We start from the raw sequence: 62,706 nt of genomic DNA, 5'->3' as shown, positions 1-62,706 counted from the left end.
GCGGTGTTTTTGGTCCTCTAATATCAGCTATCTCTGTGGAACCTAGTGAGTTAAATACTTTTCCAGAGATCTTGTTCTAATCAACTTTTCTCTCTACTGTCTGACATGAGTAACTTATGCCATAAATATTCTGTTCATCATCAAATGTGAGACAGAAGATAGTGGAACATGAACTACTAAAATTAGTGATTTATATTGAAAAATAGGGTAAATCTAATTTGGTTTTTGGATGCTTTCTTTGTTGTTTGAGTTGTTTGTTTGTGTCAACGAAATAATTTTTCAAAATTGGTTTTCCAGTTCCTGTTAACTTGATAGTTATGTGTTTTTCATCTTTCTCCAATATGCTAAGGGTGGAATATTGCTTCTTCATGCAGACTTTGTACCTCCTTCACAAGGTGGAAAGAAGAAACCAGCAGGCATCATAGCTGGAAGTATAGTTTTGGCAGTGGCCTTTGTCTTCATAGTTCTGGGTACCATTTGGTGGAGAGGCTGTCTAAGACACAAAAGCACAATGGACCAAGGTGGGAGAAACCATCTACAAATCCTATCAAAAACAATGAAATTAATCATTTCATGTAGGGGAAGAGGGATAAAATTAGAAAAAGAAGAGAGACTTCTCAGTTGCTTAATGTCATGAACAACTACTACTAATTGGTTTACAAAGTAACGGACTTTAAAGTAGAATAGTCACCTGGTGAAATTATAACATGTGCTACCAACATTTAAATTTTAATAAAAAATTAAATAAGTAGAAAAATTTTTATATGTTCATCATTTGTGGTCCATATACTGCTTATTATTAGTGTCCTCACCGACATGACTTCGTTTCTTGAGTGTGGACCCCTAGTGAAAACTCAAGTATGGAACACAAATTTGTTATAGAAAATTCCACATGAAAATCCCGAGTTCCCTGAATTGTAATGGATTATTTCTACCAGTTACAGCAATCAGAGCAGTGCAGTTTCTAATTCATGTTACATGTGACTTTGATATGGATGCGTTTATTGGGAAGAAATATCGCTGCCGGCAGCAGTAGTGATTTGGTGCTCTCATCGGATTCTAGCTAATAACAGTCCATCTTATCTTATCTGTTTTCAGTCCATCTTATCTGATCTGTTTTCAGTAAGGATTAGTAGGAAGTCTGATCTATCTTAGGGAGTCTTATCTATCTTAAGTAGAGAGTCTTATTTATCTTATCTGTAAGTGGTATAGATTAGCAGGGAGTCTTCTTACAAGGAGGACTCTTATCTCTTGTAATCTCCTATTTAAGGAGCTGAGAATATTGAATAAGACCATTGAAAATTTCAGTCAAGAAAGAGAGCAAAGGAGAGTTGATGATCTCTTGAACAAATCACCTTTAGGGTGGCAAGATAGGTTTTTCAAGAAAAGGGAGGAACAAGGGAAAACAGGAGGTTTTCCCCGGGGACCGACCCATGACGAGATCCTATTCGCGGGGCCCTTAACAATTTGGTATCAAAGCCAAACGTCATGGGCGATCTGGAGCAGTTAACGTCTAGGGTCCACGAACTGGAGCACAAGCACAGGCTCGTGGAGAACAGCACGGAGGTACACGAAATCAAGGACAATGTCCGAGAGTTATGGAACTTGATGGAGTTGTATTTCTCTAACAAGGAAAGGAATCCAGAAGGGGCTGCAACCACAAATAGCCACCAACCAGACTTGACGGAGTCGTCCGGCGAACAGCAGGTCATCACCCCAGCAGCCGCGGACGTTCCCAAGTACAGCAGACTGGAGTTCCCTTCTTACAACGGCACCGGAGACCCTTTGGGGTGGCTATACCGATGTGAGCAGTTCTTTCGCAACCAGCGGACGGAGGACAGAGACAAGGTAAGCCTAGCTGCATTCCACTTGATGGAAGAGGCGCAACTCTGGTTCTATCGATTGGAACAGGAGGAACCCGAGCTCAGTTGGACCCAATTCAGATCCTACTGCCCCCTCAGGTTTGGGCCCCCATTGACGAGCAACCCGTTAGGTGAACTGATCAACCTCAAACAGACGGGAACGGTGGCTGAATACCAACGCCAATTCTAGACTCTCCTTGCCAGAGCAGTTTCGGTGCGACCGGACCAGCAGGTAGACATGTTCACCGCAGGGTTAGCAGAACCCTCGAGGGTGGATGTGGAGATGCAACACCCCCCCAACCTAGTTACAACCATGAATCTAGCTCGCGCCTTCGAATGCAAGCTGCAGCTCAGCCGCGGAACCTTCAGTATGGGGCGGCTGTCGACATCATGGGCACCCCCAAAAACACCCAGAATGGCCCCTTCTTCTGCAACTAGCTGAGAACAGAAGCCTCATATGAGCAACGTCCCCAAGTCGGCATCCAGTATGGGAAGCAGCATGGTGGCACCCCCCATTAAACGCTTGTCCAGAGCTGAGATGGCAGATCGCCGGGCAAGGGGGCAGTGTTTCAACTACGACGATCTTTATTCGGCGGGACACAGGTGCAAGAGATTTTTCTACCTCCTAGTGGACGAACAAGAGGAAGACGAAGATAAACCCGCAACGTTCGAACCCGAGATCACCCTCCACGCAATCACCAGAATAAAGACCTCTCAGACTATGCAGTTACGGGCAAACTAGTATGGATTCTCGTTGATTCAGGAAGAACACACAATTTTGTAAGTGAGCAAGCTGCCCTTTAGTTGAAATTACCTATGGAAATCAGACCAAGACTGCAGGTAGCCGTAGCAAACGGTGAAAGGGTTCACTGTCCCAGAATCTGTAAAGACACCCAAATACAGGTCGAATTTGAATCCTTCTCTGCTGATTTATTTGTGTTATCCTTGGATGAATTTGATATAGTTCTTAGAGTAAAATGGTTGATCACCCTAGGCCCAATCCTATGGGATTTCAGCGCCCTAACAATGACATTCCGCTTGAATGGGAAACAAGTTACTTGGCAGGGAACCAGGGTCGAAGCAAAAAAACCACAGGTTCATACGCTTCGGGGGGAAACGACGCATACAATGAATATGGAATGGCTCCTCACCGATTTTTCAGATGTGTTCCAAGAACCCAAGGGACTTCCTCCTTCCCGAGCGTGCGATCATCGGATCCCTCTAGTGATGGGTTCAGAACCAGTCGTCCAGCATTATCGCTAGCCACATCTGTAGAAAGACGAGATAGAGAAGCAGTGTGCTGAAATGATGAAACAGGGGATCATCCGCGTTAGCCATTCTCCCTTCTCCTCGCCGGTTCTGTTGGTAGCAAAGCGGGATGGTACTTGGAGGTTTTGTGTGGACTACAGAGAGCTCAATAACCGAACTGTCAAGGATAAATTCCCTATTCTCATTGTGGACAAGTTGTTGGATGAACTTCATGGTGCCCAGTACTTCTCAAAATTAGACCTCAAGTCGGGATACTTTCAGGTCCGAATTGCTTCCGAGGACATAGAGAAAACTGCCTTCAGAACTCATCATGGCCACTTTGAGTTTTTAGTTATGCCGTTCGGTCTCACCAACGCCCCATCCACATTCCAGTCTCTAATGAACGAGGTATTTCAGTCCCACCTTCGCAGATTTGTTTGTGTTCTTTGACGACATTTTAGTTTACAGTAAATCTTGGATAGAACATGTGCATCATCTACGGACTGTTTTTTAACTCCTGTGCCAACACAAGCTCTTCCTTAAATGGTCCAAGTGGTCCAAGTGCTCCTTCGGGGAGCGCCAGGTTCTATACTTAGGTCATGTCATCAATGCGCAAGGTGTCATGGTGGACAGTTCCAAAATCCAAACAATCAAGGAATGGCCCAAACCCCAATCCGCCAAGGTTCTCCGCGGGTTCCTAGGTCTGACAGGATACTACTGCAAATTTGTACAAAATTATGGCCTATTGGCTTCCCCATTAACCAACCTACTAAAGAAGAATGCCTTTCATTGGGATGACACAGCCGATGCAGCTTTTGCAAATTTAAGGGTTGCCCTATCCTCCACCCCAGTTTTACAATTGCCAAACTTTGACCTCGAGTTTACAATCGAGTGTGATGCATCTGGAATAGGTATTGGAGCCGTATTATAGCAACAAGGGCACCCGATTGTCTTCTTTAGCCGCAAACTTGTTGGCCGACATTTAAAATTACCCGCCTATGAACGCGAACTGATTGGGTTAGCTAGAGCAGTCCAACACTGGAGACCATACTTGTGGGGAAGGTTATTTGTCGTCAAAACTGATCACTATAGCCTCAAGTAATTGTTGGAGCAGCGACTCACCACTTCTCCTCAACAACATTGGGTTAGCAAGCTGCTTGGTTTTGATTTTCGGGTAGACTACAAGGCGGGATCCTTAAATCACACCGCGGATGCTTTGTCTAGGTGTGACGAAGACACTATGCTCCTTTGTGAGATTTCCCATCCCCGAATCACCTTGTTAGACGACATCAAGAAGGTGCTGCCACAATCACCGGAGTGGACGGCCCTTGTTCAGAAAATTCAGTTCGGAGCCGCTGACTCCACTTGGTCCCTTCATGACGGGTTGGTGCTATACAAAGGTCGGGTACATCTTCCAGCAGATTTCTCTTTAATTCCTTCCATCATCCCCAGTATTCATAACTCCACCCATGAAGGCATTCAGAAGGCACTGCATCGCGTCCAAGCTAATTTCCGTTGGCAAGGTATGAAAACTTCTATTCGGGACTTTATCTAGAATTGCTCCACGTGTCAACAACACAAATGGGAGAATCTACACCCGGCTGGCCTTCTTCAGCCCCTCTCGATTCCAGCACAAATTTGGGTTGATATCTCCATGGATTTCATTGAGGGCCTACCCAAGGTTGGCAGAAAATCAGTTCTTTATGTGGTTGTGGATCGCTTCTCTAAGTACACCCATTTCATCCCTTTGTCACATCCGTACAGTGCTACATCAGTCGCCCACGTTTTCTTTACGCATGTTTTCTGTTTACATGGGTTGCTGGAATCTATTGTCAACGACAGGGACCCAGTTTTTACTAGTGCCTTCTGGAAGGAATTGTCCCGGTTACATGGTACCGAATTAGCTTTTTCCTCTGCGTATCATCCTTAGACAGACGACTAAATGGAGGTGGTGAACTGTACGATCGAAATGTATCTACATTGTTTTATTGGAGATCAACCGTGACGGTGGGTTGATTGGCTTCCTTGGGCCGAGTATTGTTATAACACTGCCTATCATTCTTCCCTCGGAATGACACCTTTCCGGGTTGTCTATGGCCGTGACCCTCCTCGTTTGTTATCCTATGAGCCCGGTTCTACTCGTTTGGAGGAGATTGATCGTTCCCTACAAGAGCATGATGCCCTTATAGCTGAAGTTTCTCTTTGCTTGCAACAGGCACAACTACGCATGAAGCATGCCTATGACCAGCATCATCGGGAATTGTCATTTGACCCAGGACAGTTTGTGTGGTTGAAGCTTCAGCCCTATCGGCAACGCTCCTTGCGACGCAGAGCTGCTCCTAAACTAGCTCCTAAATTTTATGGACCCTTCAAGGTTTTGCGCCGGATCGGTACGGTTGCATACCAGCTGGAACTGCCAGAGCACAGCAGAATCCATGATGTTTTCCACATTTCCTTGCTCAAGCTGTTTACGGGTATTCCTCTTGATCGAGTTCCCCCCTTACCACCCTTGAAAGATGGCAAACTCATCCCCCAACCTCAGGCCCTTGTTCGCTCCAGAATCAATCGGGGTGTTCTCGAAGTCCTAGTGGAATCGGACGGCTTGCCATCAGCCGAGGCCACCTGGCTCCCTTTGACTGAGTTCCAAGACACGTATCCAAGTTTCGAGCTTGAGGACAATTTCTTAGTCCAGAGGGGGAGTAATGATATGGACACGTTTATTGGGAAGAAATATCGCCGCCGGCAGCAGCAATGATTTGGTGCTCTCATCGGATTCTAGCTAGTTACAGTCTATCTTATCTTATCTGTTTTCAGTCCATCTTATCTGATCTGTTTTCAGAAAGGATTAGTAGGAAGTCTGATCTATCTTAGGGAGTTTTATCTATCTTAAGTAGGGAGTCTTATCTAGGGAGTCTTATCTATCTTATCTGTAAGTGGTATAGATTAGCAGGGAGTCTTTCTACAAGGAGGACTCTTATCTCTTGTAATCTCCTATTTAAGGAGCTGAGAATATTGAATAAGATCATCGAAAATTTGAGTGAAGAAAGAGAGCAAATGAGAGTTGGTGACCTCTTGAACAAATCACCTTTAGGGTGGCAAAATAGGTTCTTCAAGAAAAGGGAGGAACAAGGGAAAACAGGAGGTTTTCCCCGGGGACCGACCCGTGACGAGATCCTATTCACGGGCCCTTAACAGACCTTCTTCCTAGGAAAAAAATTTGGAGGTGGCAACAATATGTGTCTAATTACCTGGATGCCCAACATACCCAGCACTGATTGGTGTGTTCTGGGTCCAAAAGTTTTAGTACTGAGTGCTATTATGTTAGATTATAGGGTTTAAAGAAACACACTGTTATGTTCAACTTGGACCATTAGGAATTTCTGCACTAAATCAATTTGTGACAGCCCGAGAGGTGTTCCCTTTCACGTGTGCAAAAACATACATATGCGAGTAAGTACACCTGTACTCATATAGTGATTATTTGGTGCAGTTAGTACAGGAACAAAATGCAGCAGATTCCGACTCCAACTAGGATAAATAGATCTAAGACTTGTTAGGAATTGAGTCCAAATTTTGACCCTTTTAAAATACCCAATAAACATGAAAGTGTATTAAATGAATCTTGAAGTTTAAAGGAAGGAATAGAGAAAATGCACTTGTTTTACTTCTTTAATTAACTATCATTTAATAAAATTTATATTTTAGTGTGATTCAAAAGCATTTTGTCAATTTCAATTACCCCCAAGTAGTTCTTATCGTTTGGTCAGTTGTCAACCACCTATGTCATATCTGGGTCTTAACCCAACAAGACCCTGATACTGATTCTGGTAATGGGGTCTGGGTCTGGATATACATGGACCTGCTCCAAATCTGACATGTCAGCATGCTCTGTTGAGTATAATTTCATGAGAACAATTTTTGCAGTATAAGAAATATTACCCTACTTTTCATGGGTGACTCTAATCTCATGTAGGGAAAATATAATTTGATAATCCTGAATTTTCAGTGGATATATGGCACCAGAGTATGCAATGAAGGGTTATTTGACAAACAAAGCAGATGTTTATAGTTTTGGAGTTGTTACCTTGGAAATTGTCAGTGGGAAGAGAAATACTGCTTTCAAGCCACAGGAGGAATTTATTGATCTTCTTGATTGGGTAATTCTGACTTTTGATCTATCCAAAACAAATTTTTTCTATGCTTTTTTATTATTCAGGACTTCTGGATGGTTTTTGTTTCAACTTTTCTTTTACCTTTTTTTTTTCTCTTAATAATGTTTAGGCCCTTATCCTGAAAGACAAAGGAAGTTTGTTGGATCTAGTGGGATCCAAGGTTGGGATTGGAATTCAACAAAGAGGAGGCTATGAGGATGATTAATGTGGCTCTGTTATGCACTAATACATGTGCGCCCCTAAGGCCTACTATGTCTGCTGTGGTGAGCATGCTTGAAGGCCGAGCTTCTGTCATGGAGTTTGTATCCGATCCAAGTATCCCCAGTGACGAGTGGAGGTTTAAAACTATGATGAATTATTATTCACAGCTCCAGGATCATCAGAGCATCAGCGCGAGCCAGGCTCGGAGTGTGCTGGGTGGATCATGGAGTGGGTCCCCTATGCCAGCCCAAACCTACCAATCTGGATCCCACATAATGGAAGAACACAGAGCAGTGCATGATGGGGTGATTGGATGTACCTAACACATACATACATATATATATATATATATATATATATTTCATGTTATTATATATAATAAGAGACATGGGATTCCATCATGAAAGGCAACTGTATATATGTTTTGGCGACTAAAATGGAAATTTTCTTAACTGAGTCCATTTTAGTAATAAATAAATGTATATTTGATATAAATGATAAAGTTCTTTTTGGTCTCAATATCTAGATTGCACTGAAGTTCTCAAACCAAGACAACAGAAGCATCAGAAACGATTGGAGGAAATACTAGTATTTTGGGTAATAAGGGGAAATAATAGTTAGAAATATTCTTATAGCTTTCTTTGTGTACAATATAATCAGCTTTAACATTCATTCGATTGTAATTAGCCTGGACAGAACAGAAGCATACAAATAATCAGATATCTATCGGACAAAGAAAATCGGCTTGATCATGGGATTCATGACTTCATGTTGTTTTAGAACATATTGATTATAGAAGACCCGCAAAGGCAAAACCTTGGCATCTTGACTAGGCTATTTGATTGGACGTTATAGGTTATAATGGCAGCAAAATCCTTAACCATTAAATCAAACAAGACTTGGTGATTGCAAATAGAAGCCTTGGACATTCATAGAAAAAAAAAGTTGTATAATTATTAGAGCCTCACACGGTGCAAATCCAAAGATATTGGTGTTGACTATTCTTGCCTTGAAGTGCAAATCCAAACAATTAAGTTGCAAAATTTGAACTACAGTTTGCATACACCCATACTATTTCAATATTTGCGCTATTAGCAGTTTAAAATTTGCAACACCTTCCTCTTAAATTTCAAATGAGATTTCCTACTCACTTTTCCTACCCACCCTCTACCCGTTGTGAATTGCAGCCACACATCTCTATTATGAATTGAAAGATGTGTGGCTGCAATTCAAGGTGGATAGGAAAAGTGAGTGGGAAATTTGGGTTCCTTAGATTTGTATATCTATTACTATATATTGAAACAAGACTGGTCACATCAAATGGTCTCTCCTTGCTCCATTATCCCAATCCCGTAATTCTAGAGGGGGATTCATTATTCCCTTTCAAAGCTTCTAAAATTGCCACATCGACATGGCAATCTTCTCCTTTTTGCCAAAAAAATGGGTGGAGATCATAACATAATAGGAAACAAGGTCCATCATGTTTTAAAATCGTGACAAAATAGGAAACAGGGCTGGCTTCTAAAATTGCCATCTCTCTCTCTCTCCCTTCTTTTTTATTTTGAAAAAATATGTTAACTTTATTAATGAAATTGAGGGTACATAAGAAGATATACACAGAAATTACAACTCAAGAGTTAAGTAGGAAGAGAACTATCACTAAACAAGACATCCCTGTGAGCACCAGCTTTTGCTAGACCATCCGCATCATCAGTGTTTATCTCCCTAGGGATCCAACCCAGCTGTGCATTTAGGTTGAGAAGGATATCCCTTGCTTCAGTCAAAAAATGAGCTAAAGCCCATGGCCCACTACTAGATTCAGATAGCCACCTGATTGTATTTGCTGAATCTCCTTTTATGGGGATGTTTTGAAAACCCAAATCTCTCGCAATCCTGATTCCAGTTAGTGCTGCCATAATTTCAGCCATTGTTGAAGAGGCTATCCCTATCGGTCCACTAAAAGCCCAAATAACTGTGCCATCTCTTCTAAAAATTCTGCCGATTCCTGCTGCACCTGGGTTTCCAAACGCACTTCTATCAAAGTAGAAGGTTATCTCCCCTTCCACCATAGGAGAATGTGGGGTAGGGAGGATTAAGGATTGGTGTTTGGAGAATAGAAATTCTACAGCATTTCTTTGGAGGTCAGAAAATGGTACTCCTTAAAAATGCTCTGAATTGGAGGTCCAAACAAAAATTCTATGAGAAATGATAGACAAAAGCTCCTCAAAGTTTCTTTCTCCATTGTTGAAGATTCAGTAATTTTTTTCTTCCCAGATGTTCCATAAGATGGCATGTGCTACGGAAATCCATAGAGTCCTTCATCTTTTTCTTAACTTTCTTGTTGTCCATTGTCTGAGATAGTCTATCACATGTTCAAGGAATGTCCAACTAAAATTGAAATAATTGAGAAAGAAATTCCAAAATTTTTTGGTTTCCTTACAGTGGATCAGAATGTGATTGGCTGATTCCCCGACTTTTAAACACTAATAGCAAACATGAGGGGATAAATAGGACATTGGTTGTTTTTCTGGAGAAGATCCAAAGTGTCGATCTTCTTTAGACTGGCTTCCTATGCAAAAAAAAAAAAAAAAAAAAAAAACTCTTAAGGGAATCTGAGTGCACCAAACTGTCTTAAACGAGAAAAGTTCAGTTAATTGATCTTTCTTGATTAGAGCCTTGAAGTAGGACTTGGTTGAGAACTTACCTGTTGGGTGTAGGGTCCAGAGTCAAGTGTCAGGGGTGTTTTGGGAAAGGTACACTTCTTTGAGAGTGTAAAGGAATCTAGATATTTCCTCAAGTTCATTTTCTCTCAGAGATCTTCTAAAGTCTAGGTTCTAGTTGTACTGAGAGTGATGTGAGGATAGGACAAGGGAGATAGGAGCTTCTTTGTTTCGGGTAAGGCTATAAAGGCAAGGAAAGGATTCAGCCAAGGTGGAGTCACCCCACCAAACATCAGTCCAGAATTATATTTTATCCCCGTTTCCCACTTTGTACCTGATAAAGGAGATGAAATTTTGGTAGGTTGAGAGTATACCTTTCCAAGGGTTTATGTCCTTGGTCCGGTTCAAATGCAACCTGCAATCCCAACCATTTGCATGTTTCCTGTGCTTACTACTGATGATCTCAATCCAAAGGGCATTCGGTTCCTAAGGAAATCTCCACAGCCATTTACTTAGAAGAACTGTGTTTTTCTTTTCTCAAATAACATATTCCCAAACCACCTTCCTCTTTAGAATTGCACACCTGGGACCAATTCTTGAGATGGGATCCCTTATCCCCACTTCCCTCCCATAGAAAGTTTCTTTGAAGTATTTCCAGTTGATTGACAATTATGGTTGGCATTCAAAAGGACAAGAGATAGTATGTGGGAAAATTTGCCAAAGAAGCTTTGATTAGGGTAAGTCTCCCGCCTTTGGACAAGTAGTCTCTTTTCCACGTGGCCAGTTTTTTTTCACATTTCTCTATTACTGGATCCCAAAAACTTTGAGTCTTCGAGTTTCCTCCAAGGGGCATTCCAAGATAGGAGAAGGGAAGGCTTTCAACTTTGCAGCCAAGAATTTCCTTAAAATTGTTTAGGGACTAAATATTTGCTACATTCATCCTTGCAATACTGCTCTTAGAGAAGTTAACACGGAGCCCAGAAATCCATTCAAAACAGATTATGATCCTTTTCAAGTTGGCAACATTGTCTTCTTCAGCCTCTAAAAACATCATAATGTCATCTGCAAATTGAAGGTGCGTCATCTGAATTGAATCTCTTCTAACTTTGAAACCCCTTACCAACCCTAACAGATTTGCCTTCTTCGCCAATTGGCTAAAAATTTCCATTATAAGAGTGAAGAGTAAGGGGGATAGGGGACATCCTTACCTTAATCTCCTATTAGCCTTGAAGTAGCCTTTTAGGTTGCCCATTGATTAGGACTGAGAACCATGTGGATTTAACGCATCCCTCCACTCACTGAATCCATCTTCTTCCAAACCCCATTAGCCTTAGGGTTTCTAATAGACATTCCCAATCCACTTTGTCATATGCTTTTTCCAAGTCTAGCTTCACAATTATCTCCAACTTATTGCCATTCATTTTCTATTCTTCCACACATTCGTTTGCTATTAGAATGCTATCAACAATTTGCCGCCCTTTTACAAAGGCAAATTTATTAGGCAAAATGATCTCACCTAGGACTTCCTTTAGTTTCCAAGCCATCACCTTTACTAGAATTTTGTAAACACTTCCAACTAAACTGATAGGTCTGAAATCTTTCACTTCAAGAGTGCCTTTTTTTTTGGAATCAGGCATATGAAGTTGGAGTTATTCCCCTTATTTACTATGGCGAGTGGTAAAAGTCTTTAAACACATCTAGCAGATCTTGTTTAATGGTATTCCAACAAGTCTAATAGAAAAATAGAGGAAATCCATTTGGCCCTGGTGCCCTATCACCATCCATATTGAAGACTACTTCCCATCACTTCTTATTCTTGAAATTCCCTTTCTAACCAGATTTTATTTATCTCTAAAATTTTTTAGCCTTCCTAAGAATTTAGATGAGAGTTTCTACTTTCAGTCTTTGAATAGAGATCTTTGAAAAAACTTATAAAGGCTTCAGAGATTTCTTTAGGGTCCTTCGTCTCTTTTTGCTCGATTTTTATTTTTGAGATGTGATTCCTTTTCCTCCTTCCAAAAGCATATATTTGAAAGAATCTAGAATTTTTATCTCCCTCTTTCAGCCATCTAATCCTTGATCTTTGTCTCCAATACACTTCTTCATGCCTTACCACCTTTTCCCATTCTTGTCTTATAATGGTTCTCCTTCTTCTTCCACTCTCCTCTTTGGGCACTTAGAATGTGAACATAACAAGTACAACCAAACACACGAAGAGGAATCGGAAAAAGATCCCTGTCTGGATGAAGAAGACTGAAGAGGGATTTAAACCCTAAAACCCTAGACGGCATACGGTTTATAAGATAGGTAGCAGTAAGAACAGCATCACCCCAAAATCTTGTAGGAACATGTGAGGCAAACAAAAGGCTTCTTGCAACTTCAACAATATGTCTATTTCTCCTTTCAGCAACTCCATTTTGTTCAGGGGTTCTAACACAAGAGCTTTGGTGAATAACCCCCATGTCAGAGAGATACAAGGATAAGCTCTTTTCAAAGTACTCTTTTGCATTGTCAAATCTGAAAACTTTAATTATGGTATCAAATTGGGTTAAAATAAGCTCATGAAATTGCCTCACAAGTCTTGGAACTTCATCACGGGATTTCATTAGGTATATCCAAGTGAATCTAGAAAAGTCATCAATAAACAGGATGAAATATCTGTAGCCCCCCATGGAAGATAAGTGGTAAGGCCCCCACACATCAGAGTGCACAATATGAAAAGGAAAAGAACATCTTTTATTTCTCAAGGATAATTGTTTCTACAATGCTTTGATAACTGACATGACTCACACTTGAGACTGGACACATTGACTCCCTTAAACAATTCGGGAAGTAAATGACTCAAAGCAGAAAAAGGTAAATGACCAAAACGACAATGACTCAACAAAATTCGACTGACAGACTCCGAAGAAGTAGAACCAAAGGCAACGTTCTTGGGATAATCAAGACATTGGCCAGGAGTGTCGAGCAAGTATATTCCGTTCGCTTCATGGCCACTCCCAATCACCTTTCGAGATTCCAAATCCTGAAACACACAGTGAGAAGGAAAAAAGGTTACACAACAATTCAATGACTTGGTCAAGCTACTTATAGATAATAAATTTGTATTCAATTTAGGTACATGAAGAGTGGAAGATAAGAGTAAGGAGTCTGTAGGCTTGACAGTTCCCTTGCCAGAAATAGGGGCAAGAGAACCATCAGCTAAGGTGATTTTGTCACGACCAGGAAGCAAATCATATGAAACAAACAAAGTGGAAAGGTTGATCATGTGATCAGAAGCACCTGAGTCTATGATCTAAGGGGTCTTGGGATTACCTGAGGTGGATGCATGGTTAGCAGAAGCTCTTATACCTGAATGAGCAAATGCGGTGGTGGCTGAACTTCCATAAGGGTTCGATGATGAAGTTATACCTTCAAGCTGGCTGATCATCTTTCCAAACTTCTCATATTCAGCTTTCTGTACTTGTGGCTGCATGTGCACTTCCTGTCTTTCTACTATCATTCTTCTTCTGGAATCGGATAGGGACAAGACTGGGATGCAATTTCCAGCACTTGTCCTTGGTGTGTTTCGGCTTCTCACAATATTCACACACCACCTCCTTCTTTCCTGTGCCACTGGGAGCTCCTATAACCCATTTGGGTTTAATTCCCATATTTGCAAAATGATCATTGATTCTGACTCCTTGAACCTGCACTTGCCTTCTACTCTCTTCACTACTGACCAAAGCATATGGTTGAGACAATGAAACATCTTCCTTGGACCAAATGTTCTGCTTTGTGATGTCATATTCAGAATTCAGCCCTGCCAGGAACTCAAAGACCATGTACCTTTCAACTAATTTCCTGTATGTTTCAGCATCATTAGGGGTATCCCATGTCACAGCCTCTATCAAATCAATCTCTTGCCATAGAGATTTCAGGGTTGAGAAGTATGCTACAAGTGACTTCTCCCCTTGCCTTAAATTCTTCACATCACTCCTCAGTTTGTAGGCTCTGGCAACATTCAGCTTCTGGGAGTAAGTTTCTGCAACACTATCCCAGATTTCCTTAGCCGAGTTCATCCAAAGATAGTGCTGACTAATCTGTGGCTGCATTGAATTCACAAGCCACCTAATCACTGTATAGTTTTCTTGCATCCATTTCTCATAAGATGGATCATCCTCTGGAAGAGCTTTTTTGCTCCTAGAAATAAAACCCCATTTCCCTCTGCTACAAATATGGATTTTCACTGATTGCGACCATGCCAAGTAGTTGGTCCCATCAAGTTTAACTGTAGTTACAGCCAACATAGAATCGGTTGGGGTTCTCAAAGTCTGTCCATATTCAGCAGCATTCTTGCTTTCAAGGTTCGAGAAATCCATCATGCAAAGGCTCCAATTAGGATTTTAATAAGTTTTCCAAGGTACTGGGGTTCTTGATGAACTTAGTTTGAGCTGAATCGGCAACAACAACCAGCTCACAGAATCAGTTCAGTCTTGATAACTGTGATAGTCCAGCTCGGTGGCAACTCTTTCCAAAGTAAGAAATACTATTTCAGCCTTCAAGGAACAACCAGCAAACCCCCAAACACAAAGTATTCCAGGTCCCCAACAACCGTTGTCCCAAAGAAAGAGAGAAAAAGTCCACAGTCCTTAAGAGGCCTTTTGTCAAACACTCTGTGTGCAGTAGTTAACAGCCTATTGTTAACTAGTAGAAACCACTTCAATAGTGTTCCGTATAAGTCCAAGAAAAAGGCTGGGCTGAAATTGAGACTAGTACCACTTACTCCAAATCAGTTTCAGCAGCTTGGCAGTCCAATAACAGCCAAACTGCTCTCCAAAATAACCCAGAAATTTCTGAGTTGAATCAGTCCAGCAACAGTAAGGCAGAATGGAGGAGGGTTTTGAATGCTTTAACAGCCCTCCCAAGCAACGAAAATAACCCAACAAAAACTGAGAAAACTTACAGTAAGAGAATCTCTGATTTGAACTTCAAACCAGGCCGAACCAAGTGTGTAGAGACTTGGGCACCCTCCAATGACCTCCAAGAACCAAGCGAATGACTTTAAGCTTTCAGCCCTAGAACCTCCTCATGCAGTTGGCTGAACTAGAACCACATGAGGGGCACGCCAAGCTCTGGCTTGCTCTGATACCAAGTTGAAAACAGCCCTCTTGTAGTCTAGAACAGCTTGAGATTAGATACAAAACCAGAAAAAGAACAAGAGAAGCTTAAGAAGTTGAGAGAGGAAGAGAGCTGGCGGCAATGAGAGAGTTAGAGAAGAGAGGTTCAAACTTAACCTCCCTCTAACACTCTAAATCATTTTATTAACTTAATCTTTGAAATATTACAGAGGGGCCCTTGGATGGGCAAGAAATTACAAAACAGAGTATATAAGAGTATGGGCCCAGAATAAGGCCCATTATAGAGAAAAAACATAAACATAACATAGAATGACAGCCTATGGGCCATTCGGCCCATCTTCTCTACAAATATGTCTGTGTTTTTCTCTCAGCAACCCCGTTTTGCTGAGATGTGTGAGGATAGGTGCTCTGATGAATGATCCCATGATCAAGGAGATAGGATGCCAAGAGTTTTGCAAAGTATTCTTTGGCATTAGCAGATCTAAGAATCTTGATCTTTGTTTCAAATTGAGTTAGGATCATCTGATGGAAAGCTTGGATCAAAAAGGGGACCTCATCTCGAGAGTGCATAAGATAGACTCATGAAAAATGGGTATAGTCATCAACAAATAATAAAAAATATTTGTACCCCCCCATGGTAGGAGTATGGTAGGGCCCCCAAACATCGATATGCACAATCTCAAAAGGAAGATTGCTTCTTTTATTACTTAAAGGATAAGATGATCTACTATGTTTTGCAAGTCCACAACTTTCACATTTTAACCCAGACACTTCTATTGACTCAAACAAGTTTGGAAAAAGACTCTTTAAAGACCCAAAAGATAAATGACCTAAGCGGTTGTGCCAAAGCGTAATCTTACTACAAGACAGAGAAACAAACAATTTCCCTGCTTCACTCTACTCCCCCTGTGAATGTTCCAGCAGGTAGACTCCATTCATCTCACGACTAATCCCAATCACCTTCTTCATTTCCAGATCCTGAAAAATACATTGATTAGGGAAAAAAGTTACCGAACAGTTTTGATTTTTAGTTATACTACTAATTGAAAGTAAATTAGCACTAAGCTTGGGAACATGCAAAGCTGAGGATAGGGTGATGGTATCTGATAATCTGATGTCTCCCTTGCCAGAAATTGGTACAAGAGATCCATCAGCAATAGAAACTTTGTCTCTCCCAGAGGATAAACAATTGGTGCTAAGTAGAGTAGATATGCTGGTCATATGATCTAAAGCACCTGAATTTATTACCCAGGAAGGTCTAGTATTACCTCGGACAGAAGCATGACAAGTAGTAGCTCTTGTACCTGTATGAGCAAGGGCTGAAGTAGGTTGTTGAGCTGATGTAGGCTGAGCTGAATTACTAAATTCATTTTCTAGTTGAGTTAGAGCATCTCGAACTGCAGCTAGGGTATCTAGAGTGTTGAGTGGCCCGGTTTTATTTTAGTTTGTCTTTATTTAGTTAGGAAGTTGTTGGGCCTAGGCCCATTAGTTTATATTTTTTAAAGTTGTGACTGTTCAGTTTTAGAAGCCGCCCTACTAAGGGCATCCTTGTAATATCTCATCTTTAAGTTAATTATAAATATAATGAGAGGTAGGCGGCTAGGGTTAACTTTCTCACAATCCTAGTTGACCTCCTACTCTTTTCTTCTTCTTCTTCCTTCTCTACTACTGAAATCTTGACCTTCCCCCTCTTTCTCTCACAAGAAGCTTGACTGAATCAGCAAATAGTGATTTCTACTTGGTATCAGAGCAGGCCAAAGGTTCTTGAAGTTGTTCTCTCATGCAGCCCTAGATCGGCCGACTGCATGATGATTTAAGAGGCTGATCGAAGCTCTCAGGTAAGCCCAGTTTTTGGATTTTCTTGATGGATCTATGTGCCCTATAACTGGTCTAGGGTTTCTCATCAGAATTAGGAAAAACTGGAGAAAGGGGAAGAGTCTTGTTTTTGTTGGACTCTTCATTTTTGACCTAGGAAGTGGCGCCCTAATTTTTTAGGGTTCCTTGGAGTTTTTTGTAAGGGGCGGTTCAAGTCCTGCCTGGTTTGGAGGCTTCTAGAGAGGGCGGCTGCCTCTTCTCTCTCTTCTTCCATCCTACAAAAAAGGAATCTTTTGTGGGAAGAAAGTCCAGGACACCAAGAAAGTGTTGTTGGTTCCAGAAGGTGCTTTGTTTGATCTTGCTGCAAGTTTTAGTTATTTTCTTTACCTTTTTCGAGAAGTATGGAGGGCCACATAGTTGAAAATAAGCCCAGGAGTGAAATGGGACCAGTGGGAGGAGGTGCTGGAGACCCCTTCAGGGCTAGGACCATTACTACAGTTAGGTTGGATGGTGCAAATTACTTGGAATGGTCACAATCTACAAAGATGGCCATTGGTGCTCGTGGGAAATTAGGGTACATCACTGGTGAAGAGGTGAAACCCGAAACTAGCAACTCCCGGTGGGTGCAGGAGAGTTATATGGTAATGACTTGGTTGTGTAATTCCCTGTTGCCACATATAAGTAAAAATTTTTTATGGGCAAATACGGCTAAGGAGATATGGGATGGGGTTGCAGAAACCTATTCACAATGGGAGAATGTTGCTAGGGCTTATCAACTGAGAAATCAGATTATTGCTACAAGGCAAGGAGATAGATTTGTTGCAGCCTATTTTTCGGTCCTTAAAACCCTGTGGCAGGAGATTGACCATTTAGAGACATTTGCTTGGGAAACCACTAAGGATGCAACTACCTATCAGAAACATCTAGAGAAGTATAGGGTGTTTGAATTCCTTGCTGGCCTTAATCCTGAGTATGATATTGCATGACAGCATCTTCTTTCCAGGGACAGTGTCACTCTCTCCCAAGCATATGCCTTTGTGTCAGGGGAGGAGTGCAGGAGGGATGTGATGATGAAAAACCTCATTTTTGATCAGTCTGCCATGGTAAGTGCAGTGAAACCTAAACAAAGTGGCAGTGAAATCAAGAAAGAAGACAAAAGAGATATGATCTGTGACTACTGTAAGAAGCCTAAACATACAAGAGATACTTGCTGGAAGCTTTGCCCACATCTTGTGCCGACTAGATTGAAGAATAAGAAGGGAAACGCACACGTGGCAGTTACTGGTGACACTCCGGCCCCTCCTACTACAGCTGCTCTGGAGTCTGTTGCAGCTGTTGCAGTAAGGGCCGAACTTGAGAGGTATGGGCTACTTCTGAACCAGCGGGATACAGCCAGTTTCAGTTCAACCGCAAGCGGACAGCAAGGTACAGGTGGCACTGGTGGAGTCCACTCTGCCTCCTTTGCTCACACAGGTAGTTCACATGCCACTGCACATTATGTTTCCACTTCATGTAAGGAGGGACCTCCTCGGATTATAGATTCTGGAGCCTCAGAGCACATGACCCATAGTTCCACTATTTTTTTCTTCTTACCAGCTCTGTTCTAGCAGAGACAGGGTCTCCACAGCTAATGGATCCCATGTTCCTATTGCTGGGAAGGGATCTGTCAAGATTAGTGATTCTATTTGTCTACCCTTTGTCCTTCATGTTCCTAGATTGAGTACTAATTTGTTATTTGTTAGTAGTTTGACTAAAAACCTGAACTGCTCAGTATTTTTTTCTCCTGGACGTTGTATTTTGCAAGATCTGGATTCAAAGAGGACGATTGGGAGTGGTCGTAAAGTGAATGGAACCTACCTCCTAGATGTACTTCCTCCTCATCAGAGTCATCATGTCAGCAGGGATAGTGAGTTAGGATCTGTGAGTCAAATTATGCTTTGGCATAATCGTTTGGGTCGTTTACCTTTTTCTTCTTTGAGTTCTTTGTTCCCAAAACTTTTTGAGTCTGTTAGTCTGTCAAGTCTGGAGTGTGAAGGTTTTCAACTTGGAAAGCATTGTAGACATTCATTTAAACCTAGTAATAAAAGATGTTCTTCTTCTTTTGATGTTATTCATTCGGATGTGTGGGGCCCTTACCATGTTCCTTCTATGGGAGGCTATCGCAAATTTCTCTTATTTGTGGATGATTTCTCTCGATACTCTTTGATTTACTTGATGAAATCCCGCGATGAGATACCATCCTTGGTGAGGCAATTTCATCAGATGGTACTAACACAATTTGGAACAAGGATAAAGGTGTTCAAATCTGACAATGCCAGGGAATATTTTGAAAGATGTCTTGCCTCATATCTGTTAGAATATGGTGTTGTCCATCAGAGCAGTTGCCCCTACAGTCCACAGTAGAATGGTGTTGCAAAAAGGAAGAACAGACACATTGTTGAGACTGCAAGAAGCATGATGATCACATCTACAGTTCCGGTTCATTTTTGGGGTGATGCAGTTCTCACAGCAGTATATCTGATTAACAGGGTACCCTCTCGTATACTTGGATTCAACACTCCATTCAGTCTTCTTTTTCCTCAAGGGGAGATGTTTCATATTCCTCTTAGGGTGTTTGGGTGTGTCTGCTTTGCACATATCCTTGGTCCTCACCGCTCGAAGCTTGATCCCAAGGCAAAGAAGTGTGTCTTCATTGGATATGCAGAGAATCAGAAAGGGTACAGCTGCTATGATCCAGTCTCTGCCGATATATTACCATGGATGTCACCTTTTTTGAATCCACGTACTTCTTCTCAAAGAATCCTTCTCAGGGGGAGTGTTTTGGGGAAGTAAGTCAGCAATCTATTCCTCTCCCAGTTCCAGTCCCAGTGTCTACTCCTATGCTTGACCACCACCCTGTGGCACCTACCTTGCCACCTCCTTTGCGTTCTGTTTCTCAGCATTACTCACGATAGAGACTTCACAAGGCAGTTGATTCCACTACAGCAGAACTCACACCACTTCCTGTCGATCCCTTGGAGACTCTAGATTCGGCTGACATGGATTCAAGTATTCCTCTTGGTCCCACTACTATTTTAGTTCCCATTGATCCTACTAACTCTGTTACAGATAGCCTTGATCTTCCTATTTCTCTCAGAAAAGGGAAGAGAAAGTGTACTGCTCATTGTATTTCATAGTATTTATCCTACAGTGGACTTTTTCCTTCCTACCGTGCTTTTCTCTCCTCTCTTGATTCAGTGTCTATACCCAAGGGTGTTAGTGAGGCTCTCTCCAAACCTGAGTGGAAGACAACTATGCAGGAAGAGATGGAAGCTTTGATTAAGAATCAGACATGGGACATTGTGGACCTACCAGAAGGCAAAGAGACAGTTGGATACAGATGGGTTTACATAGTAAAATATAAGGCAGATGGAAGTATAGAAAGGCATAAGGCAAGACTTGTTGCAAAAGGGTACACGCAGACCTATGGCATTGATTACTTAGAGACCTTTGCGCCAGTTGCAAAGATGACCTCCATTCGGATACTTTTTTCTCTTGCTACCTCATACTCTTGGCCCTTGTTTCAACTGGATGTGAAGAATGCTTTCCTAAATGGGGACCTGCAAGAAGTGTATATGGATCTTCTTGCTGGTTTTTACAATGATACTGAAAAGAGAAAGGTATGCAAGCTTAAGAAGTCACTCTATGGCTTGAAACAATCTCCCAGATTATGGTTTGACAGATTCAGAAAGGCCTTAATTGCTTTTGGATACACTCAGACTCAATCCGATCACACTTTGTTTGTGAAGCGCATGGGATCTTTGGTGTCAGTCCTAATTGTTTATGTGGATGATATTGTTGTCACTGGGAATGATATGAGTGAGATTGATAGTCTGAAAAGGAACCTACATAAGGAATTTGAAATTAAGGATCTTGGAGAACTAAGGTACTTCTTAGGCATTGAAGTTGCAAGATCAAAACATGGAATTTTTATCTCTCAAAGGAAGTATGTCTTGGACTTCCTTCAAGAGACAGGGAAGCTTGGAACAAAGGCAATCAGCACCCCTATCGATCAGAACCATAAAATCAATGCATCAGAAGGTGAACCAATAAAGGACATTGGGAGATATCAGAGACTTGTGGGTCGGCTGCTATACTTGTGTATGACAAGACCAGACATCTCCTATGCAGTGAGTGTAGTAAGTCAATACATGCATGCTCCACGAGTCCAGCATTGGGAGGCAGTTGACAGGATTCTTGCTTATCTGAAGGGACACCCGGGCAGAGGCATATTGTTCACTGATCATGGACAGTTGAAACTAGAGGCTTATACAGATGCAGATTGGGCAGGATGCCTTGATGATAGGAGATCAACTTCAGGAGTGTGCACCCTAGTTGGGGGTAACCTAGTCTCATGGAAGAGTAAGAAACAAACAGTGGTGGCAAGATCAAGTGCTGAAGCCGAATACAGGGCCATGGCACATGGAGTTTCAGAACTTCTCTAGATCCATTCTCTATTAGAAGAAATTGGTGTACAGGCAGAAGAACCCATGATGCTATACTGTGATAACCAGGCAGCAATTAATATTGCTTGAACCATGTTACTTGAACCACCAGTCCCAAAAACACCTTCTCCTTGGTTCTTGTACTCCATCCTAAGTTAAGAATAGGTTTTAAACCACTATGACAAGAAAGAACTGTATTTCAAGGCTGATAACAGCCGACCTAGGACAATGATTTTGCAGTTAGATAGCAGTCAACTACTGTCCTAGGATTGATATCAGTCCTGAGATTTTCTATCCGTACCTCTCTGAGTGAATAACAAAGTCCTTTTGAGTACCAATCTCAAGAAAAGGTACTTACTTTATGAAGAAAAAAGCCCAGAAAACTGATTGCTACCTTTAGTCTTCAAACTTGATCAATCGATTACTGTCAGCACCTTGAATCTTGATCAAAGAACCAAGAAAAAAAACTGATCGGCACCTCCAATCTTGATCAAGAATCGATCTTGATCACTCAATTCCTTCCTGATTACAAGAAGCTCTCTCCAATCTTAGGACAGCTTCTAAAGCCTTCTTGCAACCTCCAAGAATCAGCCAAAATAAGGATCTTTTTGAACTTTCAGCCCTAAACAATTCTCATGTGGTCGGATGAATTAAATCCACATGAGAAACCCTAGATCTAAGGCTCTGATACCAACTTGAAAGAAGAAGAAGAAGAAGAACTGTTTACTATATTACAGGTTTGAAGAGAAGAAAAGAGAGAAATAGAGAGAGAGAGAGAGAGAGAGAGAAGGGGTTCAGTGGTGAATGATCTGCTTCCCCATACACTCCTTTAATTATAGCTTTTAGGATCCATACAAGAATAGGAAATAAACAATAAGGCCAGCTGGCCCAACTTAACAAATATTAGAAACTACTAAAAAGAAATTAGAAACAACTAGGTGTGGGTATGAAACCACACACACTAGAGCTTGAGTGTGGGTATGGAACCCCACACTTGTGGCTAACCAACTATTTCTTCAAATTTAAACATCTACTTTTCCAATTACACCATTTGTCCCCAAATCCACGCCTTCTTAACACCTCCAACAAGAAACTCCAGTCCACTCAGTCATAAGCCTTTTCCAAGTCCAATTTGCAGACAAAACCTTTTCTGCCAGATCTCCTTGAAGGGATGAGAGATCCATCCTATGGACGCCCAAAGATTGCGGAATAAGGGGGCGAATTTCAAAAATTTTTCTCTCCCTTCAACTGGGAATCGCATTCCCTATTTAGAAAATCACATTTTCAAGGATCAATCTTGAACCATAAACTGAACCAGATCTGAACCAAAAGGAATAGGAGAGGATTATACCTGATACGGAGAAACAGTATCTCCCAATGGAGGTGTTCACGCCCAAGGAAGGATCCAAAGACTGCTCCCACTGAAGATGGCGCAGTGCAGGATGGAGCAGAATCAGCAGTGTTCTTCTCCAAGAACTCTGACCTTCACAAGAATCAGCAGGATGGCACGTGAGCACAGCTTCCTATCAATTCTTTCTCAAAGAACTGATGTCAAGATCCAATCTTGACTTCTCCCACAGCTAGAGATCGAACTGGCAAACAGGGCGGCAAGAACAGGGAGGCGGCAAGAGAGTATTCGTAGGGTGCAGAATTCTCTCTTCTTGATTTCAGCACTTAAGAAAATCTGATGATCTGTGTGTGTCTCTAAAGGCTGCCGCCCCCTCCTTTTGTTAACCTAAAAGATCAGCTCCTAATCCAATTAGGTGCTACTTATCCAAATCATACTTGGATAAGATCTCTCTTTAGGTGATAGGGATAAACCCTTATCTTATCTGCATATTAGATTAGCTTTCTCCTAATCTCATTAGGAGGTTTCTAGATCTGAATCACATTCAGATCTGGACTCTCTGAGTGGATAGGGTCAAGACCCTATCCTATCTGCTAATCCATCTCAGAATTCGCCCCATAATTAACTAATTAAATAGCACAGTTCGAAATGGGCTTTAGGCCCATTAAGCTTATGTGCTCACTTAACCTTCCTAACTGCTGCCCAGTTGGGCTTCCTTGTATGGTGTGGGACCCAAGCATTGATCTACACATCAGCCACATGGGTTCGGCCCAGCCTTTGTTATAAGGCCTGGCCGAATACACCGTTATGGACAGTGCACCCCCTGAAACCCATTAAATGGGCTCTATGGGCCCAACACTTACCCTAAGTGGTCCCTGGGCCAAGCCACCTTGTAACACCCAGGGACTGTGGGCAGATGCAAGATTAGCCCATTAGGTATTATCCTCGATGGTCTTACACTCAACCTCTCAGCCCTTAGAAACCATAATATATATACTTTTATATCTCATATAAAATATACTTTGCAAAAACAAATCTCAACGATTGAAATCGGCTGCCGGCAGTCTTGGTTTCCATCAGTGAGAGTGCATCCCCGATCATTACCTTTGTCCGACAAAGGGGCTGATCCTGTCACTATGATCACCCACTCAGATGAATTCTCGGACTGTCCCAACATACCCAGGTTTTGACCCCCGCTAAGGATCTCACTGATTGGTACATCAAAGATAGCCCAATCCGACACCTAGTGTAGTATCATAATCGAGTCTAGGGGTCGGGTGTAACTTTCCAGTTTTGCCCATCAATCTCCAAGGTCCAGGGCAATACTGGAAATCTGGTCCAGTTCAAAGATTCAATTAATCCTACACTGTATGTGCCTAGGGTCTCACCCTGGCAGCTGAGACAGGCCACCCCAACCGACTTGGTGGCACCAGAGTGTCAGCCTTGGCAGGATAGGTCTCCCCAGACCGACCCACCGGCTGTGAACATTCTAAACTAACACGAGTCTCATTAAGTGTCCAGTTTAAGGGGATTACACAGAAACATACCAAGGGAACATGAATCAAATATGCACTTTTATTCATTTACAATAAACTCATAAAGTACATCATTCTGATTGAAGCTAAGGGCATACAAAACTGTCTAACACTCCTCATCTCTTCCACACTCTCATTTGCAATGAGGATCTGATTTATAATTTGTCTATCCTGTACAAAGGCTCCTTGTACTTGGCTAATGAGAGAAGGGAGAACTGCTTTGATCCTCCTAGAGAGCACTTCTACCAAAATCTTATAGATGCTAGTCACCAAGCTGATTGGCCGAAAATCTTTGGGGTGTTTGGCATCAGTCTTTTTAGGAACTATAGCTAGAAAAGTGGCATTGATTCCAGGACTCACAATATGTTTATCCTCAAATTCTCTAATGGCTCCAGTTAAATCTTCTTTAACCAATCAATTCTGTCAAGTATTTCCTATAAACAACTTTTAAGAAGCCTGAGAATACATATCTTGAGCCAGTTGAGATGAACCCATACCTATTAAAAAATCATGAGACAAATTCTACAAGTACAAAATTCCTTGAGGATCAAAACCTCAAAGAAACCCCCCCCCCCAAAAAAAGAAAAACAACTTAATCATCAGACTGTTGTCCTCAAAAGGGGCCATTTCTATAAGGGTGAGAATGCAGATTGAAGTCTGTGAGTGGCCACTTAGTGCAAAAAAAAAGGTAAGGTCCATATCCAGTCCACTCTTCCTGAGACCCCAGATAGCTCGGACCAACATTGGGTAATGGCATTTTTTATTTTTATCATCAAAATGCAACAATGTTCACTGGAAAACAGGCCATATAATGTCCCAAAGCAGTCGTGTGGATCAGAGTTCCACATACAAGAAGAAAATCCCAAAACAGCCATATAATGTCCCTTTCAAAACCATTGTTATCATAAAAAATTGCTTATAACTTCAGAGATCAATGGTCTGAAGTGATTTCTGATCCATTAAATTTTAAAAACAAACCAGTTGAAGCACCTTTAACACCTCGATAAATGGTTAAAAAATTTATCTATACCTTATAATATTGTTTCCCACCATATACCAGAAGTTTAACTTGTTTTGATTGATCAATCAAAAGTGGTCTCATCTCAAGCACAAAATACCAGTTCAAACAATCCAGAATGTTGACAGACTTCTTTTCAACCAAACACTAGAAAACCATGTCAACACATAGAAGAGAGGAAACTAAACAAGAAAAGTAAAAGAAAGTAAAAACATTGAAGACAAAGATCTTAGAGGTTCAAAGTATCGGTACACCCTGATACGTTGGAAGGGGCTTACCGACATTTTGAACCTTGTGCATGGAATTTTTTAGTTTTTTTTTTTCAAAACTAGGTCAGGGAGTCGGTTTTAGGCCTGCCTACTCCCTGAAAATAACCAAATTCTCAAAAACACCTTATTTAGAGTATCACCAGCCTGTCGATACAATACAATACACCCAATACGGGGTGTATCAAGTCAAATTTTGAAACTTGGATCTACCTGGTTCAGTCTAAATGCCTATGTCCATCGGAGAGGAGGAGATCAATAGACTATATAAAAAAATGGAGATATATATCTCCAAAATCAGGGTCAATTTCTCACTGTCTCTCAGCCCTAATACCTCCCATCATTGTCTTAAATAAACCCAAAACATAACAGTTCCAGAATCACATGCAAGGCCCCTTAAATTCCAGAACTACACCATTTGCCCTAGACATTTAACAACAATATAAAAATACTTCTATGATGTCCAACGTTTTTTTATTTGTCTGTTACATGGTAACTCTTTCAAAGTATGATATTATGAAGCTAATTTGATTTTGATGTGTTATTTATCTAGAGTTGGAGCAGTCCCATGCCTGAAAAGCTCTCAATGTCCAGAAAAAAGTATGTTCTTTTGAAACTAGAAAAATGGAATTTTTCCTTCAAATTTTTTGCTTTAATTTCATTTATGGCAATAGTATTTGATCCTATTCTGATCATTAACTTTTGTACATTATTGATAAAGAAATACTAGTGTTTTATTTTTCTTTATAATAAATTAGTGTCATCTGTAGCTAGATGGAGATGATATATAAGAACTAGTTTATTTTAAAGGCCCGATTACCTATTTCCAATAAGATTTCATTAAAAAGACTAGACTTTATGAATCAATAAAAAAGGGAAAAACAGCAGAAATTTTGACAAAAAAAAGTGAGAGAGAAACAGGAGGGAAGAGAAAGAAGAGCGAAGGAAAAGAAAAAAAAAAAAGAAAGGAGGGGAGAAAAAAGTGTGCTGCTTCCTCCTTACACGTAATTTATATTAAAAGAATAAAGTATGCACAATGGCCATCATACCCCTGGCCGTCACATACTTATAATAAAGTAACTAAATGTATAAAGATATAAAAGAAGTCTGGCCCAATAGGCCCATTACATAACCAGCCCATAAATAAAACAAATAAAAGAAGCTAAGGATATAAAGCTGTAGGCCCATATCTCAACAAAAGAACAAAGAGATACAAAACTAAGAAGTAGATTATAGAATTTCAGGATGGTTTTTTCATTTCTGGAAAGCCATTATATTTAACTTTCAGAATCAAACTATTCTAGGTCTAAAGACACAAGTGCTGAATTTAAATGGGAGGACTGCAAATGGGATAGCTGATTCCCTTGATAAGAAAGGAGTTATGAGGCAGCATTTGTTTTGGGCTGCTATGTAAGACTGAATGTAGTACTTTGGGCTGGAAGTCTTTCCCCTTTGTATTAACTCTATAAAATTTCTCCTTGCTGATAAAAAAAAAAAAATCCAGGCCTAATTTCAGTTCAAATTTCTATGCCATTTTTTCCTTGATTTGTCTACACAATTCTAATCTGTTTCTTTCTTTTTTCTCCTTTTCTTCTTGTGTTAGGATTGTATAAGCTCCATATAAATTGTGGTGGAAAAGAGGCAGAAGTTAATGGTAACAAATATGAAGCTGATCAAGCTGCAGGAGGGCCTTCAAAGTTTTTTAAAGTTAATTACTGGGCATTTAGCAGTACTGGTAGCTATGTGGACAATAATAACTACATAGATATTTATATAGCATCAAATACCTCAACACTCTCAATGGAAGACAGTGTATTGTACACAAATGCACGTGCTTCTCCCAACTCTCTCACTTATATTGCATACTGTCTTTTGAATGGGAGTTATACTGTGAAGCTCCATTTTGCGGAAATCATTTTTACAAATGAAAAAAACTATACCAGCCTTGGCAGGCGTGTATTCGATGTTTATATTCAGGTAGTTTACCATGTTTATATGGACATATAATTTCAATAGCTTTTAAAGTAAGGTTTAATTGCGATCAGTCTAATGCAGGGAAATCTGGTGCTGAAGGATTTCAATATAATGGATGAAGCAGGTGGAGCTGGTAAGGCAGTTATAAAAGAATTTCCCACAGTAAATGTGACAACTGACACTCTGGAAATTCGTTTCTATTGGGCTGGGAAGGGAACACAAAGAATCCCTTCTGCAGGAAACTATGGTCCTCTTGTATCAGCCATCTCTGTAGAGGCCAGTAAGTAGCATGCTTTTTCCAGAACTTGTTACAGTAAATGCTAGTTAACTAATTAAGTGTGAAACACTACTATTGGTTTATGTATATCTCAATGATGATGTGTTAAATATCTAAGGTATTTGGTTTAAATTGGATGATTTAGGCACATACCATTTTTGATAAAGCAGGGAGCACCCCTAATTATCACCAAAAATACATATTTTAAAAGACTAAAGCACCCTATTCATTTAATTTTATATTTATAAAACAGATATGTTTTGTATCTCTTTGATAAGAGTATGCCCAAATCAGCATCCAGGAAAATGAACATCAAAGAGGTGGTTAACCAAGACTTCCTACCCCTTTGGGGCACTAGAGGTGTAGTGATGCACAATGCTTTATCTATTTTACTTTTCTTATTGTTGTAAGTAGTAATATAAGTGGAATTATTGTCTGCTTTCCCTTCTTATGTTTCTTTTTTTTCTTTTTTTCTTTTTTTTGATAAGTGAAGAGTATTATATTATATTGAAATAGGGGAGAACCCCCAGGAACACATATACAAAGTATACTTGATCTGTAGAAAGACAAGATTGACACATGTAGAAGAGAAAGACACAGGTGAGAAGCCTGCTCAACAAAAAACAGCCCAGACTTCAAACTGATTTCCAAAAATAATCCTGCACCAATGATCACAATAAAAAATAATAAATAAATAAAGTCCCAGCCCTTGAACTCCTTTTGGAGGCTCAAAAGATGGTCAATGGGCCTATTTTAGTTTATGGACCTATTGTTATAGGGCCACAGGCCTATTTAAGTTCCTTTATAGGCCAACATCCTGACCCTCCTTATTAGACATGTTACTTTGATCTCTCCATTCTAAATCTTTCTTCTCATATGTTCTTGTTATTGGATCTGGTTTTTACTATAAATAGTGTCCTTTTTTGCTATAAATAGTAATTATAGGAATTTCTATAAATAGTAAGTTGGTGAGTTACTATTGTAATTTTCTTTTCCTAAAATAGTAATCATGTGTCATCCTTGAATTGTTTGATTCATAGAACTTTTGGAGGATCTTTTAGATTTCATGTGTTCGATGATGTCCTAGAGATTTTGATGAGTTACCGCTCACCTCGGAAGCCCCTTTGAGGGTGGCTTAACCTCCTGAAACAGAAGATGGGAGGGAAAGGGGAAAAGGTAGGAAGAAGATGACACTGAGAGAGATGAAAGGGATATTCATTCACGCCACTTATTACATGATCAGGGCCTTATATAGCTGGCCTACATGTATTCAATCATGAAGAGAATATCTTCTGGTGGCAGTGTAACTAACTCTAGAAGGCTCTGTCGCGTGTCATGCTAGCCTCTCTGTCTTCTAGTGAAATGCTGCTCAGTGGTGGCTTGCTCCACACCTATAGTTCGGTTCGGAGGGAGTGTTTGGGTCCCAACAATTCCTCCCCCCTTAGCATTGGCCTTGCCCTTAAGGTCTAGGTTTGGAAACCTCTCATTCAGCCTAAGATAAGGTTCCCAAGTAGCATCATCTGGAGGAAGCCCAGCCCATTCTACCTTAGCTTCTGGCACAACCTGACCACCTCGTCGAACCCAACGGAAATCCACAATTCTGACAGGCTCCGTGTCAATGTCCCCTTCTTCAGTGAATTGGGGTAAGTTGGGTGAGACAAGTGTATGATTTCCCACCGCCTTCTTAAGAAGTGAGATGTGAAACACTGGATGAAGCTTTGAGTTTGCAAGGAGGTCCAACCGATAAGCAACAGGGCCCACTCTCTCCAGAACCTTATAAGGCCCATAATACATGGGTGCTAACTTGTGCCAAGCCCATCTTACCACTGAGATCTGGCGGTAAGGTTGGAGCTTAAGGTAAACAAAGTCACCCACCTGAAATTCTAACAGGCGGTGGTATCATAGCGGGCCTTCATTCGCTGTTGGGCTTTTGTCAAGTTGGACTTAAGCAATCTAAGAATCTTGTCTCTCGCAAGTAGACGGGTCTCTACTTCTACCACCTTGGATGACCCATATTCATAAGGTAATATGGGAGGAGGTTCTCTGCCATAAAGAGCCTTGAAGGGTGTCATTCCAGTAGCCGACTGATAAGTCGAATTGTACCAGTATTTTGCCTATGGAAGCCAGTGAGCCCACTGTCGGGGCTTTTCCCCTACGAAACATCTAAGGTAGGCTTCCAAGCAACGATTAAGAACTTCAGTCTGCCCATCAGTCTACGGGTGATAACTCGTGGAGGGGTGCAGTTGGGTTACTTGCAACCAAAAATATTCCTTCCAGAATGAACTCAGGAAAGCAGGGTCTCAATCTGAGACAATGGATCTTGGGGTTCCATGTAGCTTGGCGACATCCCAGATGAAGATGGCAGCCACCATTGTTGTGGTGTAAGGGTGAGGTAATGCAGAGAAATGGCTATACTTGGTGAGACGGTCAACCACTACCATGATAACCTCCTTTCCTGCAGAATGAGGAAGACTCGTGATGAAGTCCATGGAAAGGTCTTCCCACACTTGATCTGGAATCTTGAGAGGTTGTAGAAGGCCAGTGGGAGACCGTGACTAGTATTTTTGTTGTTGGCAAGTTTGGCATTTGGATACATATTGTAATACATCCTTACGCATTCCTTCCCAATGATAATGGCTGTTGAGCCTCTTTACGGTCTGTAGTGAAGGGATGTGAGATCCATTGTATGGATGCCCGAATCTTGCGGAATAGAATGGGCGAATTTCAAAAATTTATCTCCATCCTACTGGGAATCGTATTCCCTGATTTAGAAAAATCATATTTTTCAAGGATCAATCTTGAACCAAGAACCGAACCAGATCTGAACAAAAACAGAAGGAGAGGGATATACCTGATACGGAGAAACAATATGTCCCAATGGAGGTGTTCACGCGCAAGGAAGGAACCAAAGACTGCTCCCACTGAAGATGGCACAGTGTAGGATGGAGCAGAATCAGCAACGTTTTTCAAAAGAAGCAGATCCTTTGCAAGAATCAGCTGGACGACACGTGAGCACGACTTCCAATTAGCCCTTTCACAAAGGACTGATATCAAGATCCAATCTTGATCACTCCCACTGAGAATAGGAGATCGAACTAGCAGATATGGCGGCGGCAAGAAAGAATTTTCGCAGAGGTGCTGAATTCTTTCTTCTGTGATTTCAGCTCTGAAGAGATTGTGAATTTGAATATCTTTAAAGGCTGCCGCCCCCTCCTCCTTTTATAAGCTTAAAGGGATCAGCTCCTAATCCCATTAGGAGTTGCTGATCCAAATCATATTTGGATCAGAATTCCCTTTAAGTGATAAGGGTAAACCCTTATCTTATCTGCAGATTAGATCAGCCCTTTCCTAATCCCATTAGGAGGTTTCTAAATCTGCTAATCTAATCTCAGAATTCGCCCCTCATTTAACTGATCAAATCAGCACAGTTCGAAATGGGCTTTAGGCCCAATAATGATATGTGCTCACTTAGCCTTCCAAACTGCTACCCAGTTGGGCTTTCTTGTATGGCGTGGGACCCAAACATTGATCTACACATCAGCCACATGGGTTCAGCCCAGCCTTTGTTACAAGGCCTGGCCGAATACACTGTTGTGGACAGTGCACCCCCTGAAACCCATCACATGGGCTCTATGGGCCCAACACTTACCCTAAGTTGTCCCTGGGCCCAGTCACCTTGTAACACCCAGGGACTGTGGGCAGATGCAAGATTAGCCCATCAGGTATTACCCTCAATGGTCTTACACTTAACCTCTCAGCCCATAATGATCAAACACTGCCCGACAAGAGAGGACCTCTCCCTCGGCTGCAAGGAACAGTGCTGCACTCTCTGCTCACATGGATCCTGGGAATTAAAACCTTTTGCAAACATTTAGAAACCGTAATATATATATGTATATCAGTATATAAATATATTTTGCATAAACAAAATTTTAACGATTGAAATCGGCTTCCGGCAGTCTTGGTTTCCATCAAAGAGAGTGCATTCCCGATCATTACCTTTGTCCGACAAAGGGGCTGATCCTGTCACTATGATCACCCCACTCAGATGAATTCTCGGACTATCCCAACATGCCTAGGTTTTGACCCCGGCTAAGGATCTCACTGATTGGCATATCAAAGACAGCCCAATCCGACACCTAGTGCAGTATCATAATCGAGTCTAGGGGTCAGGTGTAACTTTCCAGTTTTGCCCATCAATCTCCAAGGTCCAGGGCAATACTGAAAATCTAGTCCGGTTCAAAGATTCAATTAATCCTACACTGCATGTGCCTTGGGTCTCACCCTGGCGGCTGAGACAGGCCACCCCAACATTTGGTAGCACACCAGTGTCAGCTTTGGCAAGATAAATCTCCCCAGACTTATCCAACGGCTGTGAACATTCTAAACTAACACAAGTCTCATAAGTGTCCAGTTTAAGGGTATTACACAGAAACACACCACAAGAACATGAATCAAATATGTACTTTATTCAATTACAATAAATTCATAATGTACATCATTCTGATTGGAGCTAAGGGCATACAACTGTCTAACACGTAGCACCCCTGAGTACCCTCCCAAGGCAGAGTCATGAAACAACCTTAGCAGTTCAGCTTTGTGGGCCGAATTCTGGGCAACAAAAAGCTGACCCCTAAAGAAAAGATCAGGCCTCACAACTTGGTAACCAACAACTTGTAAAGGGTCTCGCCTCCACTTATCTCTAATGACCTGCAACTGCGTATCAAACCTGGCTTCTTGTCGTATAGCTTCAAACAAAGGGAAGCTGGGCTAAGAGCAGGTCAGATGGGCTAACTCTTCTAGTCATGACAAGGCATCAACTACTCTATTTGTGGGCCCCGACTTATATTCTATGAGGTAGTCAAAGCCCATCAGTTTACTAAGCCATTTTTGCTGCTCCGGGGTGTGCACCCTTTGCTCTGCTATGTACTTCAAACTTCGTTGGTCTGTCCTAATAACAAATTGGCGTCCCAATAGGTATGCACGCCACTTTTGCACTGCCATTACCACAGCCATCATTTCTTTGACATAAGTGGACTGACTTTGGTGAGCTGCTGAGAAAGCCTTGCTGAAATAAGCAATGGGCTGCCCTTTCTGCATCAAGATGGCCCCTACTCCAACACCCGATGCATCACATTCTATTTCAAAGGGCTGAGAGAAGTCTGGAAGAGTGAGGACTGGAGGGCTGGAAACTGCTGTCTTCAAGTCTTCAAAAGCCTGTTGGGCTTTATCAGTCCAACTGAAGGAATCCTTCTTTAATAGACGTGTTAGAGGGGCGTCCATATCCGGTAAGCCCAAGAAAGCCCCGCAGAGCCTTTACAGTAGTGGGCTTGGGCCACTTTTGAATGGCGTCTACCTTTTCTGGGTCTGCCATGACCCGACCTGCTGCAACCACATGGCTTAAGCACTGAATTTGTCCTTGTCCAAAGGAACACTTTGTCATTTTGGCATGTAACTGGTGCCCCTTTTAGAGTTGTGAGGGTGAGTTTCAGATGTTCCATATGTGTGTCCCAATCCCTGCTGTACACCAGAATATCATCGAAAAACACCAGAATAAATCGCCTTAGAAATGGCCTGAAGATGTCATTCATGAGGGCCTGAAAGGTGGAGGGGGCGTTGGTGAGTCCAAAAGGCATAACCAAAAACTCATAATGGCCATTGTGGGTCCTAAAGGCCGTCTTGTGGATGTCAGCCTGGTGGACCCGAATCTGATGATACTCGGACCACAGATCTAATTTGGAGAACACTCGTGCCTCTCCTAACTCATTCAGTAGTTCGTCAATGAGAAGTATAGGAAACTTGTCCTTTATAGTAATCTGATTCAAGGCCCGGTAATCTACGCAAAAGCGCCAACTACCGTCCTTCTTCTTTACTAAGAGTACAGGAGATGAAAAAGGGCTGGTACTGGTATGTATATGCCCTTTTTCCAATAGTTCTCTCACTGCCTTCTCAATTTCCAGCTTCTGAAAGTAAGGGTATCTATATGGCCTCACATTGGCCGGATTAGAACCGGTTAAGAGAGGTATCTGATGATCATGAGCCTGGGGTGGAGGTAATTGGTTCGGCTCCTCGAATACATAGCCAAACTGATCGAGTATCGACTGTAAGTTCCTGTGTTGGGCTTCAATGAGGTGAACACAGCCCTGGTTGTCTAGAATTGGGACTGTGGGCCGAATTCCTAAGTGCATAAATATGGGTTGGCCAGCATCCTTGGAGGCCCATATCATGGAGGCAAAAGTGTCACTTTGTTGACCAGGGGGTCGCACCCCTTGTAAATGACAAGACTGGCCATCTTGGTGAAAATCCATTGTCATTTTGGCCCAATCACATAGAGCAGGGCCCAGGCCACGCAACCAATGAACCCCCAAAATAATATCAGCCCCCGAGAAATCCAATGGGTGGTGATCCACTACAAAATTATGGCCCTATATGAGGATTTTCTCCTTACATACACCATTACACGACATCTGACTCCCATTAGCCACATGGATTGAAAAGAGAGGAGTGGGTTGTATGGTCGTACCTAGCTGCTTAGCCAAACGACAAGTGATGAAATTCAGGGTAGAGCCACTGTCAATCAAAATCATCACGGTCCGGCCCATCAATCTTCCTTCTATGCACATGGACTGAACAGAGTTGAGGCCCATGAGGGCGTGTAAGGAGATCTCGGCCCCGTCAGGTTCTGGCTCGTCTGGAATCAGTTCACAGTCAATTAAGTGCTCTGGGTCTGTCTCTTCCAGCTCTTCCTCTGTCTGTAGGAGAAACACCCGTTGGACCCGGAATTTATGGCCCGGTCCAAACTTATCATCACGGTTATAACAAAGGCCTTTCTCGCATTGGGCTTGCATCTCAGCCCATGAGAGACGTTTGAAAGGCATAGTGGTCCGGGGCAATATGGGCTTCTGATGATCACCATCTGGTTAAATGGACTGCTGATCGATCCGTGGAGGAGTCCTCAAATTCGGGTAGGTCGATTTGCTAGCTCTACGAAGGATGTCGATTCTTTCTTCTTGCAGGCGAGCCAATCCCACTGCAGCCATGACAGTCGCCGAATGGAGAGCCCTCACCTCCAGGCGGATATCCTCTCTAAGACCTCCCACAAAACATCCTACTAAGGCTTTCTCCGGCCAGCCGTGTACCCTGGTTGCCATCCGCTCGAACTCGAGCTGGTACTCTACTGTCATTCTAGTCTGCTTCAACCGGGTGATCAGCTCGTTGTAGTCCACGAACACCGTCGGCCCAAAGCGGATGCACAAAGCTTCAGTGAACTCCGCCCAAGTTACCTGGGGATGATTCTGGCGATACCACTGGAGCCATAGAATCGCATCTCCTTCTAGATGAATGGAAGCGATGGAGACACGCTGGTGTGCGGGAGTTTCGTGGTATTCGAAATATCTTTCTGCTCGGAAGATCTAAGGAATGGGATCTCCACCGGAATAGTTGGGAAAGTTGATCTTAGTGACTTTTCTGGTGGGGTAATCCCCTGTTCTTTGGCTACTGGAAGCAGAGGCTTCCGCTCCTGCTAGGTGATTGGTCTCGCCGAACTGTTGCTGAGAGACAAAGCTGGAGACGACCACTTTGAGTTCCTTGAGTTCGTTCAACACCTGGTGAAACCCAACCTCAAGCTGGTCGACCCTTTCATCCACGGTAGTGGAACGTGTATGTGGCATCGTGAAGCCCAGGATTTGGATAGCCTAGCTCTAATACCAATCTGATGAGTTACTGCTCACCTCGGAAGCCCCTTCGAGGGTGGCTTAACCTCCTGAAACAGAAGATGGGAGGGAAAGGGGAAAAGGTAGGAAGAAGATGACACTGAGAGAGATGAAAGGGATATTCATTCACGCCACTTATTACATGATCAGGGCCTTATATAGCTGGCCTACATGTATGCAATCATGAAGAGAATATCTTCTGGTGGCAGTGTAACTAACTCTGGGAGGCTCTATCATGTGTCACGCTAGCCTCTCTGTCTTCTAGTGAAATGCTGCTCGGTGGTGGCCTGCTCCACACCTATAGTTGGGTTTGGAGGGAGTGTTTGGGTCCCAACAGATTTTTCCCAAAAAGCTATGGAAAATCAAAGATTTACTTTAGTTTTAATTGTGGTCAGTGGGGATTGTTTTCTAGATGGTGATTTGGCTTTGTTTAATCAGTTGCATATTTCTAAAGAGGTAGGAAATGATAGACTTTTTGTGAAATAGGGAGCAAGAGTCCACCTCTTCTCCCTCTCTATTTTAGATGCAACTTATATTAGAACTATCCATACAGTGTTTTGGGAAGTGAGTTCTTGATCTGTTGGCTAATAATTGGAGATATATAATTCATTCTTGAATTGCCTGGTTTTAGATGATTTTTGGGGAACTAATTGAAAGTTGGTTGGTCTCAAGAGAAGATTGTTGAAACATTGCCCAAAAAAATCAAGAACCTAAGAAAGGCTTTTTTTTTCAGTCTATTGGGTGGAATCTACTATTATGCATAGATATTTCTAGCCTGTTTATATCATTCCAGAGTGGGTAATTTGGGTTTTTGAAGTTTCCAATGCCTTTGGAGTGTTTACACGTAGTCTTGTTCTGTGTACTATTGGGAAGAGCTCAGATGTCTAGTTAAAGGCTAGGGGAACATTAGATCTGACAATTACTAGATTGGGAAAGTGATTCTTTGGTAGTCCACTTATTTATTTCAGTTGACAAAACTCGGTATGCATGTCATTGACTTGTTCAAGTGTTTCCAGCACCAAGGTTTTTTGTGCCTTGCTGATGAAATTGTTGAAAGGTTATGATTTTTTCTTAAGGGGCAACCCGAACCTGAGTCTTTATTATAGGTCATTTATATTTTGTTTTGTTATCAGATTTTCATAATATTAGGTAGCTTAAGAGGAGTGTTGAAAGTAGTAATAGAAGTGGAATTATTGTCTGTTCTTTTTTTCTTTCTTACATTTCTCATTTAGTTTATGGACTTATTGTTATCGGGCCATGGGTTTGTTTTGGTTTTTATAGTCTTTTTTCACTGCTGCCTTACCAGGGCACATATGTAATTTTTCACATATTTCCAGCAACTATAAGAAAGTTTGCGGGGGAGGGGGAGGATCTCATTATGACCACCACAAATCTGATTTTATCCACCCCTCTTCTCTGTATCTTATTCTTCTCTCTTTTCTATTCTCTTTTAATACCAGATTTTGTTTATTCTTTGGTTAGTTGTTGAATTATTCGAAAATATATTAATAAAAGGAATGGAAAAGAGTAAAGAAACATGGGCTAGAAAAGTGCATTAATTAGTGTTTTTAAAGATGACCCAGAAATGGAATTGTTTTCCCTCTGGGTTGCAGGTCAATGGTTCAACCATTCAGGTCAAATGGGTCAACCCATGACACCATAAATCAGGTAATGAGCATATAAAAATAGATAAAAATGTAAAAAAAAATAAAGAAAATTTCAGAAATTGCAGAAAAAAGTTGGGCATGCCTCTAATAGCATATATTCATCATATTGAAGTGTGATAATGTGCATAGTGAGGTTAAAACAACAACAACCAAAAACAAAACACTGCTCCTGCAGTGCTATCATAATAAACCATTACATTTTACAAAAGGATCTTTGTATACAGAATATGTATTGTGACTTCTTCCTTTGAATAACATATGAATGGCCATCCATGGATGCAATCTTCCCACTATCCTCTGTAGAACACTGTCCACCGATGATTCCTTATCCTTGAATATCATTGAATTTCTTTCTTGCCACAGACCCCAAAAAAAACAGATGATGGAATCATATTGCATATGATTTTTCCCCTCTTACTCATTCCTTCAATCCTCCAGCCTTTTAAGAACTCAATCATAGATTGCAGGTAGGACCCCTTAACAGAAAACGTACCCAAAACCTTCTTCAAAATGGCAATGCAGAAAAAGATGGTTCACCAATTCAGCATTCTCTTCACAAAGCATAAATGGATGTCACAGCCAAAGATTTCCTTACGAGGTTATCCCTAGTAAGAATTCTATTCAAATGATTAGTATAAGATTCAACTGAACTTGCAGCAGCCCTCACTTTTACTTATGGAAATTTCTAAACATAAAAAACGAAACAGAAAAAAAGAAAATTACTGCCCACTACCCTTGGCCTGGTCAAATGGTCCAGTGATTGAACTGTTTGGGTCACTAGGTTGTTAATCAAGTCAATAATTTTTGCAAATAAACACTTCAGACACACCTTGAACCTTGGCCAGGTGATGGATTGACAGGTTTGACTGGACGATTTAACTGCAGGCTGAAAACATTGTCATTAATATTAAAAATAAGCGATATTGTGGTATTTTTGTAATTTACGTTTTCTGAAATAAACCATAAATGCAAGTTATAGTCAGTTGACTCATAATGGTTGTTTTGCTCTAACTTCTCTCTTCTTTTCATCTCTCTCTCTCTCTCTCTCTCTCTCTCTCTCTCTCTCTCTTCCCTCTTTTCTTTCTTAGAGTAAACCTTCATACAAAAAAACATTTTATTTAGATAATGTGAACCAGACTTTTTTTCTTTTGTTTTTCATTTTTTATGTTTCCCTTAATATGATTTGGATTTTCTTTATTTATTCTTTTTTAGTCAGTCAAGTATATTATTCCTTTCTCTGTATGATGTTGAGTTAGTTGGTTTGAATTTTAAACTTTTTTTTCACAATCACCTTATTAGATAATTATTTCTATCTGATCCTTTCCTTTTATTTATTTATGCAGACTTCCCACCTCCTCCAGATGGTAAAAGAACAATGTCTGCAGGTGTTGTGGCTGGAGTTGTGATCTCCATAGTAGGCTTTATCTTCTTGGTTTTAGGTTTTCTTTGGTGGAGAGGCTGTCTATGTAACAAGAGCACAATGAATAAAGGTCAGCAATATAAATCCTTGCAGACTTTTATATAAAAATGAATGACAATGTACAGGGAAAAAATACTTTTTAGAAAGAGTAGGCAATTTTAACTTCAAGTTCTCTTGAAATTTTTCTATCCTATTTAAATACATCTTATTTTTTCAACCATTATAGTCTTTGATTTTACTCACATTTGGTCTTTCCCCTGCAAAATATTTAGATTCCATACTAATCCTTTGAGTGGCAAGATGAAATACATGTAAATGTTCTTTTTTGTATTTCTTCTTTACTCACATGATTTTTGGCATTATGGTTGTGGATTATTTTGTGATAGAATTTAGTACAGAATGTAAGCTACTAGGTTCAATATAATTTGTTTTTACTTTTTTATAGACATTTCTCATCTAGCCTATCCACTTGGACAGATCTGATAGGTTTGGATGTGCAAACTGGATCCTTCACCTTAAGACAGATCAAAGATGCCACAAACAATTTTGATGATGGAAACAAAATAGGACAGGGTGGTTTTGGATCTGTGTACAAGGTATTCTACATTAAAACAACTTTTCTTCACCTGTTTACCTTTCATCCAAATTCAGGTATCTTTTAAATGTGAATTTAGATCCAAGAACTTTAACTTACTACTACATTGCAGGGTCTCCTATCAGATGGTACCCTTGTAGCAGTTAAGAAGCTTTCTTCAAAATCAAAGCAAGGAAATCGTGAATTTCTAAATGAGATAGGAATGATATCTGCCCTGCATCACCCTCATCTTGTAAAGATTTATGGTTGCTGTACTGAAGGAAATCAATTGCTGCTAGTATACGAGTACATGGAAAATAATAGCCTTGCCCGTGCCTTGTTTGGTAACCTCCACATCATTTGCTGAACTGATTTTTGAACCATAACCATTAGATCCTACCTGTCACAGATTAATTTATCTAATGTGTATGATCTGATAATGTTAAGGTCCTGAAGAATGCCACTTGAAATTGGATTGGCCAACTAGGTACAAGATATGCATTGGGATAGCAAGGGGTCTTGCTTATCTCCATGAAGAATCCACTTTGAAGATTGTACACAGAGACATCAAAGCTACTAACATTTTGCTTGATAAGGATTTGAACCCTAAGATATCTGACTTTGGCTTGGCCAAGCTTGATGAAGAGGAAAACACTCACATAAGCACTCGAGTTGCTGGAACCTTGTAAGTTGCCATGCTCCACAATCTGCTTACAGAATCATTATTAATAGTTTTGAGTACTAATTTAAATATTTTGGGTGAAAAAGAGAAAGAAAAGGAAATGGGACGTTTTATTTACTTTTTAATTAAAATTCAACAAACTTGATCCATACTGCAGAACTCCAGTTTTCTGAACTGCAATTATCTTTCAAGAGTAATAACTAAAACAAGAAAATTACTGAAACCAGTAGCACAGAAATAACCTTTAATGAATAAAGCAAGGCTTTTATGAGAGCCACTACCATTGGGAAGTGACTTACCAAATCCTTCATGGATAACTGGTCACATTTTGGTAAATAGTCTCAAATTTTCACATGTGATAATCTTGAATTTTCAGTGGATATATGGCACCAGAGTATGCGATGAGGGGTCATTTGACAGATAAAGCAGACATATACAGTTTTGGAATTGTTGCCTTGGAAATTGTCAGTGGGAAGAGCAACTCAGGTTTTAGGCCAGAGGAGGATGTTTATCTTCTTGATTGGGTAATTTGGACTCCAATATTTGTTTCTATTGTTCTTGATAAGCAGACTTTTTTATTTTGGTTTTTGTTCATTTTTTTATAATTCTTTCAGGTTCATATTCTGAAAGAGAAAGGTGCACTCATTGATATAGTCGATCCAATGTTAGGATCAGAATTTAATGAGGAACAGGTTGTGGGAATGATTAATGTGGCTCTCTTATGCACCAATCCCTCTGCATCACTTAGGCCCGCCATGTCATCTGTTGTGAGTATGCTTGAAGGCCAAGTCAGTATTCAGGAATTTGCTTCAGATGAGCTTCAAGGCTGCGATCAGACGTTATAAACAGAATCAAGATCAGAGCATTAGTGAGAGCCAGACACAGAGCATGTTGATTGATGGACCATGGAGTGGATCTACAGCTGCCCAAGATCTTTACCCAACCGATCTAGATTCAAGGTATTGGGATCACAGAGAATAGATTATGTACAATATTGTTTGTATGCTTACTATTTTTACATGATGATTTGAGACTTGGTATTAAACAGAATGGAATGACCAAACAGGATTCATGTAGCCGGCCCCATATAGTTGGGATAAGGTTTGGGTGATGATGATGATGTGTTAGTTTGGCAGCTTCTATAAAAACCTGGATTGCATGTTAGATTATTGTTGTGCTTGTTCATTTAAAAACAGCCTGCATAGTACTAGTTGTTCCCATCTATCTAGCTCTTGGGTGAAGCTCAACTTTGATTGCTGATGACCGGGCAACCTGGACCCCCTGACGTTCCAGTTCAGTATCTTCATTAGTGTACTCTAGTTGGCTTTCCCTTACTTAATCTTCTACTCTCTTCCCCTTTGCTATCAGCATTTTGGCCCACTATCCCCCATTGCAGCTGCTGTAATTCCCTATTGGGTCCCTTTCTTTTTCCTTGCTTTAAGTTATTACATCCTTAGGCTACGAACTTCCTTTGTGTTTTCTTTCCAGGCTCGAGATCCCATTGGTTCCACTACAGTGAATTCCTAGTTTCCCTATCATCTCTTTAATTTCAGTTACTTTTTGTTTTTCCTTTTATTGGCTTGCTGTAACTTTGGCTAGTGAAGTTTCCTTTGAACCAGAATTGCGACTGTGACTACTGGGATTGTCCAACAGTTGGCATTGTCAATCGCCTGAACCTGGAACACAAGGAAACAAATGGCTACAATGAGGTGGAAAGCCATAGTGATTAAAAAGACAAGTAGATTCGAGGTTTGAAGAAGTGCAAGGAAGGCTGAGGTTTGAAGAAGAGCAAGATCTGGATGAGGTTGTGTTCAAAGAGTGCGGTGAATTTCTTCCTCATCCATCCTCAGAACTTCTGTAAGTAGGCAACTGACTCCTGTACTCCGGATCAACTAAACAAACTTCTTCCAACAAATCAACGCACCCCCACTCCTTTCCTCCGTCAAGTAGAACTTTGGCTCTGGAAAATGCTACTTCCTGCGGGTCGACCTCTGTCTCTGTCTTATAGGAACTCATATCTTCATTTGAGTCCGACTCTTCTACTTCTCCGGAGCAGCTTGATGATGGGTACTCAAGTGCCGGTGAACGGAAGACTTATTTCCGACGAGATTTTAAGCTTGGGGAGTTTCAGGGAAGTCCCATCCGTTGTAAGTGGGAGTCAAAGAGAGTCTATGCTTGTGAGTACCTTAACGCATGCGAACATCTTGGGAGAGGTGGGTTCGGCTTGAGACAAGGCAGGGATTCTTAGCTAGATCATCTTTGTGCTGACGTGTCTTCCCCGAACCTGAAAGAAACACCTCTTTCTCTGAGCTGAACTTCTGAACTGAGGCTTCTTTTAAAATTTGAAAAGGCTTCCTAATCCGACTCTTTGATCTACTCTTTCTTGCTCCCTTTCTCTTTCTATTTCTCGATAGAGCAAAAACCCACCTATTCCTGACTTCACCCATCTCTTCAGAACCCTCCACAGGTTTTCCTTCCTTTGCACCTAACTAAACTTCCCCAACTCCTGGTTGATCAAGGGCCATAGAAATCCCACGTGTTTGTGTACCGTTGCTCCAAGATGACTCAACAAGTTTGATATTTGACTCAGTTGTCTTCTCCACTACAACCAAAGCAAAAAACCAGACATTCCTATCGAGTATTGGTATTGATCGAGGGATAGAGTGTATTCCTCGATTTTTCACCTTTAGTCGAGCCCCCCTCAAGTCAGACAAGCTTTTTGTATGGTGATCCATCCATCAAAGAGTAGATATGAGGGGACAACGTCTGCAGTTGGCCACCAACGGTTTAGCTTCACCCAATTGCCATAAATGTAGAAATTCTCCATTCTTGCCTAAGCAAAGGCTCTGTCTTCAGATGGAGCAAACCCCACTGCTTTGTTACTGGAGAAGCGGTGAAGACAGATGAGGGTCGGAGAGTGAAAATTTTTTGAGAGGCAGAGTTTGATTTCATTTCAACCCAGTTCATCAGTTTTGGTGCACACAAATGCATTCTTCCAATTCCCATAAGGTCTTTCTTGGGTGGCGATAGAGATATGGGCTGAACCTCCAGCCTTCACAACTCTGCTCCGCCCAATTGTTAGTGACAGGAAGGTAGCTAGGGTTTCAGAGACTAAAGGTCCAAGCTTAGGGGTGAAAGAGTCGAGCACTTCGAAAAAATCTTCCATCGTGACTTCTTTTCTTCTTCTGGTATGCATATTGACCTTTGTCTTTTGGTGAGTTCCCAACAACATAAATGGACGAATCTTCCCCAACGATTTTCACTTTGTTGAATTAATAACATCTTCCCTCTGTGAGCGTGTTTGCGTGGAAATCACCTCTTAGAGGAAATCTCTCATCTAGGTCATCTCTTCTGCTTTTAGGGATATTCTCAACCAACCACTCTTTCCTCTCTCAATTAGCATTATAAAATCATCTTATTTGAAAGGTTTTGTGTCGAACTCAAAGGATTTTGAACCGATTGCTATTGATTTTCTCATTGTTGTAGTAATCTAGGACTTATTGCAGGTTTCCGGTGTTAACAGTCTCCATTGTTTGGATGAGTTTGTAGTATTTCCATCATCTCTTTGGCTCTCTCTATTTTGTCTCTTTCGAAGTAGGTCACACAAAGCAATACATCTTTGCGTGTGTGTTGTGACTTTAGTGAAGCAGGGGTGGAAAGGTTTAGGTATATCTTTCCATGAGCACTACAAACTCCTAGTTTTTTGGTCTATTTAGCCTTTCTAAATTCTCTCCACTCTCTCTCTCTCTCTCCGGAGTAAGTCTCCACAAAGTAATAGATATTTGTGCGTGTGTTGTGACTTACTAACTTCGGTGAAGCAATGGTAGAATGGTTCAGATATGTCATCCCATGAGGACTGCAAATTCTCAGTCTTTTGGTTTGTTTGGTAACTTCTAAACTCTCTATTCTCTCTCTTCCCGGAGAAGGCCTCCACGAACCAATAGATCTCTTTGCATGCATAAGTTGTGTGAACCAGGGGTTCAGGTATGTCTTCCACCCATTTTTTTCTCTTTTTTGTCAGTTAAATTCAATATTATATGAAAAATCAATTTCCTTGGGCATGTGAACTAATTATATGGCTAAAATAATGGGATTGGATTTTGTTTAGAGCCGATTTGCATCTACTAAACTATGTTCGCTCTTTCGAGTGAATACTGTCAGAAGATGAAGTTTCTAATCGGGTTTGATCGGATTTATCATATCCTACCCGGTGATCCTTCAAAATGGGAAACCATTTTGTCCAGAATAAGGGTAAAAGACTTACACCTCCCCTCTCATTTCTCATAGGACTTAAACCTCCCTTGTCTGGAATAAGGATGTGTTATATTTAATTGAATTAATGAAAAGACCATTTTGTCCTTCAAAATTCATTCAATTTATAAAGAAACCATCGAACTGGAAAATAGTGTTTTATTTATTTATTGGCAAAAATGGGAAATGAGTTGAGAAAACATCCCCAAACCCACTCTTTGTTTATAGATTTCCTTTGCAAATAATCACTAATAACAAGGTGAAACCCATCACAATCATCTACTACTTGGGATTCTTGGCTCCTTTCCTCCCAAATGGCCCTCTTTCATGCCTTCAATGCATTCTCGCTTGACTATTGAAGATGATGGGAAAGGGTGGGAGAAATTAAGTGAAAAGCAAGCGATTGGAGCAGAGGTAGAAATCTGTGAATTCCTCATGGTTAATTACCATTATTCTTGTATCATTCGTCTATTCATTACCATTCTTCTTTTTCTTTTTTTTGAAATGCTTCTATTGGTTCCTCATGGTTAATTAATATTGTTTATCCACATAAAGTGTATACCCCACCTTTGTATAAAACATAGAAATCTAAATTCAAAATATCTATGAATACTGATGAGGTGCATTTGGTCCTCTGAATGACATTACGATGTAACTGATACCTCGGCGCTAAGTAAGTAGATCACCTCGACAAGCTAGCTTGCACCACCTTGCATAGGCTGATTTAAAGTATCTCGGCTCGGCGGAACTAATAGGACTCCAAGCTAGGAGTGATCTACTTCCAAACCGGCCGAGCTATGAGAAATACTACTAGTGACCTACAAGGAACGCTCGTTGACTTGTCACATAAATATGTTGCCAGTCTAGGATCTCTAGAGCATTGATGAGTTGACTATTAGGCTGGCCTTCCCGCATCGCACGCATCAAAGTTAATCGGACGAACCTCAGCCCCCTGCACAAATTATGTAAGCGGCGTTATTACTCTCCCGACTTAATAGAAACAGCTCTGCGAGACTTGAGAACCATTACAAGAAGGTCTTTGAGCACCACACCTATATAAAGGGCTCATTTCTACCTGAAGAGGTACGCGCGATTAAGCTCTCGTACTCTCTAAATCATTAAGAATTCCTAAAAAACTCTTCGCTGACTTAAGCATCGGAGTACCCACTCTGGGTACAAACAACCCAGGCACTCTAACTCTTTCTCTTGCAATATAGCACAACTCGACCAACCCTAACTCAGCCCAATTCAGCTCGGCCACCAACAAGGCAAGCATCCAATTCGACGTCTAAATCATCTGACATGTGAGAACTACCAAATCGCGTACCATCAAATATCAAACACAAGAGCCTAATAATGAACACCTGCCATGTGAACATCCATTCCACTTCATCAACTATTTGTACATGGTTGGGGGAAATAGGTATAATGGTGTTTTGTATTTTGAATCTCTCTCAATACACAAATAGTAGTATGCTTTATGTAGAACCAATTGGGCGGTACAGGAAGTGTAGACCTCCATCACATTTCTGAATATACAAAACACTATGAACGGACCAACCGCCTTGGTGGTTACCTAGGGGATCAGAGTTCTGAATTCCCCCATTTGTATGCAAAAAAAAAGAGAAACTTTGATCTCTGTAACCAAAGGGACCTCGAGTTAGTGCATCAATACCATATGCAAGAAAAGGGACAATTTTAGGTTTATAAAAAAATTAACTCGAACATGATGTCACTTATAAAGCAATTTGGACGGAAATCTAACAGATTGAAAGTTTTTCTCTGACTATGTCTCCTCATAGGGGAGGTCTAAGTCCAATTTGTAAATAGAGGGGATGTATTAGTATTTAGGATAAATATTAAGGGAAAGTCTTTTACCCTTTAATTAACAGTATTAATTAGCAGTATTTAAAAATTTAATACTATTTTTTAAGTCTAATAAGGCGAATTTCATTAAGAATTCATGGATAAGTCATCAGCAATGCAAGCCTCCAAAAAGACTAGAGTCAAGTCCCAAGTAAGTAAAAATAGAAGATACAAAGAGGTCTTGACGTGCTAAACAATGGGCTGCTTTGTTTGTTGATCTAGGAGCAAATACAAAAGAACACTGAGAGAGCAAGGAACAAAGAGTTCTGCAATCGGCTAATGTTTGACACACTTGTCAAGGAGGATTTTGATTCTCCTCCGGCAGAGCTTGAATTATAACCATATCTGAAAAGTGCAGTTCCAAACTGAATTTAGTGCCTTCTAAAAGACCCGAGCTTCTGTTTCAATTGCAGAGCTTTTAAGAAGCCTACACATTCTACAAAATAACAGATCACCAAAATGATTTCGAATCACAATACATCTCTAGAAGATAAGTCAAATGTGGCACCATCAAAATTTACATTCACCCAGTTAAGAGGTGTTATATAGGGTGTGTGACATTATCACTATTAGGGGGGCATTCTTTTTTTTTGGATTTGGAGAGGGGGAAAGTTGGTCAATGGGATTTTGGTTCCTATTGATCAAGAATCTCATATTATTTTTTCAGCTTTATGTGGGGATCAGAAAGTTTATTTTCTTAGGTATCACTTACCCAGGAAGGTGATACCTATCTCGTAGGTGGGTAAATAACTTTTCCACATAGGGGGGAAGTTGCCAACACAGTTGAATGGGACAAAAATGCCCCTTTTTATAATGGATTTTTATGGTTAAAACGGCCATTGCCTTATTTACCTGAGAAATAAAAGAACATGGATAAATGCACTTACCTATTTAAAGTTGGCGCTTTTATCTAGCACAAACTCTTCGAGTAGACCTGGTGGGTCAGGTCCATCACCACATGACCGATTCACAGCTCATGAATGTGTGATTTCATCTTATCTAGCATCAATACACTTTCAACTTTGAGTCCTTTGGATTCCTGAAGATAGCAGCCAAGGTATTTTTCATGTGGGGACATTACTTGAACATTGAGGTTGCTCAATAAATGATGTCTCTCTCTTCTAGGGAATAAAATAGAAGATGGAAACGGACCCTTTGTTTCCAATAAATCTCTTCTATGTGGAGGTTCCCAGGTTGAACGGTTCGACCGTTTGAACCGAACGATCAGCCCGTTTTGACAGAAAAAATAAAAAAATAATAATAAATAATAAAAAATGGTCAAATCGTTGAACAGTTCAAATGGTTCAACCGCTCGAGTCAGTGGTTTGTTGACCAAATCAACATTTTTTGTCAAAATCCAGTTTTGGCGAAAAACGGAACAGATCACCTGACCATTTCCCGATTTCTCTTGTTCAACCATCCAGTCCGGTCCAATTTTGAAAACCATGGAAAAAGTAATAATATTTAATTAGATAAATGTATATTTTATTATTTATTATTTTACAAGGTTTCTAAAACCGACTTGGAGAATGAACCAGTTAGGGGTTCGATTCCCGGGTCAAACGATCGGCCTGTTTTGACAAAAAAATAAAAAAATAAAAAACAATCAAAACCGTTGAACGGTTCAAACGATTCAAACGGTTCAACTGCCCAGGTCAGCGATTTGCTAACCAAATCAACGTTTTTTGACCAAAATCCAGTTTTTCTGGTCCAACCTGGTCCGATCCGGTTTTGAAAACCATGGAAAAAGTAATAACATTTAATTGGATAAATGTATATTTTATTATTTATTATTTTACAAGGTTTTTAAAACCGACCCGGAGAATGAACCGGTCAGGGGTCCGGTTCTCAAGTCGAATGGTCGGCTTGTTCTGACAGAAAAAATAAAAAAAATAAAAAAACAATCAAAATCGTTGAATGGTTTGAAAGATTCGAATGGTTCGAACGATTCAACCGTTCAGGTTAGCGGTTTGCTGACCAAATCAACGATTTTTCGCCAAAATCCAGTGTTTGCGAAAAAACGAAACTGGTCACCTGACCGGTTTCCGGTTTTCTAGTCCGACTGTTTGGTCCGGTCTGGTTTTGAAAACCATGTTATTTTACACAAATAAATAGTAGTAATGTCAAATTGTCAATAAATTCATAAAACAATATTAGTAATATTATTAATAATATTTTTATTAATTAATAAGTTTTGAATCTTACTTTTATTAATATTATTAATCATTGTTAATTATTAGTAATTAGTAACAATATTATTAATTATTATCAAATATTATAAATATTATTATTAATATTGTTAATTATTGTTAACATTATTTTATTAATCATTAATTATTAATATTAATAATTATTTTTTAATTATTATTACGAATTTTAGTTAATATTAATATCATTATTTGTTATTAAATATTATTAATATTATTTTTAGTATTATTAATTATTATTAATGTTATTTTTACTAATTATTAAATTTTTTGTAATTTATTAATGTTTTTTATATTATATAATATGTATTACTAAAAAATAAAATATTGTATTTTAATGATTAACGGCATAAATAATCTCACATGTTATAGTTGAGATGCATGGAATCAAACACAAGATGTGGACAGAAATGTGCCACACCTTGCAGAACGCCCATTAAGGTGTGGTATGGATCAGTACACACATTTTTGTCCATGGTGCAGAACAACTATCCTATTGGGGTGTGGTGTGTTTTCAATGTGGTGTGGATGAAAACACACCACCCAATTTCTCATCTACAATAAAAAACACTCCCTTAGTTCTTGCTTAAGCTTGCGCTCCTCTTGAAGATTGACATCAGCTCTAGGTCCAATCTATTGTGCACTAGGGGTGCTCACGGTTAATCGAATCATGGGCCTATTCTTGAAATTGAACTAGTATTACTAGTTTTTGGAAAACTAGTAACTGAAACCATACCAAAGTTGATCGGTTTAGTTAACCGTTAGTTTTTCGTTTTTTATATTTACAATATATATTATAAAAATCTAAAAATATATACAAAATATTAGATTAGATAATAAATAATAAATTACATATTATAAATATATATATATATAATGTATATTTATTAATTTATAATATATAAAAATATAAAATATATATTTTTATAAAAATATATAATATACATAAAATATATAGAAACATATTTATAGCGATCAATTAGGTTTACTTCCGGTTATGTATATTGATTAACCAAAACCGAACCAATACCTAGGTTTTTTAAACATAGCAAACCAAAACCATTAACTGGATTAACGGTTTGATTTTGATCAGTTTTTCTGTTTTTCTTGCTCACCCCTAGCATAATTTGTAACGTTAGTAACTCATACTTTGTTCTTAAGTCGCCCTGTTGGTTTCTTCCCAGGTAGCCATGTGTGGTACTGCCAGCAGTATATTTCCCTAGGAGTGAACCTCCATTTTCAGCCCTAGCTCTTTTCTTTGTAACCCCGTTAGAAAGGGTCTTGGGCCTCTTGGCTTCTTGTATGTACTAGTAAAGGAGTGTGGTTGCTAACTCGCTACATACAACCAAATCAATTAACTGAAAACTATTGATAAAGTATTGCTTGTGTGGGGCGCAAAATAGTTGACCTCCCTCCTCTGAACTGGTCAGTACAGTGTTCAAGTCTGAAGTCTCCTACCACCATCCACGGCGAAAATTTTGAGACTATTTTGTCCTCTTATAAACCCTTCATTATGTTTCTTTTTCTTCTTTCTCATCTAAATTGGTCGGGTAAGAAAGAGAACAAATTTTTGCCATTTTGAAAGTTCATCCTTTTTGCCCATACAAATCTTGAAAAGGCATTTTACACTCGAAATTTCTTATCCACTTTCTACTCGCCGTGAATTGTAGTAACACGTCTTTATTAGCTATCAATTAAAGTCACACGTCGTTGTAATCAACGTTTTCGAACCGTCGTTGATTCGGACGGTCAGACCGTTTGGCCCGGGAACCATCCAGATAACCGGTTCTGTTTTACCCAAAACCTGGAATTTGGTCAAAAACTATTGACCCGGATGGTTGAACCGTCGACCTATTGAACAATTTTGACCATTTTTTTATTTTTTTATTTTTTAATTTTGCTATTAGAATGGGTTGTTCATTCAAACTGGACGGTTGAACCATTAACCCAAAAACCAGTGACCAGAACGATTTCATTTTCAAATCATTTTTTAAAACATTAGTTGTAATTTCATTATCAAAGAGTGGGTAAAAAAAATGAGTAAGAAACCTGGGCTCGGCATTTTAATAAATTAGTTTTTTCCATCAATCTATTTAAGAGATAAGAGGTAAAAGTGTTGAAATAGTTCAGAAGGTCATTATCGGGAATAAAAAATTCAAGGGGAAGAATGTTACTGATGGTGATTTATAGTTTACCCAATTTTTTTAATTCAATAAATCGATAAGCTTGACTCGACCGAGTCCGGATTTCCTGCCCACTGAGAATTCTGTCTACATTTATGACAGCCACATAAGGAGATGTTCTCAATTCACAGGGAGTGGTGTATTGTGGGTAGGCGTGGGCAGGAGATCCGGAGTCGATTCGGCCAACTACTCGATTGACTCAAATGGAGACAAAAAATAAATTGCAGTATCTCCGAAGTCTCAGCAAATACCATTCCAAGTATTCGACGTCCCTCGTTTATTTTCTCTTCACAGTACACACGAATAAACTCGGCGGATTCAGACATGTTCAGAGAAGGAGAAATGAAAATCTGACATTCCAAACTGCCAAAGTTGTTCTTGATTTCTTTCTGTTTGGCAGATGGTTAATTTTTTTTTTTTACTTCTTTTCGATTTTCAACTTTTTTCAAGATATTGGTTGGTTGATTCTAAGGAAAACCAAGGATCTTCTAACAAAACTAGGTTGTGTTCTGATTTGGGTGTATTTAAAATTGCAAGTGGAATTGGATTATTCATCAGAATTTGTATTCTTCCCAAGAAGGATCAAAATTCAAATCCGCATCTTCCTTCCATCAATACAACTCGATGCAGATGGTCGGTAGCATTTTTATAGGAATTAATCATCATTCATTAGCTGTCCATTTCACGAACAACCAAACGGAACCTTCGATTTGGAAGGACTGCAAGTCGTGGACCAACCGGGAGTCCGGCGGCCTTTTCACTGTCTGTCGCTGTCACCTGTCCAGTAATCGAGTCCGTCGGTTTCCTTTCGCCGGAGGTCCGACAGTTGTATTCCATTTTGCCGGAGCTTCCTTGTTAAATTATAGACTTGATCCCCACAAATTCTCACTGTTTGGTAAGGCGAATGTATGGGTGTATTGATGTTATTATGTACGCATTTCATTTGTATGTGATGCAGGGGAAGAATCTCTGAAACTATAGCGGCGAAGTTGAAGATGCAGAACTGGGACTTCAGCGTGGATCCCTGCAGCGAGAAATGGAACACAAGTATGGAGTCGGAGACCATGAACGCCGTCGCGTGCGACTGCAACACCACCTGTCACATCACCGCCATGTACGATTCACTCTCATCTTCTGTCACCAGTCACCACCACGTCACTGTAACGCTCACTTCAATTTTACATTCTTTTGGAACTGTCCTTGACTCGAATGATCGGACCGTTGCAACCACTTCCTTTCACCCTTAATCCCTACTGTGGCCAAAAACCGTTGACTTAGATGGTGTTTGCAAGCTTGGGCAATTTTTGGGATCAATTTAAAAAAAAAAAAAAAAACACCCATGTATTCAAGATCTGTTTTTCACAAAAAAAAACACTTCTACTAGGTAAGCAGTGAGTAATAATATACTGTTTGGTAAGGTGATCAAATTTGGTGTTTCATGCATTGGTGGGGTCCCGATTTTCGAGGCATACCCGCTTTTTTTAATAATCAGCTGAACCAAATAATGAGTTACTTGGGCGTTTGTTGAAACACCTATGCGGATCCGACGTGGCATCGTTTTTTTGAAAAATGGCCACAGTTCCAAACATCCCCCTAATCATTGAATCGACAATGGCCAAAGCGATTTTGGTTTTGGATTGGTTTTTAAAACATTGGCATATATTATACTTATTATTTTATTAAAACAGCCCATAATTTATCGATTTTCCACCCTAAAGAAACATAGCCTTAATCAACCTTTTACTAAGAATTATTTGTTTTGACTTCTGAAAATAGTAACACAATCACCTAAGTGGAGTGGAAAATGTTAGGGCATGAATAAAATGCCCCTATAGTTTGTAACTTATTTATTTAATCAACCTTTTATTAAGAGGTATTTGGATGAAAAATGTTAAGGACATGGGCCCATGATTGTTTATTTCAAAAATACCCTTTAACTTTTTACAAAAAACAAAATTGACCAAATAGAGTGGTTTCTTGTGTCTTATTAAGGGTGAAAATGGTATTTTCATTTTATTTTCTTTTGACTAAATTTATTCAAATGGACATTAGAGTCAAAACATTTATTCTCCATTGTCATCTAATGGAAGGTTAATTAAGTAAATCAATTGGAAATTATAGGGGTCTTTTAGTAAAACATAAACTATGGAATGGGTTCTAAGAAATCCATTAAACTATAAGAGGTATTTTAATAAATGACACTTTTATTTATAAATAATACGGTATATCCGAATCTTGGATCTTATAGACATGGATCTGAATTCGAATCCGATCAGGAAGTCAAATATTCAGATCTAATCCAATCAGATTTGTTTTCTTGAAAAAATTAATAAATTATTAAAAGAAAAATAAAATATACCAATTTAAATAAAAACAAAAAATACAAATATTTTTTTAATTATTTGCATCATATTTATGTTTTTTATAAAATATAAATAATATAATAAATTTACATAAATATAATATAAATAATATATTTATAAATAAATAAATAAATAACATATATATGTATTATATATATTTATATAAATAAATATACAGTATATATATATATATATTGGTTAATCAGCATAATATATATATCGGATCATATCTTTTCAGATCGAATAGGGTGATCTAAATCCAATCCAATTTCTGATCGAATTCTATTATCCAATCTAATCCAAAGATCCGAACTAGGATGATCCAAGACCAAATAAGACTAGAACTCGGATGGGATCAGATCATGATCCTATCCATTTGCATCCCTAATAAATAAGCTACCCACGTACTTGATTACCTGGTGTTTGATATCACTTTTTAAGTTCACTTGATTTCTAGAGTGTGTCTGAGGCACAAGGAATTTGAGTTTATCATCTTTATAATTAGAGGAAAAATGTCTGAACACGATTAGACCTATTCCTACGTCTTATTATTATTTATTTAAAATAATAATATTTATTAAATAAATATTATTTAATATTATTTTTAATGCTATCAAACAATCTATTTCAAGGGTAAATTAGTAATTTTTACAATTTCGAATTTGAAAATTTTCTTCATTTCATCTTTTTATAGGTTCTAAAAGTAAAAAAAAAAAAAAAAAAATCCATCTTTGCTTTTTTTGTTATATTTCAAACCTAAATAATAGTTTTTTCAAATATAAAACTTCAGAGTTATCAAATGTCATCTTAGTGAAAATAAAGTTATCAATAGAATACTACAAACATATGCAAAATTTATTATTTTAGTGAAACTAATTTATAAAGATAAAAGATAAAATGGTTTTAACTCTTAACATAAGATTTTAAAAATGTATAAATCTATACATGACAGTCGCATGTGAATATTTTATATAATTAACAAACATTAGGCTGTGTTTGGTTTGAAGGAAAAGGTAGGGAAAGGCAGAAAAACCTATACAAGGTTTGTACATATTTCCCTTCTTTTCTTTTCCTTTCCCTACCTTTTACTTCAAACCAAACATAACCCAAACGGGCAAAATGTGAAAGTTGAGAAGTACAAAGGCGTCTATGATTCTTTGTGAACAAACAGAACTTGGGTACTAGTTAAATGCCCATTTGGGAGGGTTTTCACGCATTAGCTTTCGAAGTGCTGCAAGGTGAAAAACCCAGAAAATAAAAAAGGCTTGTATGAGCTAGAAATAATAATAATAATAATTATAATTACTAGTATAATTATATAATTATTATATATGTGTATATATACATATTAATATATGGGAAAATCTGTGATGCTGGAAACACATGATAACAAAAGGGCTTCAGCCAATCAAAATCCCATGTGAATTTTAACAAATACCACCAGATTGGTAGCCACTTTTATGATATTGATTAATTGGTTATAGGTTTTCTCCTTTTTGGCATCATAGTCCAACCTTTAATATATCTATACTTAAATATTAAAACGGTATGTGCCAAGTTGGCACTTTTCTGCTTTTTTCTTGAAGGTAAATATCTTTTTTTTTGGTGTTTTGATTTTTTTTTAATTTTAAAATTGAATAAAATAACTCAAGTAGCCAACCACCATTAAGACTTTTAACTCTCCTTATTAACTTACCATTAACTCTATCTCTCCTCTTTTCCATTAACTCTTTTAATTATCTCTCCTTATTAATTATGCCATTAACTCTATCTTTTAATAATTCTCTATCCTCTCCACTATTCCATTAAATTGCCTAAAATTCATGAACTTTATCTATATCTATCTCAACTTCAATTTAACTATAATTTTATATGCATTAGATATATTTACATTAAATTATAATTATTAATAAAGATTAATTATATTGAAACAAAGATATTTAATGATATATTATTATGCAAAATAATCAACTTCCCTTTAAAAAGATAGTTAATTGTTAAGTTAATTAATCAAGTAATTTACACTTCAGAGTAAATATTATTTACTCCACCCAACAAATAAAAATGGTTGAGTGGTTTTTTTACCTCTAGATCATAGGCCAACAGTTCAATTGTTCGGGTTGAATAAGTCAAACCATGACATGCCATCCATCTATATGTGTAGAATATAAGGTCTATAATGTTTTTTAATTTTTTTATAAATGTAAGAGTCGAAAATTGAAATTTGAGGTCAATAATTGAGTTTTTTTTTTTTTATATAGTGTGGTTGTAAAGATTATGAAAAACTATTCCAAATAAAAAAAAAAAAAGATCATTCCTTAGACAATCAAGAACAAAGTTAAATATTCCAAAAGTTTTATTGTAACTTGTGAGTTGGGACTTAATGACTGAGTCAAAATTGAATTATTCAATAGCCTAGGTTGAACATGACAGGTTTTAGGAAATCCGGTGTAGGCGAGGCCGTGTAGAGATGGTCTAAGTTTTGGAGATAGTGAATAGGATACTAGAGAGAGCAATGGCATGAGAGACAAAATTGATTTAGGGAGATGAAAAATGAAGTTTCAAAGAATGAAAGACAAAATTATGCTATGGTTAAAATGGTCAAGGAATGACTAAAGTTCGAACAGAATGAATATGATAGAATAGTGGAATTGTAAAATGATGGAATTGTCCCTTTTTCACATCATGAACCCTACTTTTTATAGATGAGAGGAGGGTTCACTTTGTGCATGGGCAAGAATTCTAAAAGATTCCCTAGGTGGTTAAGAGCTCTCTAAGGTAGTTAAGGGTTCGAGTCAAAATCTAGGGAACATATTCACTTTGATTTCTATGCTTGTAAGATCAGCTTTTTAGCTTTTTTGTTCCCTAGGCCATGAATCTGCTTTATTTGCTTTGTCTTATATCTTAGGAAAGGCATCTACGGTATAGGTGTAAAGGTGAAGAATATCCATGGCTGCCCTCTGTACAGAGAATCCATGATCCTCCTTAGGTGAGTACTACTAGTTAGACGACTGCAAAGCCGTAAAACCTATAGTTTTTTTATTGTGGCTTGTATGTGGTGATAATGATAAGTTGAATGGTTCAACTATTTGAGTTAATGATAAGTTGAAAACATTGAATAAAACGTCATAACAATTATATCCGTTTATATTTCATTTGAAAATAATAAAAACTAATTAACCATGCTAAAAAATAATTTTGTAAGTTATTTAAATAAAATAAAAATAATTATTAATTATTGTTATTGATAAAAATATTTTTATTAATATAATAAAAATAATTCAATTAATATAGTTTTATTAAAACTAATATCAATTTAACTAACATAGAACTAATACAAAACTATCTAACAATTATTAGTTTTATAATTAATTTTTACTAATTTAAAACCAACTTAAGTTCCACTGAAAAATAAAAACTTAATATTGTTAATAAATTTAATAATGCTTAATAAAAGCAAAAATTAATAAAACTTTTTAATTTACTATAATTTAATTAATTTAAAATGAATTTATATTCAATTTAAAAATAGGAAAAATATAAAAGTCTCTTTGGATTTTCTAACAATCCTATGAAACTCCTTCGTGTTTTGACATTAACAAACCCCCCTGTTGTTAGCATTCCAAATAAAAAATGCTAATGTAATGCATTGTTTTTTTTAAATAACAAATTTATCCTTAATAAACTTAATTCACATGTAAATTTATTAAAATACCTTGAAAAAAAGATTTGCCTCCTTTAACTTCACTTCAGCATTTTTAACTTACTCCATCCAAGAAGAATAGGGATAATTACTCTTTGAATGTCTAGCAAAATAGATTAGTGGAGGGTAAAGTTGAAACTTTAAATTGTGTAGGATAATGCCTTAACAACAATAAGTATATTTTGGTAACTAAAATGTCTTTGTTACTAAAATGGAAAGCTAAGGGAAAGGAGACATTTGCACTTTATTAGGGCCAAAACACAAAGGTGGTTTATAGAATTGTTATGAGAGGAGATTTTGTATAATTTTACCTAAAAATAATATAAAAATAATAACAAACCAATAAAAGTTAATAAAATGTTAGCGTTAAGATACAAAAAATAATATAAATTATCTAAACATAGAAAATCAGCCATTCTCTTTAATGAGACACTTATTTTGTGATCGAATAAATTAGACATAACCCAAAAAGTAATACTTGAATTAATTGGACTTAGATGGGCACCACGTAATTGGAAATGTCATAGAGCTCCATGGTAGTGGTAGTGCGGGTCAGGTAGGAACAATGTTGTAAGTTCACTGAATGAGCACTTAGAAAAAATTTTGACACGTCCCTTAAAATATTCCAGCCTACCTTTGAAAAAGATTAAAAACCACTTTTGACAGTTGTTAGAACATTTATCAATTACTCATTGAACGTGCTTACTATATTGTGCCTACCAATTTGGTCCCACCTCATGGGTGGGGATTTTGAATTTTAATTGATTAAAAACTCATGACCGGATCTAGTAGGCACAATATAGTAAGCACACTCAACGAGCACTTGATAAATATTCTGACAATTGTCAAAAGTGGTTTTTAATCATTTTCAAGTAGGCTGGGGGTATTTTAAGGGGCAGGTGTCAAAAACTTTTCAAGTGCTCATTGAATGTGCTTACAATGTTGTGCCTACCTGATCCAGTTCTGGTACGTGCTTACAAGTGTTTTCAAATCATTGTTGACCTGGACGGTTGAACCGTTCAACCCAAAAAACCATCTAGGCAACTAGTTCTATTTCACCCTTAACCCGTTCCTAGGTCAGAAATCGTTGATTTGGTCAAAGAATCGCTGACCTAGGCATTCGAATCGTCAACCCGTCGACCCAAGCAGTGGTTTTGGTTTGCATTTTTATAACACCTTTGCCCAATACACCACTAAACAAAGGCGTTACTAACAATATTCCTCACTTAGTGCTACTACCCACAATTAGGGGTGCAAATGGATCGGATCATGATCTGATCTGATCCGAGAACTAATCTTATTTGGTCGAATTCCTTGATCGGATCTTTGAATAGAATCGAATAAAATAATAAGAAATTAGATCGGATTCGAATAACTCCCTATCTGATCCGATATATATTATATATTTATAAATATATATATATATATATATATATATATATATATATTTAATACATATATATATGTTATTTATTTATTTATAAATATATTTTTATATTATATTTTTATAAATTTGTTATATTATTTATTTATTTATAAAAACATGTATATATGATGAAAATAATTAAAAAATACCTGTCTTTTTTTGTTTTTACTTTATTTAAATTAGTATATTTTATTTGTCATTTAATAATTTATTAAATTTTAAAGAAAACAAGTCAGATCAAATCAGATTTGAAGATCCGATTTACTGATAGGATTCAGATTCAAATCGAGTCCTATTAGATCCAATCGGATCGGATCCAACATATACAGTGTGATGTTGGATTTGAATTCGATCCTATCCATTTGCACCCCTACCCACAATCCTTCAATTCTTGAGCTCCATGAGAAAGATCAACCCTCAACAACTTCGAAGTCCAAAAACTCGATGCAACAAAATTTCCACACTCTCATAAGCAAAGATTTGTTCTAAGGGTTATTAAATGAACTCACTAACTAACCAAGCGTTTCAATCCATGCTCTCATAGCCATAGTCACAGAACCCCTTTGCTACATGATACTGAACTCTGAACGACATCCAACTTTGACGAATAGACACCAACCACTCCTATCACCTCGACAGAATGCAAAGATCGCCAAACCTTCCTCTTCTAACTACAGTCGTGGTGTCCCAATCAATGGTGTTCCCATTATAGCCAACATGAGGAAAAAGATCCCCTTCCTAATAGGATTCGTCTCCTTTTACATCCTTCTCGTTATAGTTTTTGGATCCTCCCTATAAAGGGGGACAAAATATGACATCAGGAAGGAAGATGATCATTATCGTTATCATCACTAGAGACCTCCCAAAACTCCTTAGAGACCAAAAGCACACTCACAAACTCGACCTACAACCTTAACCTAAGTCCTACCTCATCTTCATCATTTAAGGAGACCGCTTCATATAGCCTCACCACCATACTTACATATGGAATATGTTTAAATGTTAAATGAACACACACATACACATGTGTATGTATGTATGTACGTATGTATGTTTAACTATATGTATTATATATGTTGATAAATATATTATTAATAATTCAATTTACGATTTGGTTTGATTTCTAAAATTCAATAAACTACACCAAACCGGAAAATAATGGTTTGAAAAATTCTCAAACTATTAATTTTAGTCTAGTTTAGTGAGGTTTGGATTGTATAATGAACACCTCTAATTAGAAGAGACATCGTGTGAGCAACACAGCTAAGGAGGGATTTGAGTCGAGTATAACCGAATATTGGCTATTCAAGCCTAACTCACCTAAAAAATGTTAGGCTCGAGCTTGAGCTTGAGTTCAATGATTTGAGCTGAAATTTAGATCAGCTCAAAAGCTCATAAGTTCGAGCTTGACTGTGAGCCAAGCTTTCTATAAAAATAAAAATTATACATATAAAATTATTTCTTTATTTTGCATAAAAAGAATTAAGAATTATAAAAATGATTTATTATCATACACTGAAAAAAAATAAAAATATTATATATAATCCTATTATACATATAATAAAAATTATATATATATTTATATATGTATGTATTATGCTCACAACCTCATGAGCTTCATTGGACTCGATCTCGACTCAATTAACAAATAAGCCTATGTATTAGGCTCAAACTCGGCTCGAAACTCAATTTAAACTAAGCTGAATTGAGCTTTTCATGATCAATGGTACAATATTAAGTCATGAAAAACTCGATTTGCTTCCACCCCTAATCTCACTACTAGGTCATCGGTGGTCTCTCATAAATCATGATGCAGAGTTTAATTTCTCTCCGATAACGCAGATGTGACTTCTGAAAAAACCTCCAATCAGGCAAAACTGACTTTTTAAGATTTAACTTATTCTATTTTCGCATGATTGGCAATCAATTCAATAAAATAAAGAGTCTAGCGTTGCTTGTAATTAGAAACAGGCAAACAGCGCACTGGTTTCTTTTGAGTTTTTTTCTTTTTTTTTTTTTTGATACGTAGGTTTGTTGAGGGGTTGTTGCCTCCGTTTGATATCGGCTTAGCGTTGACCAAGTCTGCCTAATTGACCACTCATGGCTCCAGTTTGGATCTACCGACTACAATATATTGCTGACCTCATTCATCCAGCCGTACATTAAGAATATCAGCGATGTAAAATATAACGATGTTCCAAATGTGCAATGTGTTGAGGTAAGCAAAATCCGAACTCCTATTGAATTCTCTCGTTTTTTAATCATCTTTTGAGCTATTTTCTCTCTCTGCCCTCCTCAGCCCTTTGATTATTCATACGTTGCCGCGTTGTTTCTGAAACTTAAGACCCAACTCAATTGGTTGCCTGATCAACCGTCCTTATATTCACTACTTCTCCTTAACGAGTTGGAGATTGAAAGAGTACTGAGAGGGAAGATGGCTTCGGTAACCAATCTTGCGAACCCACATAAGTTGTTGGCTGCTCTTCTCATTGTTACTGTGTTGCATTGCTTCGTAGAGTTGAGATCCGAAACCCAACGCTTACCGGATGAAGAAGGTAAAGCTGCTCCCCCGGCCCCCCTTTCTGCTAGAATCTTTTGTTTTAGAATGAAAAACTTGTTTGATCGATTTGAAGTTTGAATGATTTTTGTTTTCTTGGATTGGCTGAAGTTGATAGCAGTGTAAGGGACTGTTTAATCGGTAATAAAAAATAAATATTTTGTTTTGAAAAAGTAATATTTTACGGAGGTAACATTTGGTGGTGTATTTTAATTGGATTAGTAGAGAGGAGAGAAACTTGCAACCGTCTACTCAAACCTTTCATTCTAATTACACCTAACATAAAATTTTGTAAAACAATTAATAATGAGAAAAAACCTCACTAAAATCCTATTCCAAAGCTTTCAGTCGAAACAGTAATGGCAAATTGTTAGTTAACGGCAGGTTGCAAATGACCGGAATTGCCACAGCTTCTTCATCTTCTCTTCTTGATTTTATTAATTAATTTTCTTTTTTATTTTTAATGATAAAGAGAAAATTTTATGACTTGACCCCTCAAAGATACATTTATAATAATTTAAAATAAATAATGAATTGTACTAATAAATTCTTCGTCAAAATCAAAATCCCTAAAGTTATTTAATTAACAGATTTTTTTGAAAAATAAATTTACTTAATAAAAGAATTCAAAATATAAAATATTATAGGAGAGGTGAAAGCCCGCTTTACCCAAGCCCAGGTACATATATACTTGTAACAGATTCACTATCCGGCCCATTCTTACTTGGTTTGTTCGTGCAAAGAAAATTAATAATAATCAATACATGCAAGGGAACATTTAGTCGGTTAAGTGATTAAGCTGACCGATCTGTTTTAGTGTTTATTGGTCGCTTTCGATTAACTCATGAATTATCAACCCTACAGTGTCAATTCAGTTGCATAATTCTTTTTCGTGTTAAGATTGTGTTTGATATCATTAGGCTGTGTTTTTTTACTTTTTCTTTCAAACCAAACACCGCCTTATTGCTAAAGCATTTTGGATAATTAATCGATAAATTGCCGAAATGATTTTCACATAAATGTCGATGATCAACCCAATATGTGAATTTTTCTTATTGGAGTGACTCATACATAACGTGTCAGACTGTCAGCATATATTTTTCATCAATTTTTATTAATTAATTGCCTCAAAACATCATATGAAAACAACAATAATACCAAACACACCTCTCAAATCGTTGCGTAATGCAAACAAGGGTTCCTGCATCAGCAACAGAAATAATATCACTTACCCGGGCCAAATTTCCTCCTCTCAGAATCCGACTAGGAATAACATGGGTTGAAGAACTACTTGGGCCTTTTTTATGTAGATGGCCCAAATTTTATAAGTTCCTGTTTAGAAGACGAGCTTCAATATTACCAGTTTCTAATGACAAGGCCATAAATTTGGCCACGTCAAACTAGGGCTGTAATCAGATCTGATTCAGATCCAAGACTCCAATTACACTGGCATCCAGTCCGGTTATGTACCAAACCTTTTGGATCCAAATATGATATATTGGATTCAGATCAGATTTGAATTTTATATATGTTCATCTTATCATATAATGACACAAAAAAGTTTTAAAAAACTAATTATTTTAACTTATATAATAAATGTCTATGAATATAAAATATCATAAACTTTATATAAAATATCACATCTCTAATCATAAACTTTATATAAATGCATCTGATATCAATCTATACAGGGGCAAGCTAGGGGCGGAACTAGGGGTAAGGGTGTCAATGGACCGGTTTTGGATTGGACCCTGTCCAGTCCAAAATCAATTTGGATGGATTGGACGGATCAACAAGACATATTAGATTGGGCCAATGCAGTCCAAAATATTTATTAGATTGGATTGGACCTGGTCTGTCTATAATAAATTTATATTGAATTGAGTTAGATTAAGCCAATATCTGATCCAATGATATAAGATAAGAATATAAGCGTCAATAGACCGGGTTTGAGTTGAAACCAATCTAAATCAAAACAAATTTGAATAGATTGGATGGTCTAGACATTGAATTGGACCGGTCCAAAATATTCATTGGATTAGATTAAGCTTAGTAAATAGACTCACATTGGACTGAATCGGATTGGACCAAGTCCAATCCAAATGACACCCGTAG

General features: G+C 38.7%; 2 protein-coding genes and 1 pseudogene across 3 annotated transcripts in view; all 3 read left to right on the top strand.

Moving 5' to 3' along the window:
* The window catches only part of LOC148801729 (putative LRR receptor-like serine/threonine-protein kinase At1g07650), a 4,021-nt gene extending 3,941 nt beyond the window's left edge, over positions 1 to 80 (top strand). The window contains exon 5 of the mRNA XM_088900414.1: positions 1 to 80. This exon is cut by the window's left edge and continues 22 nt beyond it. Coding sequence (XP_088756540.1) covers positions 1 to 80 — 80 coding nt within the window.
* A 26,185-nt stretch (positions 81 to 26,265) lies between these two features.
* LOC104590733 (putative leucine-rich repeat receptor-like serine/threonine-protein kinase At3g14840) lies at positions 26,266 to 41,199 on the top strand (annotated as a pseudogene). Its single transcript, XR_016083838.1, has 9 exons — positions 26,266 to 26,329; positions 27,333 to 27,706; positions 27,785 to 27,983; positions 38,703 to 38,849; positions 39,257 to 39,375; positions 39,487 to 39,697; positions 39,801 to 40,038; positions 40,412 to 40,559; positions 40,650 to 41,199. The product of XR_016083838.1 is annotated as a putative leucine-rich repeat receptor-like serine/threonine-protein kinase At3g14840 (transcript).
* A 19,269-nt stretch (positions 41,200 to 60,468) lies between these two features.
* Positions 60,469 to 62,706, top strand: part of LOC104590732 (putative LRR receptor-like serine/threonine-protein kinase At1g07650) — a 17,357-nt gene continuing 15,119 nt past the window's right edge. Inside the window, exon 1 of the mRNA XM_088900413.1 lies at positions 60,469 to 60,589. Within this exon, the coding sequence (XP_088756539.1) occupies positions 60,469 to 60,589 (121 nt within the window). The remainder of the gene's footprint in view (positions 60,590 to 62,706) is intronic.

This window comes from Nelumbo nucifera, chromosome 3 (assembly GCF_055504915.1).
Source record: "Nelumbo nucifera cultivar China Antique chromosome 3, China Antique-T2T, whole genome shotgun sequence".
Lineage (NCBI taxonomy): Eukaryota > Viridiplantae > Streptophyta > Magnoliopsida > Proteales > Nelumbonaceae > Nelumbo > Nelumbo nucifera.
The sequence above is the reverse complement of the archived record's forward strand: the minus strand, read 5'-3'. Positions and strand labels throughout refer to the sequence as shown.